This window comes from Vigna unguiculata, chromosome 10 (genome assembly GCF_004118075.2).
Source record: "Vigna unguiculata cultivar IT97K-499-35 chromosome 10, ASM411807v1, whole genome shotgun sequence".
NCBI lineage: Eukaryota > Viridiplantae > Streptophyta > Magnoliopsida > Fabales > Fabaceae > Vigna > Vigna unguiculata.
This window is the reverse complement of record NC_040288.1, coordinates 31,624,230-31,695,908: the sequence shown is the minus strand read 5'-3', so window position 1 is coordinate 31,695,908 and position 71,679 is coordinate 31,624,230. Positions and strand designations below refer to the sequence as shown.

Sequence of the window (71,679 nt, the reverse complement as noted above, 5' to 3'; positions counted from 1 at the left end):
CTGGTGAATTTACATCTCATGCTTTTAATGATTATTGTATATCAATTGGAATTGAAGTTGAACATCTAGTAACACATGTTCATACTCAAAATGGACTTGCATAATCATTGATAAAATGTCTAAAATTGATTGCAAGACCTTTACTTATGAAAGTTAATCTTCCAATGACTACTTGGGGATATGCAATTCTGCATGTTGCAATATTGATTCGCATCAGACCAACAAGAAATCACAAATACTCTCCTATGCATTTGGTTTTTGGTCAGCAACCTAATATCTCTCATTTAAGAATTTTTGGGTGAGTTGTGCATGTCCCAATTTCCCCACCAAAAAGGACTATGATGGGTCCTCAAAGACGTTATATATCTTGGATATGATTCTCCATCGATAATAAAATATCTTGAACCATCAATAGGTGACTTATTTACAGCTCAATTTGCTGATAGTCATTTTGATGAATCAATTTTTCCAACGTTAGGGGGAGAAAGAAAGAAACTGGAAAAGGATATTGGTTGGAATGAATTATCATTATCCCATTTTGATCATCGTACAAAAGAGTGTGAACTAAAAGTTCAACGGATAATTCATTTACAAAAATTGGCCAACCAATTACCATATGTTTTTACTGACATAAAAAGGGTAACTGAGTCACACATACACGCTGCTAATGCTCCAATCAGAATTGATATTCCTGTTGGACAATCTAATATAGCAAATGAATCTCAAACACGCGTGAAGCGTGGTAGGCCTGTCAGTTCCAAAGATAAAAATCCTCAAATGAGGAAAAAGGAAAAAAGGCAAGATGGACTAATCGATGGGGTAAAAGTTCCAAAAGATTCTTTGACATAATTAATGATTCAGTTCCAAAAGAACCTCAAGTACCTGAAATTGTTGAAAATGATGAGATCTCAATAAATTATGTCATGAATCATATAATATGGAACCAAAATAAAGTCAACATTGACGATGTTTTTGCATATAATGTAGCAAAGGATGTTATAAAATGAGGATCAAGAACCAATGATAATTGAAGATTGTCGATAAAGAAATGATTGGCCAAAATGGAAAGATTCAATCTAAGCAGAATTAGATTTGCTTGCTAAACGAAAGTTTGTGGACCTATAGTTCGCACACCTAAGGGTGTAAAACCAATAACTAACCACACCAAAAATCAATCATACATGACATACAAAAATATCACCGAAATGAATAGTATACAAGAACAAGGCATAAATGACACAACACGACATAATCATAAAAATAAATCAAATTAGGGGTCGAACCTACTGTTAAAACAGTGACAAAGTATTAAACACCAAATAAAGACTATTTATGTGACAAACGTATGACAATTTTTTTCATACAAATAATATATAACTTCCTACAAATACAATTCAAAACCAACATTTATCCAACAAGTCCCTCTACATATCTAATCACACAATCCATATGGAAAAACCTGTATACGTACATTTAACATTTGTAACCATTGCAAAAAGGTGTAAATATAGAAGTCCATCAATGTTAAGAATATGAATATCAAACAAATGAACCACAAATTCTGCTGCATATTTTGGTCATACAAAACACAGGCGTAAAAAAGTTCCCTAAATGCTTCAATTTCATTCTACAGTGGTAATACGTGAACCTTCCTTAACAAAGTCATACATCCTACTAAATGATACTTCGATCAACACCAATCACACAACAAAGCATTTAAAAAAAAAGAGAATTCCTAAAAAACCCTAAACACAACTGAAAATAAATCACTCAAAATCAAAATTTGTGAAAGGACGAGACTTTACCTCCACAGTCAAAAGAATCCAATGCTCCAAGAACGAAACTCACCCAATAAACCAAATACCATCGTGGTCCACGAGGGAAATGACAACTTTGAACCAAAGAGAACAAAATTAAACAGAAACCATGACAAGTGAAGCATAATTAGCCTTTGAGCGAAGAACAAAAACAATCACAAATAGGGTTTGTAAATTTGGGGCAAAAATTATCCATACATTCAAAATTAAAACAGACACTAACCCTTAATATGGAACAATTTCACGAAAGAGACAGAGATTTATTGTTTTCCTGTGAAGAATTGTGGACGAGCACCGTAGACCAGTACCGTGAGACCATCAACAACGCTTGGGGACGCGCCAATCGGGAAAGAAGGGAAGAAGAAGGTCAAAACACCAAACTTTCAAATTGAGATGAGGAACCCCCTTTTTGTGGTTGTCACATAGCGTAGGCGAACCCCCTTTGCTACTATTGCTTTCGAAGAAAAGAAGATGAGTGGATTGAAAAATTAAGAAACCGCCAAGCTTCAAAATTTAGAAATTCAAAACTCTGTTTGGTATTTTCCATAAAAAAATGAAATTTTGATGGGCGTCACGTCACTTTGTCAATTTTGTCACTTTTTCCTTTATCAAAAGATCGTTTTCCTAATTTCAATGGCAAAGGAGGGCTAGTCTTTGAAATGTGACAAATCAAGATTCAAATACATATTAAGAAGGGTGCCCACAATTATGATTCCATACCCAAACTTACAAATATTAAATTTGTGTCTCATTTCCACCTAATAACATGTGTATACTTGTATATGTACCTATTTTCTTACCATTTTAATATCAATTAATTAATTTTTATAAAATAATGAAAAATTATGACAAAATATTCAATAGCAAAATAGTCCAAGGGGACCCATTTTCGGCTTTTCGGCTTGCTAGGCTCAGAAGGTTTTACCTTGATTTCACTAAGCTTGAGGTGGACTTTTTATAGGTCTAAATATAGTTATTTTTATAGGTCTAAATATAGTTATAAGAGAAATAGTATGAAGTCTTGTATCATATATATATATATATATATATATATATATATATATATATATATATATATATATATATATATATATATATATACACACACACACACACGTATATGGGGTGCTCAAAGTCTAGAAATAGAGATATCGTTTATGGACCAATTATAATATCACTCAAGTATGTGTCTGTATTTGTTAAAACTGTAACATATTAGGAGCTTTATTTGCAATTTTGACAAGTATTGAGTAGTTTCTAGTGAGCATGTGTATGATTAAATTGTAAAGGGGTGCTACAACCCTTATACAAAAGATATATACATAAATTTTGAAAACAGAACTCAACCCAACCTACAACGTTGTACCAATAAAACAAAGGGAGTTTGACACCAAATAACATATACAATTAACAAATACAAACAAATATCAATAACTCAATATTTAGTTTAGTTACTATCTTGGTTAAGCGTTTAGACACATAGTAACTATTATGATCTAGCAGCGTTCCCAATACTTAATCCATCATCCTTTAACACGCATAATCAATAGAGGCTACTAATATATATACCAATATATAGGTGACCAAGGCAACACCTATTATTCTAAGCACATGATTTTGTATTGAATTAAATCTTCCTTATGTCCATTTTTTTTTGTTATGGCAAATAAATACATATATTAGTGTTGGAGAATTTTTTTTCACATCAAGGAATGTAGGAATCAACATGTTACGAGGAGTTGGAGAGTGAGTCTTCTTGATTAGTGTAGGAACACATTAAAATGTGTTTATATTTATTCCTCCTAATACAAGACAATTCATATATAAATGTTCAATGTATAATATATATTGAAAATTGTACCCATAATTTAATAATGTTTTTTATAAATGCTTAACACACAATTTATTGAAATTTGTCTTCCTATTTAATTCATCCCTTAAAGTTTGGTAAATAGTTGATAGACTGAAATTCTATCACCTATCTATTAAGTTTTTTAAAAAAATTCATCGAAATAATTACAAAAGGTTGATTGATCGCTCTGCAAAATACTCTATCAAACATTTGTACATGTAGACGAGTTCTTTAGTTCGTACAAAGGTAAGTATTTTCTACAAGACCATAATTTGTTTATGGGTATATGTCATCAAGGAGTTATTGGCCCCTTCAAGGCATTGACTTGAGACAATAGCATTTTGAAACTTTCTCTTTATAAAATGGTTAACTTTTTTAGTTTTATACGATGTGGGACTTAACTCATATGACATCAAAGTCTTCTATGATAGTTTCTGATATTTATACAGTCTGCGTTCAAAGAGGTTGGGTTAATTGCCTTTTATATAGTGAGGCTCAATTATCCCTATGATTCCTAGAGAACACTAAACTTCTACACTGTAGTAGTCTTTAGTTGGATTGTTGTTATCTTTATTTTCTTATTTATATTACAAATAAAAATGATGAGAATGTAAGAGTGAAGATCGTATGGAATAAAATAGTTATTTATTTTCTTGAGACATACTTAAAGTCGTATAATAGTATACATTATCAAATTACGTTAATACAATAACTTGTCAACCAACATATCTTTGAATTTTGAAATACTCTTTCATCTTCTTTTTTTGATGAACTACTTTAACTTTTAGCTTTTGAGTAGAGTTGGGATTGTTCCAAAAATCTTTTAATCCCTTATCTGTGCAAGGCCTTGATTTCAAGGCCTCCATCAATATGAAGATTTATCATCGTCTTATAGGTCACATTTTTCTTTTCATCATTCAATCTGAAGCGGAAACAACCTAACAAAACTGCTGAAAATATCTTCATTTGTCTGTAAGCAAACTCTTTCCCTAGACAAATCCGAGGACCAGCCTGCAAATGAATCAAAATTCATCTAATGCTTGTTCAAAGAAAATACACAAAAAGATAGGAGTTTGATCATGTGCATAATAAGCATAGTTGTAAAAAATATTCTAAGGAAAACTCTACTAACCTGAAAAGCTGTAAACTTGAAAGAGCTCTGTTGCTTAAAAATGCCATTTTCATCAAGCCATCTTTCTGGTCTAAATTCCTCTGCATCATCACCCCATATAAATTTCATCCGACCCATTGCATAAGGTTGGTAAGATACCATATCTCCCTTGTTAACACTGTACCCATCTGGTAATGTATCATCAGAAAAACAAATCTTTGCATCCTGCATCAAATTAAGGAGACAAAATCTTAAAGCTGGATCTTTTGTACTTGGTCTAGAAATCAAATTTAGAACATGAGTGCATTGGGTTTCTGTTTCAAAAATCTTACTAGTTTATAGAAAAAACAAATGAAACACACATCCATGACAAGGACATGCCTCACCATATATAGCACACCCTTGAGCTAGGACCACAGAACATGACAAAAATGAGAAAACATCTCTGTTTTTGGTTTTCAATATACTTGTTTAAGAAGATTTCAAAACGTGATCAATTTTTTAGATGGAAATTGAGAGCTGAATAGCATGAAATTATTTGAAGAAAAAAAAAACAATTTTAAAACAAATTGAGAGGTAGGAGCAGTAGTGGAGACTTGTTTCTACTGCATGCAGTGGTGAAGTTGAAGAGTTCAACCTCGAACTTAATCTTACCACAGGAACTGCAGGATAGAGTCTGAGAGTTTCTGTAATAACTGCATGAAGATAGTTCATCTTTTCAAGAGCTTCATCTGTTACACTTGACGCAAATTCAGTATAGCTGCTAATTGTTTTTGTGTTTGTTGCTTCTTTCACTTCTTCTGCTGCTTTTTCTTGAACTGCAGGGTACTTACATAACATGTACATGAACCAAGAAAGTGTAGCTGCCGTTGTGTCTTTCCCAGCAATAACAAAGTTTAGAATTATATCTCTAAGGTATTTTGAATCATTTCCCTTCACTTGCAGAAACCTTGACAGAATATCTTCACGTTTACTCTACAGATATAGAGTGAAAAATGAATTATATATTGGTGGTAATCGATTAAAAGAGTTAATCTTGGTCATGCACTCATATATATATATATATATATATATATATATATATATATATATATATATATATAAATGGTCATGATTATTTTGTTTAAGTTTAATCTTAAGCTTCCATTTTTTATTCTACAGCTAAGGTTACTCTTCTAATCATATACAAAAACAGCTTGCGTGTAATAAACTTACATCAGAACCCCCCACTGAAATCTGCATTTGCTGAATTCTAGTGTTGATTAGCTTCAAAACAAATTCATCTAAAACTTTAGTAGTCTTTCTTAGTTTGGCCTCTGTTCCAATATTCAGAAATTTCTTGATCTTCCAGAAGACATCAACATAACGATAGAGGGTGAGTGCACTTGATGCATCAAAAGCATCAGCAAAAATCTTCCCTTCTTGACTTGATCCACACATGCTGTCAAGTTCAGTTCCAAATGCAACTTGGAAAATCGAATCCAGTGTTGATTTCATGAAAAGGTCCTATATAAATTATTGGAGCACGTTAACATCCTAAGAAGTAGATAAAAGAAGGTAATATGATAGCATCTTTCAGAACATATATATATACCCACTTGGATTTCCAGAGAACTATTAGAAGTTGCAGATTCAGACACTATGTTTGCAAGTTTTGCTGCATTCTTTCTGAATACTGAAACACTGAAGTCCCTTAACATCTTCGTAGAGAATTCATGACTTGATATTTTCCTTTGTTCCCGCCATTTCTCACCATCAACTGTGAAAATCCCATCACCTAGTAAATCCTTCAAATTGTGATAGTTGTACAAGCCCTGCACAAAAGTTTAAAGAAATAACATTGAAGCTATTTGGCCTAATTAAATAAATCATAAAGGCCTATCACAAATCTATATACCTAATGTTTAGTATCTCTGTAATTATTACATCTAAGATATTGGAGGATACTAAAACAAAAATTGTAATCAATATTACAGGGTTGTAAAGCTCTATGTATACCCTCTTGCACTTGTTAGGAATCCAAAGTAGAAATGAGAAAACTGAGTGACATATAAAAAAGAAAACTCATAAATCAATTGTCTTAAGCTAGTGTTCGACCACAACATGGAAATTGGAAAGGATCTAGTCTACCTTCAAAACGAAGATGGATTAAGTTACCATTGCCAAAATTTGAAAGGACGAATTCGAATTTGAGTTATCATTTTTAAGCAACTTCTACACTAAGAAGCAGGCCGCAGATTCTGAATCAGGTTCCTAACCATCAATGGAAAGGTTTTCATACCATGCAGACGAAGTTCACTTTGACTTTTACACCTATTACCTATTTCAGCAGGATATAACTACTGCATTCATTTCAGGAAAAAAGGTATCATAAGCAGAACCATGAACTATAGCACTGAAGTGTTTAACATCATGTCACTTTTCACAGAGTTGGCAAATTGATATACCCAACCCAATCGCTTTCAAAATCAGAAAAATTCTTCAATGGTTATAACTGAGTGCTTCAGTTTTTCATATATGTTATATGGAAAACAAGCTTTTTAATTCGACAGATAACAATATGAAATCCAATAACCTCTTCAGTTCCTTGAACCCTACCAACTAGGGAGGTAAGTGGCAACTCACCACTTCCATTTAACAACTCTAAGAAACAAAACAGACCCTGTAACGCTTTTCTGTACAAACGAGTAATGTTATATTCTCCCCTAAATTTTTGTATAGATCTTGTAACATTTTCTAAAATTAAAGTTGAAATGTCTCAACAAAACAAAAAAGATTCAATATTTTATTTATTCAACTAGTAGAATAGTAAAGAATTGGGATAATGATAGCAAAAGACCTGGTCTATCTTTGAAAGAATCATCCATTAACGGATAAAGTTTTTACCTTTCCATAATTCTCAAAATTGGTTTTGAGTATGTACTCAACATTACTTGGTTCTGCAGTGTAAACTTCATATCTGAAAAGGTTGAGCAACCTGTATGTTCTGTATTTGGCAGCAAGATGAGTCATGTAATGGTGCAACCTGTGGAAGTTCATGAGCTGATTAAACACAGTGCCAGCAACTGGGTGATACCTCTTCCCATCCCTTTTGTTCAATTTTCTGAACAGAAATTGAAGAACCAAAAGGGTCAAAGCTGCAAAGAAATAAGGATGTGAAAGAAAAGCCATGGATGACATGGTTTCTGTTTGGGCAAGGAAATTGCAATGCAAATGTGACCTTTTCACAGTACTAAGGAAAATAGTATAAAATACAATGTTTTTATATTGAATGTAGAAGGGGCTTGTCAGCTTCTGCCACGTGAGGGTTACAGAATCATAACTAAGGAAATGATAAAGTATGACTGGAAAAAAATCAGTCTCAGTCTTACTACGATAACAAGATTTACTCTCATCAGCTTTGTTTATCTTTTCATTAAAATATTGTTCAATAAAATAATAAACAAAACTAGTGAGGATAGAGCCTACAGCGGATAATTGAATGGAAAGGTTTGCTATATGGGTCCACCAAAATTTAATTTATTAAATGTAATATATATCCGGAATGAATGGTAATTAAATTAGATATTTTATGGTTATTTTTTTATTTAATTTTAGGGTTAATAATGATTTTAGTTTTTAAATTTTGATTTAAAATTTTAAAATTAAAATTGGTCTTTGTCTAAAACTATTTTGATATATATTTTGGTTCCTAAATTTTAAAAAGGAACGAATGATTTTAATCTAATTAAGTTAATTTTTTTTAAGGTGTCGAACACAATTTTAAGTAGATATTGAACTGCGAATGTGTCAAACTGTATAAATAACTCTAATATTAATATGAAACGCGTTCGACACATCATAAAAGCTAAACGTAATTGAATTTAAAAGATTATATTCATTAATTTTTTTTTTATAAAGTTTGAGGATCAAAATGTATCAAAATTTTGGATATACACGAGTTCTGATTTGAGTCAAATTTCATAAATACAAACGTACTTATTATTATGTTTTTTTTTTCAAAAACAAAATTAAGCATAAACTCATAATTTATTACAATTTTTTTACCTATTTTTCTATTTTTGAAATAAGAAACTTTCTCCTGATTTACTTGTGGTGAAATATTAATTTAGTAATAAGTATTTTTTTATGAGTTTTTTTTATCTGTTTTCATAATCAATTTTAATTATAATTTGATTAGTATAGATTTTTCTTTGAGTAATTATATTTTTTAATTTTTTATTAAATTACAATAAAATAGATATGTATACTTTTTTTATATAATTAATTAAATTATGTATTATTTTTATTATATTATTATAATGATTAAATATTAAATTTAAATGTATTATTTTAACTACTTTTGTCAATATTTCACCTGTAAGACCGAACTATTCTCCCGCGTACATATACACTTTGGTTTTTAAAGTTGTTTACTTAATTATTTTATGTTGTCAGTTTTTTTCTCTGTTACATCTAGGAATGGTAATAGAGCCATATGGATGTGTTCTAATTATTTTATCCACATCATTCAATCAAAACAAATATTATTAATTTTATATTTAATAGATATGAAAATTTTATTTTATTATTCTACACGTTTTTTATTGCTTTAAACTTTAACTAAAATATAATATTTATCAAATACTAAAATAAGTATATTTTTAAGATAAATATAAAATATAAAATTATAGTTATATAAATATTAAATATGACTATCAATCAAATAAAAATTAAATAAATATCAAATACTATAAAATAAAAATAATCAAATTTAAATCTTAAAAATAAAAATTAAAGATAAATATAAATATATTAAAATAAGTATGAAAACAAAAATAAAATACACATTGCTAACTCCATATTTAATTTTTTAAAAAAATCAAATATTATTCGTATATCATATTAATATCAAGTAATATAAAAAAATAGCAGAATATCCAAATAATACTGAAAGGACAATGATATTTTAATTTATTTTTTTATCTATTTTTAACCTACCATTTTAATCACTATTAAATCATCACATCACATCGTTAAAAAGTAAGTAAAAAAATAAATTAAAATATTATTTTCTTTACCGAAAAGATTCACTCTTTGTTATGTCTCCATTTACATCACACACAAAACTATGTATTGTTGTGTGGTTCAAAATAGATGTTGCTGTAAGTGTCACAAAAGTTGACACTTTGTACTTCTTCTACTTTTTCTTCAACTACCCCAATTAAATCACTAAACAATTTTGAAAAGAAATTTAAATCGTGAGAAAAAGAGTTGGATTTGATTGATAGTGCCACGCTTTTAATAATACATGTGCATAAAATGACCGTAATCTAGTTGAGAAATCTTGTAATAAATTAAAAATAATGATAGGCGAGTCTTAAGAAATTATTTCACTTCCATAAGAAAAGAAAAGAAATATTTTAATTAAATAAAAATATTTAATTGAATTAGATAAATTAGTTATATATTATTTATATTTTGAATTAATGTCCGATATTCTCTCTTTTTCTTTAATCAGAATAGTTCATAAAACAAATCATTCAACCTAGTTCAATCTAGTCTAACTTATTATGAGTTGGTCACTTAATGAATTAACTTAATACATCTTATAATAAGCTAAACAAATTTAAATTCGGCCCGATCCATCAAGATAGATGGGTTAAATATATTGACTCAATGACTCTCTTAATTAAAAAAAAAAAATTCTTTATTTCCAACCAAGTTAAATTATAATTATTATTAAAATCTAAATAAAAATCAATATAATCCAAAATAATGTTCAATCCTAAATACAAATAAAAATCACATTTGCATTTATCATCCCAATATGTTGACTAAAAAAAATCTCAACTCAATCCAAATATAAAAAAAAAATTATATAACTTTATTTACAGATAAATGAATGAACTAATCTGACTTATCATAAATTCAACTTGAATAAACTAAGTAATTGATGAACCAAATAAACAATTAATTTATAATAAAATTTGTAAAAAAATTTCGACTCAACCTAATAGACGGATTTAATTTATATGATTTGACCGACATTGTAAACTCTATACAAAAGAGATGGCACTTGGTTTAGAATTGAAAATGAAAAAATTATGATAGTTGTGGAATATAATAAGGGTAAGGGATATTGCATTATTCTTAGAATCAAGGCTATGGTAACGACAAACACTTATTTCTTTTCATTCTTATCCGTAGGATATGAGAAGTTGGATCAAACAAGCACGCAAGTAATTAATGTATTCATATTTTTCTTTGAAAAAGTAGTGCGTTTTTCTTTAAACTTCTAAAGATTGTCTTGCTGCAATTATGTGTTTTGCTTTATACTTAAAAAGTACATTAGATAAAACTACTTATTTAAATTATTATTTTCTGTATTTTTTAGGTACTGTATAATTTGATGGATAACTAAACTTTAATAAAGAAATTGACTATTTATTTTTAGTGTGAAATTTTTTTATAATCACATTTATTTCTCTCTACGCCATTTAAATTTAAGATTTAGTTTAAAGGTTTAATTATTCGAAATATAGGTTTCAAAATTTCAAAATGGTATCAATTTTTAAGTTTGTTTCAATTTAGTATCTAAATTCGATTTTGTGTATCAATGTAGTATATTCCGTTAATTTTTTACAAACGCCGTTAACGACATGCCACGTGTTAGCCTATGAATTTTTTTATTTTTTTATTTTCTTTTTAATTTTTAATTTTTTTTAATTGACACATAGCAATTTTTAAAAAGATTCAAAAAAAATTCAAAAATTCAAAAAAAAAATTAAAAAAAACCCATAGGCTAACACGTGACATGCCGTTAACAGCGTTTGCAAAAAGTTAACGAGATGTACTACATTGATACACAAAATCGAATTTGGGTACTAAATTGAAACAAACTTACAAATGAGTATCATTTTGAAATTTTGGAACCAAACTGGGTATGTTCCCAGTAATTAAGCCTAGTTTCAAAGTTTCAAAGTCAATTTTACTCGATCACCAGTACAAATTAATGCACGCATTAAAATAACTAAAACTGTAGTAACATTCTATTTTAAAAAGTTTTAAAACATTTTAATTCTACAATAAAATTATAATGTAATAGATAAATTAAACAAGTAATTAAAAATGTTGAAAAAAGTATTTTAAATTAGATAAGATATTATATAATATGATATCATTTTAAACTAATAATATATGGGAGAATAAATATTCTGACATCTTATTTAAATAGAATAATTTTATTAAATAAAAAATCGCATAATTATTATATTTTAGAATTCATTGAGTATAGTCATCCATAAGTATACTGGAAGGAAAAGTTAAGGCACAAAACAATGTCAATAAAAGAATATGAAAAGAGCAACAGAATTACCAAGCAAATAAAGTTCTTCAAAAGGAGCTCAACAATGAGCCAACACCAACACGAGATCAACTACACAACAGGCGTTCCCATCATCCTAATGACTACCAGGGATTCCCACATCTGCTCACACCAAAGAATTGGTGATCATTGCAAAAAGAAAAATCACACAAAAACAGACACCAAACAGAAAGGGTAAGCTAGAGTAAAAAGAAATTTTGGACATGTTATAGCAAGCAGATAATTGAAACAGATCATAAACATGCAAAATAGTAGGCATACAATCATGTAATAGCAAACAAACAGGACTCTATGACTCAATTATTCGGATACATATAATAAGACCGGATTCATTGGATGTCTACACTTGTGGTGACCTCTATTGCTCTGTAGAGTCATTGTCAATGGATTTCACTCTATCAAGCACAAGGTTAGCCTTCAATCATCTAAGGTCATTATCCTGTCGAAGACTAAGCCTCCCGCTCATTATATTGTATGGTTAGGGGGCATGGTCCCCAAAATTTTTAAACTTTTTCAAAAAATATATCCAAATTTTTAAATTTTCTTTAAAAATATATAATTTTAAATTCTAAAAAATTATATATGATATATATTATATTAATATGAAAATTAAATTAGATAGACTTTTATTATTTTATAAAGTATAATATTTAATCTTAATAAATAATAAAATATAAAATTAAATATAATAAAGAAAAAAATTATTGAGATATTTTTTATATTTTCTCTCGTTATCTTTTAAGTCTTTTCCATATTTTACTCATCTTTCACATTTGAATGTTTTCTTTTATTTAGTTTTTTAAAATGGAAGTTAGACACAAATTTATTTTTTCTATTATCATTTTTTCATGTGTTCTCTTGCATTTTTTTAAGATAGAAACATAATTCTCTCTTATCTCTTGATATTGAAATATTAGTTTAAAAGTCAGTATTTTTTCAATCTCATAATTTTTTTGTATATTTATATTTTTATGAATATAAAAGAAAAAGTTATATAATATATATTTTTTGATAACCATTTTTTAGTTTTTGCTTGATTATCATACGTTTTTTTTAGTATTTATGTCTCTTAATTTTTGATTAAATTTTGATAAATTATTTTTAGTCTTAAATTTTTTTAAAATAAGTATATTGATGAAAAATAAAATAATATATTCATTTTTTTTAAAGTGAGTAAAGGGAAGATATCCGTGAAAATAGAAACAAGATAGATTTACTTCTTTACATATTTTCAAACTTGATAATAAGATCCAATGATCGAATTAGATGAATCATTTCTTAATATTCGAAGAATTATAGGTTGGGGTTTCATATTAATTCTTTGAAACTTAACGATGAGACATTCTCAAATATGAGAGTATCCAATAAATAAAAAAGTGAAACAGATGAAATTAGAAAAATTTATTTAAAATGGATTATAGATCAAATACGACTTAAAAACTGTAATTTTTCTAAGTAGAAATTCAATACTCAATTATATATATTTTTGTTAAATTAATAACAATAATTAAATATATAAATTTTGAATATATTATTTTGGCCCTTAAAAAATTTTGGTGAAGATCCGCCACTGCTCTCATTACTCTCACCACTTGAATCAGTCTGCTCTACGTGGGATTAACTGATTCTTTAGAATTTCGGGTCCTTATCTAATTATATACACCACAACACCACCATGAAATCTCACCGAGAGGTTCATGGAATTACGTCTATCTCATACCACATTCATGTTTCCCACACCATAGTCACAATTTTATCTCAAGCAGTATAATTTCATGTCAATGTTCAACCAACCAATCAATCCATGATTCATTCCATATCTAGTACAACAAAATCTCAACCCCATTTAATCTCATAAATCATACATGACATCATACTTCATGCATTTAAGGTAAATCACCCAATCATGCAAAGAAACAACCAAAACGTAGAAGAGAACATCGTTAGAGCACGTGCATGCACTAGTCTCGCTCAAGCTATCAACCATCTCTCAAGTGAAAGGGGTCCCTCGCTCAAGTTAAAGGCTCTCGTCCAGGCGAGATTGCGACAGAGAGCACTGTGAGGTTTCGTGAGTTCTCACTTAGGTGAGATCTCCTCGCGTAAGTGAGATTGTCCTCATTCAAAACTGGAGCTCGTCGCTTGAGCGAGAGTTCGAGCAAAACCAGGGGCGAGCTTCTACTATCCTCGCTTAGGCGAGAACTTCTCGTTTGGACAACAAATCACTCACCTAGGCAAGCTTAGCATATCTCACCTACTCTCATGCATGCAAAACAAGAAACAAGTGTAAAAACATACATACAATCAGAAGTCAAGCCATAGAAAAGTGTCAAACTAACATGCAATCGACTCCACAACACATAAATGCCAATCCAGTAGAATTTAACACCGAACTCGAGCAAAATCCAAGAAAATCAATTTTAAAATGAGACTAGGAAGATAAAATATATATATATATATATATATATATATATATATGAAATTTTAAAATAGACTAGGTGATAATTACATGATGAACTTACTCGCAATTTAAGAAGTCATGAATAAAAGTGTGCTAATTCATATTATTGTGTATGAATATTTGTGCAATATAAGAACGGTGATGATTCCTTTTGTTTTTATTCTGAAAAAAAAGGTCAGTTTTTTAATATGCATCTTGTTTATAATTTATTTTCATTTTAGCGTATAATTTATTTTGAAATTTATTTAATACACATTTTATGAAATCAATATATTTATTTTTTAAAATTAAATATAAAATATTATGAACAATATGCCAAATTAAAAAAGAATTGAATTGTATACTGTTTTACAGTAGATGGAAAAAAACGTTTGATATACGTCCGAAAGAGTTTTTGTTGACAAATTCTATCTGTCGGCTTTAAGTCTTACTCAATTCTATAAAACTAATTTGTAAGATGAAGTTTGTATCTCACTTATATATTATAAAATTATTTTATTTTTAGTTGATGTGAGATTTCTAACACTTTTGTTACGAAATACTTTAAGTAAAAAATTTGGTATGATATAAGTTGTATAAATTATTCTACAGTTTATTTATTTTTATTTAAAAATAATATTGATTTCAAGAAATATGATTATAATAAAAAATTTACATTTTATTTTCTTCTTTAGTATATATTATTATATAACGAGAGGGGCATAACTTTCTCCATTTCAATTGACTAGGTATATTGTGTCGATTATCGTTAATAATTTATTTAGAAATATCGTTCGATTTGTTATTTAGACTCTTTTTATCACAACAAGTATTTTCTGAAATAACACTTATTTCGATATTTTTACTCTTGATAATCTACGAATTCAAACTCGAACCGTAGACCTTGTTCTTAATATAGAATAATTTTCAATTACACAGTCCTTTATTCATTTTTTTAAATTATCAATATATTAAATTTATATTCAACAGTTTTTTACCTAAAACCTATGATGCATAGATACGATACGTGTATCGGATACGACACGTATCTGATACGTCGATACATTTATTTTTAAAATAATAAGATACAATACATGATAGATACGTGATATATGAATAATGAAAAGTGTACAATAATTCTTACAAACAAACATAATAAATATATGATTGTTAATGTGTGAATCCAAAATTTCTAATTAGAGACCAATTATTTTGGTAGTCAAAATCTTGTAGCTAATGTTAATGACCAATTTAAAAATCAATTCATCATTGAAACTATTTTAATTATCAATTTAGAGACCAATTATAATTTTTTGGAACTATTTTACTTATCAATTTGGTTACTGTAATGGCCTGGCGCACCCGAGTCCAATCCGATCTATGGGCCCAAGTGGATCGGCCCAATAAAGGACATCAAACGGTTCTTTTCCCCTACATCCAGAGGTCAAAATCGTGGAAGCACGACCCCGGAATATCCGGGGAAAGACCTCCATGATAGGCGATCCCCCATGACTCGGAACCAATTCGGATATTAGACGGGATCTTCGGGGCACGGAGGCAGAACGGTATAAAGGGTTAGGCAAGAGAGGGACTAAACATGATTGATTTTTTAGAGTGACTTGCTGTATCATTTCTCGGTGTTAAATTGGAACTAGTACGGCAAGAACATTTTGGCGCCCACCGTGGGGTCAGGTAAAAAAGACTCCCCCGACCCCTGAAAAAGAACGATCTGAGAGAAATGGTCCAAAGTCCGGAACACGGGTCTGACTATCAGACAAATCATGCGCAGGATGCCCCTCCGGAACCAACCGCTAGGGAGCTCTTACAGCAGATAATAGAATTAAGACGGAAAAACGAACTCATCCGACACAGAGCTGACGAGGCCCATCGGCGTGCAGAAGAGGTCAACGCTGATAATCTGGCAGCACGCCGGGAGGTGGCGGAAACCAGAAGGCAAATGGAGGAGACAATCCGAGGACAGGATGCTTTCCAGCGAGCAAATGGCAATTTCTTGAGACGCGTGCAAATCAGGGAGGAGCAAGAAAGGGGTAGGCGGACAAAGCTCGTTATGCCGGAGGAAGGCTACCCACTCTCTACTGCTATCATGGTTGAGGCTGTCCCCCAACATTTCATCATTCCAAAGATTCCCTCTTTCACGGGGAACTTGGATCCCGACGCACATCTCAAGGCGTTCAATGCACAGATGTTGGTCTCAAGAGGTAATGACGCAGTGCGATGTAAAGTATTCGTGGGAACACTAGCAGGCACAACTTTAAAATGGTTTGGCAGTTTACCACGTTCCTCAATTTCATCCTTCGCTGTGCTCGCCCGGACATTTGTGGAGAGATTTGTTGCCAACAGAAGCAAGTTACCCAAAATGGCTGACCTTTTTGACGTGAGACAGAATCCCGACGAGATGCTGAGAGAGTATTTGAACCGTTTTTGTGATGCGTGTACCAACATCTCGAGCCCGAACGAGGAACTATTAGTAGATGCCTTTGTGAAGGGTTTGCGTGCTAATACTTTCAACGAATCCCTAGTGAGGATCCCCGCTTTATCTTTGTCAGAGATCCGATCTCGGGCCACCACACATATAGAGTCAGAGGACGTAATGAGGTATATGCGTCGTCAGGAAAGGCGCGCGAATGGTGACATAAAGCCGCGAGATGCTCGACGTACCTACGACACCTCTTTTTCCAAGAGAACAGACAAAAGATACTCACCTTATGTTGTCAGCGCTTCGCTCTCTAGACTCGGGCGAGGAACGGGAGCCAAAAGAAATTCTACGAGAACCGAAACTCATGCAGAAGCTTTGGCGGACAAAAACATCTCGAAAGACCTTAAATGGCCGGACCCAACCAACAGGATTCTCGGTAGGGACATCAAAGAATGGTGTGAGTTCCATCGGACGTACGGGCACCACACTGAGCAGTGTGCTACCTTGGCCAATCAGTTACACAGGTTAAGAGGAGAATCCCTCGGAGGAAAATAGAAGCGAGATGACGAGAAACCTAAAGAAAAGTCCGAGCATGTATCACCCATCTTCGCGGACTTGAACACTATAGCGGGTGGATTCTCAGGAGGAGGACCAACCTCCGCAAGCAGGAAGAGGTATGCGTGGAGTGTGTTGATGACCGCAGCCCTCTTACCACATAAATCCACACCCGCCATCTCGTTCAATGAAGAAGATCGGTATGACGTTGTCGCGCATGAAGACGACCTAGTGGTAATTTCTGTTATCGCCATGGGACGATGGGTCCACCGGGTTCTGGTGGACCAGGGTAGTTCGGCAGATGTATTATTTTGTGACGCATTCATCGGATTGGGAGTATCGCTGGACCAGCTTAGACCATTCGATGGAGTACTGGTTGGATTTGCGGGAGACGCTGTGGAAGTCAGAGGCTATACAGATTTGCGAACGACCTTCTCGGATGGAAAAGCTGCAAAGACGATAGTCGTGCGGTATATAGTCGTGAGGGCACCATCGTCTTACAACATTCTTCTCGGCCGATCGTCACTGAATCGACTTGAAGCAGTTGTATCCACCTCTCATCTAAAGGTGAAGTTTCCAACGGATGAAGGACGAGTCGCCACACTGAGGGTTGACCAAACAGTGGCGAGAAAATGCTATGAGAACAGTCTGAAGGTGAGAAGGTCCATGTATGCCCTTTCCTTACGTGGCCCACAGGGAGAGAACTTTCCCGATTTCGACCCCCGAGTAGGCGTAGAGGACAAAAGACCTCAACCGGTAGGAGAGGTGGAGGAAATTAGTTTGGACGATGACAAGAAGGTCAAGATAGGAGGCGGTTTGGATGCAACGATCCGAACCGAGCTGGTTGGAGTTCTTCAGAGGAACAATAGCTCTTTTGCGTGGTGTGCGAAAGACATGGTGGGCATAGACCCCAGTGTGATCACTCATCGACTCAACGTCGACCCTAATGCTAGACCCCGAGTGCAGCGCAGGAGGAAAATGGCACCAGAAAAATTGGCCGCAGTTAGGGAGAAAACCAAGAAGCTCCTCTCGGCAGGACATATAAGAGAAATCCAATACCCAGAGTGGTTGGCAAATGTAGTTATGGTACGCAAATCAAATGGAAAGTGGCGGATGTGCGTCGATTTTTCTGACTTAAACAGTGCTTGCCCGAAGGACTCCTATCCCCTGCCAAACATCGACATGTTGGTCGATAACGCCTCAGGTTGCGGTCTCCTAAGCTTTATGGATGCTTACTCGGGATACAACCAAATCGGCATGCACCCGGGGGACGAAGAGAAAACAACATTCATGGGTGAAGCAGCTACTTATTGCTATAGGGTCATGCCTTTTGGCCTTAAGAATGCTGGAGCCACTTACCAGCGCCTAATGGATCGGATTCTCAAGCCATTACCCAGGCAGAGGGTGCAGGCATATGTGGATGACATGGTGGTCGCATCTAGTATGGCCGGAGCACATGCGACGGACTTGGAGGAACTTTTTTCCACCATCAATCAATATGGTCTGAAGCTCAATCCAGACAAGTGTATTTTTGGGGTAAAGGCAAGGAAGTTCCTGGGTTTCCTGCTTACCGAAAGGGGAATCGAGGCTAATCCAGATAAGTGTTCCTGGGTTTCCTAGAGTTTATCCGAACTCTAGCCGATCATTTTCACTCTTTCAAGTTGATGCACGTACCGCGGGAACAGAACTCGCGCGTGGATCTATTATCCAAGTTAGCCAGTTTCTCACGCCCCGGTCGACAAAGATCAGTGATACGCGAAACGTTGGTGGCACCCAAGGTATCAGACGTAGGGTCCGACGTGCAAGTCTGCACACTTAAAATGACAACAGAAAGTCAGGGGCAATCGAGCTCCTGGATGGCTCCATACATTATATACTTGGCAGATGGACGTCTTCCTGAGGATCATATGGCTGCTCAGATAATAAAAAGGAATGCCGCTAGATATACCCTTATAGATGGTAAGCTCTTCAGAAGAGGATTCAGCCGGCCTTTACTCATCTGCGTGACACCCGAGAACGGCAGGCGCTTGATGTCCAAGCTTCACGAAGGCATATGTGGAAGTCATGTGGGGGGCAGGACATTGTCCCTCAGAGTCTTGCGTGCGGGGTATTATTGGCCAACCCTTAAAAATGATTGTCAGGAGCACGTTAGAAGGTGTTCGCAATGTCAGTTACATGCCGATATCCATCGTGCCCCGCCAGAGGAACTGCATTCGATAAGTACTCCATGGCCATTTCATACGTGGGGCATCGACATCTTGGGACCATTCCCAGTGGCCACCCGACAACGGAAGTTCTTGATTGTAGCCATCGAGTACTTCACAAAATGGATCGAGGCAGAACCAGTTGCAACCATACCAGCAAACATGGTAAAAGCCTTTTTGTGGAAAAAAATCATCTGTCGATTCGGTGTCCCAAACCGATTAATCTCTGACAATGGAACGCAGTTCATCGCCTTAGTCGTCTGATCTGCCTGCAAAGAGTGGGGAGTACATCAGGTGTTTACCTCGGTAGAACATCCGCAAACCAACGGTCAGGCCGAGGCTGCGAATCGCATAATTTTGAGAGCACTACGTCACCGCATAACCACTGTCAAATCCGACTGGCCGGAGGAACTACCCGGGATTTTACTAGCCTACCATACCACCCCACAGTCGGCAACACACGAAACTCCTTTCAGCTTGGTTTACGGTACAGACGTCGTTCTTCCTCTGGAAATCGGACAACCTTCCTTCCGAGTGAGAACCTTCTCTATCGCCCTCACCGAGGATGGCACGAGAGCAAACCTGGACTTGGTTGAGGAGGCCAGAGAGGCAGCCAAAGTCACCAGTGAGGCGATGAAAAGACGGGTTGAGTCCAGATACAAGACTAAGGTGGTTCCCCGCTCCTTCGTGAAATCCGACCTCGTCCTGAGAAGGGCACATCCCTTACAAATTGAGGATAAGCTTTCTCCAAAGTGGACAGGACCTTTCCGCATTAAGCAGGTATTGGCAAATGGCGCATACACTTTGGAGACATTGGATGGACTAGAAATTTCTCGAACATGGAACGCGATGAATCTCCGTTTTTTCTTTAGCTAATTTTTTATGTACCCCTGACACTCTTTTTCCCTCTTCAAGGAACGTGAGGGTTTTTTAACGAGGTTAGGAGATCCCTTAAATAAAAAGTATTTTGTTCCTAATTACTTGACCCATTTATTTGTATACCTAAGCTCGGCTTAGGGGCGGTGAAGAGTCGCTTGAAGCGACAACCTAAGCTCGGCTTAGGGGCGGTGAAGAGCCGCTTGAAGCGACAACCTAAGCTCGGCTTAGGAGCGGTGAAGAACCGCTTGAAGCGACAACCTAAGCTCGGCTTTGGGGCGGTGAAGAGCCGCCTAAAGCGACAACCTAAGCTCGGCCTAGGGGCGGTGAAGAGCCGCTTAAAGCAACTACCTAAGCTCGGCTTAGGGGCGGTGAAGAACCATTTAAAGTAAATACCTGGAGTTCAACATTAAGGCTTGAGGGTTACACTATCTTAACATAGTAGGAAATATAAGCGAATAATTTTCAGCAAAGGCAGCAAAAGCTCATCAAAACAGGTAAAAAAGTCATTACATAAAGTTACAAATGTTCGTTTTTAAATATAGGTCGAAATCCTTCAACCATCCACCAGGTTCCCATGAATCACGACCTTCTCGGCATTCACACCAGAGAGATCGGCAGTAGGGCATAAAAGGCGGACTTGCTCCAAAGCAGCTTCAAACCCTATCTCGTAAGTGGTAGCAGCTTCATTCGCCATCTTCTCCTCCTGCTCTCGCCAGGACCTCTCCTTCTCTTCAGCGTCCGCTCCTAACTGACGAAGTTGAGCCTCACTTTCGTCATATTTCCTCATCGCTTCCTTCAACGTGATCCCGAGCTCTGCCGACCTTGCCTCTTCCTCCTTTAGTCTCTTCTTTAAACTCTCATAATCAGCAGGCTCGGCATTTAGCCTGGCTATTTCCACCCTTGCAGCAGACACTTCTTTGGTTTTCTTCTCCTCGGTCACGCTCATCTGGTTCAACTTTTTGCACAAAGTGATGGTGGACACCTCGGCCTTATGAAGAAAAGCGCATATGTCCTCTTGGACTGAGGAGAAGTCTTGATTCAACAGGCAATGCAGGTCACCTTCAAACACATTGTGCTAAGGAGTGCGACATGTGCTGATAGGACAAATCCCAAAAACTTTGACCACCACTACTTGATCCCTCGAGGTGTAGCGGGCCAATGGATGAGGTTGTCTGCTTAGGTCGAGACTGGGTAGATGTCGCCATTGCTTCGGTAGCGGCTCGGGTGACCAATCCTCTTCTTCGACGTTTAAGCCCAAATTCTGAAACAGTCTCCTCATCATCAGAAGGAATCCGCAGAGTTTCGGCCACTCGAGTAGAAGCTTCACCTACAGCTGGACGAGGCAGGAGGGGTGCACGGATACTCTTCAGATGCCTCGCCAAATCCTGTTTAGACATACCCATTCTTGACTCTGCAGGAAAATGTAGCAAAGTCAGGGATATCAACAATAAACAGGCGAAAAAAACAATTATCCGAAAACAAATCGATGTAAAGCTTGAGGTTAGCTGGCTGATTTTCATAGCTCAGCACTTGTTTAGTTTCAAAGACAGTTTTCAACTGCTCCAACAGCAAGCAATGCTCTCGCTCTTGCGGCTCGAGATCTCCGAGCTGCCTCGCCCCAACAATGTTCGGTTGCTGAGTCCAATATAAGGGAAAACCTTCCAGCAGGTCGGGTTTTTGGGGCGACGCTTGAACTTTTAGAAAGGAGCCCTTAAAATTCTTATAGGATGACTGAAACAGGGTCAGGAGACCTCTACCCCCCACACCACTCACAGAAGACCACACCTTTTTTGTTGACTTTTTCATCTCAAAAAAGTAAAGAAACACGTTCACGCTCGGAACCACCCCAAAATGTGTACAAAGGATGTGGAAAGCTCGGACAAAAGCCCAACTGTTAGGGTGGAGTTGAGCAGGGGCTACGTTCAGCTCGGTTAGCAAGGTCTTCTCAAAGGAGCTCAAAGGTAACCTCAGACCAACCTTAGAGAAAAAGGTACAATAGAAGAAACAGAAGTGCCCTGAAGCCAGATCGGCCTCTATGTCGGCACATACGGGCTCATCTAATCCGCAGCGAACCACGGTAACATCTGCCTCGTTACTCTGACATAACCTCTGCCCTTGGCGAAACCGATCTATCACTTGGTCAGAGTTAAGGCTCGACACTTCCTGACGGAGTTCTAAAGGCGCCCAAGAATACAACTCGTCATAGGTCGTCATCAGTTCGCCCAAACAAAACTCTAATCAAGCACTCCAACCTAGGGATCCCCTCGCACAACTAGAAACAACTGGAAAACCGCTCAGAAAGGCAAAACCAGAAAACCACCCACTACGGCAAAACAACCTCTAGAAACCACCAAAAATGCGGCTTAGAACTAAGTGGTATTATGGTTAAAGTAAGTATTTTTATAGTGACACAGCATCATCCAATCCAAAACTCCGACCAAAGACTGTCATTGCAACCCTAGAAAACTACACCTTTACGAAAAAACAGGCAAACCCAGCATAGGCGGAGAATACGAAAAAACGATGAAACAGACAAACCCAAATGTAAGCAAAACCTCGGAGAAATGAAGAAATAAGAAGGGAAACAAGATACCTGATAGAGAGCAGGACAAAACACTATGTAAACGTTGGTGAGAAAGGGCGTAGCGGCGCAAACAATGTCTCACAAAAAGTGGAAGAGGAAGAGCGTAAGAGGAAGAAAAGAGAAAACGAAGGGACGCGGTCGTACAATATTGTCGTTTGAGAGGGAAAAAGCTTGAAGATCTTCTAGCAGTTGAAAAAACTTCTAGAACATGGCCCACGTGGCGCTCATTTATTGGTTAGAGAATGAATGTCTGGAAAAGACAGACTCACGCGCGCAGGGGGGAATGTGGCGACCTTATCATCCAATAAAATTGTCCGAAAGCTCGGAGGGTTAGTGTAATGGCCTGGCGCACCCGAGTCCAATCCGATCTATGGGCCCAAGTAGATCGGCCCAATAAAGGACATCAAACGGTTCTTTTCCCCTACATCCAGAGGTCAAAACCGTGGAAGCACGACCCCGGAATATCCGGGGAAAGACCTCCATGATAGGCGATCCCCCATGACTCGGAACCAATTCGGATATTAGACGGGATCTTCGGGGCACGGAGGCAGGACGGTATAAAGGGCTAGGCAAGAGAGGGACTAAACATGATTGATTTTTTAGAGTGACTTGCTGTATCATTTCTCGGTGTTAAATCGGAACTAGTACGGCAAGAACAGTTACTTTATAGTGACTAATTATTTTTTGTCACTAAAATTGGTCACTATTCAAAGATTTTATTGTAATGTACTACTACTTTATAAATGAGATACTTCATTGATCAGTATCGTTAAAATATCCTAAAGTATCAGACACGATACGTGTCAGATACGTGACCCAAGTTGAAGTATTGGTGCATCATAGCCTACAACAGATGACCTTAATATTTATGAAGAATATATTATGTTAAAATTATAAAATATTTTATAAAAACTCATTTATTTATTTTGAAATATGTCTTATATTATAATCTTGTTAAAATAATTAAGAGTCAAATAGTTCGAAATTAAACTAATAAAGTTGATTTAGTTCTAAAAGGAGTTTAGGTATTCTCTCAAGATTATAAGTTTAGACTAAAAGTTAATATTATTGCAAACGAAAAAATCGAAAGAAATTAAGAAATCTTACACAAGAATTTAGAATAGTTTATTAATGTTGGGGAAGAATTAGTTTAGTAAAGTGTTGATTAAAGATTTCTAGATTCTTTAGTATTAATATATATGTAATCGAATGACTTAATAGGTCGTTAGCGTCTTAGCATTACCTTCTTATTATGCACGTCTCTTTTTCTTTAGTCTAAACTTGTTTGGCGTCCGTCATTATAACGGTATTTGTTGTATAAATAGGACTTTGTCACCTCAATATAAAGTTAACGGAGAGTTATAACATTTACGGTCTGTTTGGACGAAGGATTTTAATAATTTTAAGAAATTAAAATATATAATAATCGAATTATTTTAATTTAATTTTCTTTATTTATTAAATAATTAATTTAGATAAAGTAATTTAAATATTTTAATTTTTAATTTTTTTGTTTGGGTAAAGTAATTTAATTAATTTTATCTCTGAGTTTAACTAAATTAGTTCGACTTTCAATTCAGTACAACTTGTCTTGACTTTTACTTCAAGTCGATTTTGACTTGGCGCAGCCTTTGACCGGGCTCAATCTGACTCGACCTGGTTTGACCCTTAGACTCAACTTGGACCAACCCAACTTGCCTTTGTTCTGGTTGATTCGACCTTCAGTCTGACTCAACCCGATTTGACCTTCGATCCGATCCGGACTGACCTAGCTTGACCTTTGTTTTGGTTGACTCGATCTTCAGCCCGACTCAACCCAACTTGACCTTCTTCTTGACCTGACACGACCTTCTACTCGATCTGATTCAACTTTTTGGACCTATAGATTTTCTTTTGTCCTAACCAATAAGCAATTCCACGATTTGGGGAATTTCAATTTTTTTTTTTGAGTGAATTTCAAATTTAGTTATTTGAAATGTCTTCTTAAAATTCCTCAATTTTAATTTCCTTTTTAATTTCCTAATTAAAATATGTCATTTTTCTTGGAAGAATTTCAAATTCTTCAAATAAATGAATTACTCTCTTGAATTATCTTGTCCAAACATACAATTAAGTATTTTTGTATGAGAATTTGTTAAGAGAGAAACTTCTAAATTTTAATATATATATATATATATATATATATATATATATATATATATATATATATTATAATGATATTCTCTAGACGTACATTGAAGTTCGTTAAAACTTCAAAATATATTTATACTCACACAATGCATCCTAACTTTAAATTTACAAAGGCAAGAAAAAAGTTAAACACCTAACAAAATTCATCATATATGACAAGCCAATATCATAAAAAGGAAAAAAAAAGGTTTGGAAAATATACAACATTCATATGTTATAAACACATATACAATGATGTCTTCTTCATGACCTTGGAATTGCACAAATAGGAAGACCATTGTCAATGTGAAGCGTAATCATAACCTTATAAGTCACATTTTGTGTTCCATTTGCAAGTTTGAACTTGAAGAAACGAAGAAGAGCCATTGCTAATATTTTCATCTGTCTGTAAGCAAAATCCTTCCCTAAGCATATTCGTGGTCCAGCCTGCAATCACACATTCATTAAAACATCCATAATTATGTCTATAAAATCATAATATATAATTTCTCGATGTTAAGATGAAGTTACTTCATTTTCTTGGTAAAATTCTTTAAGATAATTGAGCAAGTGTTTCGTCTTTAGTAATTTATAAACATATTTATTAAAGAAAATTGATATTAATATATAACCATGTTGGAGGAAACTAATTATAAATTAAACTTACAAACATCAATGGAAGGATAAAAAGTTTCAAATTAATTATATATTAGTGATAATTTTCCTTCTAAGAAACACATGTCAATTTCATTTCTAGTGTGAATGATGACTCTTTATGTAAAGAATAAAGAAAACAACTTAATTTAGAGGAAAATATAAAAGCACAAACATGGAAAGCTATGAATTTGAATGGAGATTGAGACTCAAAAACCCCATTGTTGAGCCATCTTTCAGGACGAAATTCCTCAGCATCTTCACCCCAAATGGAGCACATTCGACCCATACCATAGGCCAAATAGTAAACTCCATCACCCTTTTTCAGTTTGTGCCCATCAGGAAGAACATCATCTGCCTCTGCAGCTCTTCCATCCTTCAATTTGAATCATCTCAAACACAAAATCATCACAATCAACATATATAACTTATTGAATAGGAAAAACCAATAGAAGATGTTCTTTTGTAACATAAAGTTGGGAGTAGTGAAACACAATAGATATAAGTAACAAAGTTAAACACCGTATAAGAAAAATTACTCATAAATCTATTGTCTTAAGGCTTTAGGTTAAAACTTATGTAATTTCTCATATAACATTTATATAATCCTTTCCTAATGAACTCCTTCAGAAAAGGTGATATCAGAACTGCAGATTTGTCTTGGTGACTAAAGATTCATAAACTCAGATTTTTAGTTATAAACAGTCAATTTTTTATGGGGTTGAACTCATATCACATTTATGTAATATCTCTAGTGAATCCTCCACTTAAAAAAACTCATCATATAATAATGTATATATATGCTACTATGATAGTCAATAAAACATGAAACTAGTACTATAATAGAAATTCTATAGAGATACAAACTATATGTTTGTGAGAAAGTTTTATAGAAGGTACCGTAGGAACTGCAGGGTAAAGTCTCAAGGTTTCTGTCAACGCTGCATGAAGATAGTGCATTTTATCAAGGGTGTCATCTGTTATTTTGGCCACAAATTTATCTATGTTTTCCTCACTTTCATGGCTACAAGTCACATCTCTCACTTCTTGTACAATCTTTTCCTCAACAAGAGGGTTCTTGCATAGCATGTAGAAGAACCATGAAAGAGTGTTTGCACTTGTGTCTTTGCCAGCTATCATAAAGTTTAGAATTATGTCTCTCAAATACTGATCAGTCATGGTTTCTTTGTCCTTCTTGCTCTCAATCAAAAATCTTGATAGTATGTCCTCTTTAACATTCTGAAAATCAAAGTAACCTTGGTAATAAGTGACCTTAAACTATGGCTTCTACTTTGATTGGTTGAAAATGAAAAAAGAAGATTATACATTTGTTTGAAAATTAAAGTGTAACATTATGAAACCAATCAATTTTAGATTAAATATGTTTTTAGTCCTTAAAATTTTATAAAAATTAGAATTTGTCCTTGTTTCAAAATTTAATACAGTTTGGTCTTCAAATTTTAAAAATGAATAGATATAGTTTTTCTAACTCAATGACGTCTGAGGCAAACTTTTGAGTTGTTTGCACATTTGATAAATTCTAGCTCAAATATTTAACACCTTTGTTATTCATTTATTTTTAAAGTTTAAGGACTAAAATGTTTCAAGGTTTGTGACGAGGACAAATTTCAATTTCACGTCTAAGTTTAGAGACTAAAACATATTGAATCCATAAACTCTTTTTAGTATATTAAGTATATTATCTATTCAAATGAAATTGAAACCATTTTGAGTAAAAAACATAATAAATGAATATAGATCTACTCACAGATTCTTGCTGAATTGCAAATTGTGCTTTTCTGGTATTGATTAATTCATGCACAAAATCATCTATTATTTTTATGTTTCTCTTTAGGGTAGCTTCACAACCAATGTTAAGAAACCTCTTAAGCTTCCAGAAAGGATCAACATAACGCCAATAAGTCAAAGCATTTGATTCATCAAAGGCCTTCATGAATTTGCTTCCCTTTTTGCTTGATCCCTCCAAGCAGTCCAATTCTGCTCCAAACCCAACTTTGAATATTGAGTCCAAAGTGCATCTCATTAGCATGTCCTAGAAAAGTAACAAACATTGATTTCAACTAAAATTAATGTTAGTAATTAACAAAAAAATAATAATATTGGAAGTGGCACCCCAATTAAAAATAAAACTAATTTAAAATAAATGAATACAAATCTTATTTGAAATTAGGTTAGGTTTATTATAATCTATCATAACGAAATTTATGTTTTAATTATATTGTTTCCGTTTCTTAACAAGATCAAATAAATCCTAAGTCTAACATATATAATGTTAGCATATAGTTTAATATATAATCTTTGGTCCACTTTTCTTTATTCCTAAAAGACTAAGCTGTGAAATACTTGGTTAACTTACCGATAAAACTCAATTCATATACTTGCAAGAGTCACTGAAAAATTGTCCCAAAAAGAATCAAAATGAAGATCCTTGACAAATTCAAAACAAAAATTCCAATCCTTCCACAATCATATACTAGTTTCTAGGAAATTATAACCACTCACCTGCATATCAAAAACTTGACCCTGACGGGAAAATTCTGAGATAACCCTGACCAACTTGGCAGCATTTATTCTAAAAACAGAACAACTGAAATCTCTAAGAACCCTTGTGGAGAATTCATAACTTGCAAGCTTCCTTTGCTGCCTCCACTTGTCACCATCAACTGCAAAAATCCCCTCACCAAAAAGATCAATCATAATATCCTGGTTATACTTGCCTTTTGAGTACTTATCAAACTTGGTTTTCAGTATGTGTTCAACATTTCTGGGGTCTGCAGTGTACAACTCGCTTTGATCAGGAGCCAGAAGACGAAAAGTTGGATGAGTCTTGGCCATTTCAGCTTGGTAGTCATGGAGTGTGTTGAAGTAGAAAAGCTGGTTAAACACTGTTCCTTTCACAGGAGCATAATCAGGGTCTCCAATGGATTTTCCCAGAATCATGGTCAACATGATGAAACAGAAGACTACGAAGATACCCAGAAGAGAAAAAGCTATGAAACTCAATAGGGTATACAAAAGATCCATCTTTCTGTGTGTGTTTTCTCTTCAGATTCAAAGAGATTCTTTTTTCTTTTAACCCTGCAGTGATGTTTGGTTGTTCTAAAATCCTTTCGAACACAGACTTTTTTGTTTATTCGAGATTTTTTGTTATTCAGACGTTGGCTTTGTTGTCAACGTCAACTGTGGAGTGGTTGAGTCATCAACCTCAACTATGGATTAGAATTTAGAATTGTCATTTACCAACTTAATTATCTTCTTTGAAAGGCTTAATTGAAAGCTACTTTCTTCTAAGATTGTTTTTACTTGGCTATTTTAAAGATTATATTAAGTTAGAAAAATAAAAAAGACATTACCATTTTTTATATTAGACATTGTTATAGCATTCAAATTAATTCATGTCTGTTTCAAAATTTCAATAGTTAATTAGTGACAAATCTTTAAAAGAATATTTCTAGAGTGTCAAATGAATGTAATTTTTTTTAAAATATCAAATATATTAAAATTTATATAACAGTTAATTTTCCGGGGAATTATTTAATTATTTAAAAAAAAAATTAATTATTTATTATTTTAATAAATAATAAATAAATCATTTTCATTTTTAAGACACCAAAATGATATATTTTTTCATATGTATATATAATAATATAATAATAGATATAATAAATAACAGATAATATTTTCATATAATAAATAATATATAATATTTTTTCACACTATCAACCAAGTAGTGATTCGTACGCGGTTTATATAATGCTACAGATAGTTGCATTCAAAAAATACTGAACGGTGCGGTTGAAGTTACGCGGCTTCGAACGAATTCAAATACTGAAAACACTCGTCGCATCAGAAAATGGACGAAAACTCGGAACGACAATGGTGCCTCCGTGACTTCGAGATCGGAAAGCCTCTCGGAAAAGGGAAATTCGGCAGAGTTTATGTCGCCAGAGAACGCAAGGTTTCAATTTCTTCAAAAGAAATTTCAAATCGCCAAAGTTTTTAGGTTTTCGGGAACTTGGAATTTTGAAATTCGACGAAATCGCTGAAGGGATTTGCTTAATTGTTGTTAGTTTATTTGTTTGGCTTTTGCAGAGCAAATTTGTTGTTGCATTGAAGGTTATTTCGAAGGAGCAACTAGAGAAGTACAAAATCCATCATCAACTGAGGAGGGAGATGGAGATTCAGTTCAGTCTTAAGCATCCGAACATCCTTCGTCTGTATGGCTGGTTTCATGACTCTGAGAACGTCTTTTTGATCCTGGAATATGCTCACAATGGTGAGCTTTACAAGGAGCTTAGCAGAAAAGGGCATTTCAGCGAGCAACAAGCTGCCACGGTAGTCCTTTCTTATTGTCAATGTGTCTCTCTATATTAGAGAATGATTAGAAAATACGTTAAAGTTTAACTAATTCTCATGCCAACAAAACCGGTTTGGTTTGGAAGTTGAGTATGTAGATTGAACAATCATTACTTCTTATGAGGATAAGTTAGACTTTTATTTTCTAATATATTAGCTTACTAAGGCTTGTTAAACATATTGTGTCACCCATCATCTGTTATTAGACTACCCACAAAAATGTAGTTTCAAGCACGGGATGGTCTTGGCATAAAAGGATGTGTTGGAGATCCCAAATAACAATTTTAATTTCTTCTTCAGTTTGAGTAGCAATAGCATTGATCATAGGTAGCAAGAATCTTTTTGGTTCTTAGTTTGTATGAGAAGTTGACATTTTAGATCATTTTCCTGTAGTTGAATCTTGATATTCTAGGGGTCTTCCTGCTGAAACAATGGACACGATCATTATGTGAACATTCTTCTGCTTCACGACTACAAAATTTTCTTTGTTCCACATTCTACTGTTCAATGGTTACTTAATTTTCTCGCACTTTTTGCTGCATCACGGTTGTAGATGTTCAGCCACATTCTCCAGTTTCATGGTTTCTTGCACATTCTACTGCTCCATGGTTGCCAATTGTTTTGGCACATTCTGCTACTCCGCTGTTGCAAATTGTTCCGGCACATTCTACTCCTTCTTGAGAATATTCTGCAGCGTTATGATTTCCTAATATTCTAGAGCATTCTGACCTTCAATGATAAAGTTGTGTAGTTCCATGAAAATTTTTTGCTGTTCCATGCTATCCAAATGTTTCTGGTTCTGTTCTTCCATGAGAATATTATGCAGTTCCATGATTTCTAAATGTTCTTGTCCATGGTTGCAAAGTTTTCTTGCACATTTTTTTTTCTTCATAGTTTTTGATTGTTCTGCCACATCCTCCCGCTTCATGGTTATTGACACATTCTGCTGCTCTACTGTTGCCAACTGTTCTGGCACATTCTGCTGCTCACTGTTGTAAATTGTTCTGGCGCATTCTACTCCTTTATGAGAATATTCTGCAGCGTAATGATTTCCAAATATTCTGGAGCGTTCTGACCTCCAATGATAATGTTGTGCAGTTGCATGAAATTTTGCAGTTCCATGCCATCCAAATTTTCTTGGTCATTCTGCCCTTCCATGGGAATATTCTACAGTTCCACGAGAATGTTCTACAGTTCCAATGATCCTAAATGTTCTTGGACATTATGCTTTTCCATGGTTGCAAAATTTTCTCACTCATTTTGCTGCTGAACGGTCACAAATATGGTGGAGGAAACTGCCCATGTGGTTAAGATATGTTTCGTGACTTTCTGCTACTCCATGAGATGATGTTGCTGCTCCATAATTAAGAAAAGGCATTTATCATTGTATTGATCCATCAGAAGATTTTGCTACTACAAGGCATATTATACGGCCCAATGGTAACCAAATGTCCTTGAATTGTATTCTGCTCCTTGGTAAAGAAAAGTTCCTGAACATTTTTCTGTCCTAAGAGAACATTTTTGCTGCTCCAAGGTAGTTAAATATCCTTGATCATTGCTGCTGCTCCATTTGAACATCCTGTCTAGTTCAATATGGAAATATCTATTGGATCTATTGTACCATCTGATATTCTTCCTTCATGTTGAGGCATGGACATGTCGTGCGTGGTCCTACAGTAATTCAATAATAGGTAATATGATAGACCTAACAAACTTTACTAGGTAGACTATATTATGATACTAGGAAGTGATTTTAAGCCTAACTCATCTTAACACCAAATTTGCATGTAAGATAATGATTGTTCTTACTTATATACCGTAAATTGGTCTTATATCTAATTAATTGGGATCTTCAATATTATATACGATTGTTGAAGATTCATACCATGTTTGATTTTCTAATTAGAGTTGCACATTCATGCTATTTAAAAATGGAAGTAGTTGCAGCTCAAATATGGATCATGGGTTGGGTTTGACTTCATTCGATGGGCAACCAATCATGTTGTTAGTGTATGTTTGTCTGCATGCTTACAAGATCGATATTGAATGAAATTAATTTTTGAAGTTAAGTCATCTATGTTTGGATACTTTTATTCTAAAACAAAGTGTTTGTTTGTTACAGTAATTTTGGATGCAACACTAAGATTTTGGAGTACTGTAAAACTACTCCTGTAACTTTAATCCAAAGTTACTTAAAAATTCTTCAACCTTTAGGTCTACTCCATTTATATATTGTAAATAGACATTATTTCTCGTCAACGTGAGATCTCCAATACACACCTCACACATCAAGGCACGGATATCTTAGGAAGTGATATGATATTAAGAAGTTAATTTAAGCCTAACTTATCTACACAATATCAACTTGTAAAGTGAAGTTTGCTTCCACTTATATACGGTAAATTGACTCAATCTCTGGCAAACTTGTGATTTCAACATCCTTATGTCTATTTGTTTTAAATTTTGGTAGAATTGATTTTGAATGTTGTTGGTCCCTACTCCTGACTCCTTCTATGCATGCTTTGAATTAAACTTAATTATAAATTTTACGTTGAAATGTGTGCTATGGTTTGTTGAGGGAGTGTTTAGTTTAAGAGATTATTCTCTGTTTTCTTTCTTGTTTTCATATTTGTATGGAAACAGTAACATTACTATTATTCTTCCGTCTTTACTGTTTTATGTATGAAATTTTGAAACCATGAAATAAAGTAACATAAGCTTGGTTTTTTGGCTTGGATTTATCTAGAATATTGACTTATGATATGAAGGCTGACTTGTCTAACTTGTGTAACCTTTTACCTTGCTATTACGCCCTTCATGACTCTAGTGTCATTTAATTAACACTTGTTAATGCTTTGATTTTTGGGGGTAGTGTAACTCTGGCTTAGTGGCTGAATGAATTTTCTTTGGTTCTAGGCATTGTGTTTGACATGAGAAAAGAAAATTCCAGCAGAAAGAAGCCATAAAGTTTTTATGAGAAAATTAATTAAATAACTGGACAGATAGGATGGGAACTATAAAGAATTTGAGTGGAAGGGATCAGAAATTTTTTTTATGAGGGTTTATGTTATATTTTATGCTTGCCCATATACTATTTTTAAGTAAGTTTTTTTCATGTTTGTATTATGTTCAATATTTTAACTCGTAGCTTTCTTACATTTGATAATTTTAGTATATTTTAAGCCTCACAAAGGCATTGGCATATTGTCACGAGAAGCATGTCATTCACAGGGATATCAAGCCTGAAAATTTGTTGCTTGATCATGAGGTATGCTTTCTCTTCTTTTACCCTCATTTTACATTCCTTTTGCCCGTGCTAGTAATGTCTGTTTTTTTCTTTTTCACTTGGCATCAACTTAGGGCCACAACTCAGAAATCCAGTGACTTACATAATAAGTATACAACATATTTGCATTTCATTTCTATCATTTCTTACCCCTCTGGAATTTTTTAAAGAATTTAAGTTTCACCATATTCGACATTATTTTTTTTCTTTCTTCATTCCCTTTCCATACTACACGTTCCCCCATTCAAAAAGAGGTAAAAAAGAAGGAAAGCAAACTTACAATGAGAATGTTCCTAATTGTAGATATGTGATGAAAACAATTTGGTAACTAGTTGGAACCAATTATGTTTGAGCTGTAGGGAACTTTAGCAATTAATTTGATAATGGCTTGGTCTCAGGGTCGTCTAAAGATTGCAGACTTTGGTTGGTCAGTACAGTCAAGAAGCAAAAGACATACCATGTGTGGAACCTTGGATTATTTAGCACCCGAAATGGTAGAAAACAAAGCTCACGATTATGCAGTTGATAACTGGACTCTAGGTATCCTTTGCTATGAATTCCTTTATGGTGCTCCTCCATTTGAGGCTGAGAGTCAAGTTGATACCTTCAGAAGGTGGAATTGCAAGGACTTTTATACACTGTGTAGTTAAAATAAATGTCACTTTTGCTATGCATATGTAATGTTTTAGATTTGTGTAGGATAATGAAGGTTGACTTAAGTTTCCCCTCTACTCCTTATGTTTCTTCAGAAGCCAAACATCTTATTAGTCGGGTAAGTTTATATCTACATATATCCTTTTCAGAGAAGATTTGGTCCTTCTTCTTACTGCAATCGGTAAATTGATGCAGCTTCTGGTAAAGGACTCTTCACGAAGGCTCTCTCTTCAGAGAATAATGGAGCATCCTTGGATAATCAAGAATGCAAATGCTATAGGTGTCTGCAGCTAGTATAAACTTTTTGTCAGTCATGTTTATCTGGAAAACAGGGATTGCAGCTGAATTTCACATGTAGGTATTGCAATGCGATCACATATCTTTGTGTTTCTCAGAGTTGATGTCTATTACCAACTTGAACGATACTGTCCATTTCTATGGGGATTTGGAAGGTTAGGAATGTGCATCAATCTATAATGTGCAGAATCATAGGTGACTTTAAGAATTCGCCGTTCTGGTGACAATATTGTGTATATTGTATGAAATTTGTTCACCAGGTTTCAAAATTAGTTTCATATACACATTCAAGAGCACATGGCATTCTATGTGGTTGAAAAGGTATAAAGTTGTGTCAGATTGTTCAAAATGAGGCATCAAATGAGTAATGCTACTTATTTTCACCATTCTTTTCTTGACTATTTTTTTTTCTTTGCATCTTCATTTATCGTATCTAATAGTTTATTGTATATTTGTCTGTTTATTTCTCGCTTTTTATCTCTCGTCAATAGTTAATAGTTAATAGTTAATAGTATTACGAAACTTTTTTGTGTGTCTTCATCTATTGTTTAGACAGAGTTGCACAATTCACTATTTCTTTCCACTTCACTCTTCTTTCCCCTTTCATGCAATTTGATATTAATTTTTTTGGTATAATTACTGATTTGGTACCCAATTTTTTGGTTAAGTTCAATTTGGTATCCATACTTTTAGTTTGTTCAATTTAATACTTCAATTATCTAAAAAGATTCAATTTGGTTCTCTCCGTTAAGTTGAAGTTAACATCGTGTTTGTACATGACACATGTCAAGCCATGAAATTTTTAATATTTTTTTAAATTTAAAAAAAAATATTTTCTTTTTAAATTTTTTTTTTTAAATTTAAAAATTGGTACGTGTCAGTTTATCATCATGTCACGTGGCAGCTTACAATCATGACACGTAGCAGTGATAATAGTTGTTTTCAATTTAGTCTTCTATTTCAATTTTTGGTTCAATTTAGTATCCAATTTTTTAAAATGATCCAATTTCTTCTTTTCTAATAAGAGACCAAATTAGTAACTAAGTTTAATTATAAATTATATATACATGTTAAAATAATTGTTTTGAATTTAAACATCAAATTACTACACCTAAATATTCAAATTATTTTATTTTTTACAAGTATAAAAAATTTCATGTGTACAAATTACACAGGTAAAAAAATGTAAGAAATAAAATAATTTAAGTATTTAGGTGAAATGATTTTATGTATATATTAGAAAAAGTTATTGTAATATATATATATATATATATATATATATATATATATATATAAGTTTTAATTAAGCTTATTTATTAATTTGGTCTCAAATTGGAGGGAATGAAATTGGATCATTTTAAAAAATTAGGGTACTAAATTGAACCAAAGATTTAAAGAAAGGACTAAATTGAAAATAACTATTACCACTGTCACGTGTCATGATTGTAAGCTGTCACGTGACACGATGGTAGACACGTGACAATTTTTAAATTTTTTGAAAAAGAATTAAAAAATTAAAAAAAAAAATCACAGCTTGACACATGTCCTATACGGGTGTTAACTCCAACTTATTTGAGATGATCAAATTGAATCTTTTTAGATAATTGAGGTACTAAATTGAACAAACCAAAAGTATGAGGATCAAATTGAACTTTACCAAAAAATTGGAGTACCAAATCAGTAAATATATCTAATTTTTTACCTGTACTCAAAATTTTCCACAAAATATAGACGTAAAAAACGTAGTTCTATTTTTCTGTCTTCTTTATTATTTTTCTTTTATCCCTTTGGTTTGGTTGTATGCAATTTTCCCTTTTCATCTTTTTTTCTGACTAAAATTCAACTTCTGGTTGTACGCAATTTTTCTCTCTCTATTTTAGTCCTTATCCTTGATATCCCTCCTTTGTATTGTCTCTATGTTCTTGTTCTCTTTCTTTTTTCTAGTCATGTCCCTTCTAATAATTTTTTTATCATTTTTAATCTTAGTTGCGTCCTCATGAGATTATGATGTAATCCTAACTAGATAGTGAAGATCAACTTTTGATTTTTTTCATCCAAAGAAACTTAAAGATTCCATGGTGCAATACACATGACTCGAAAAACACCACTTGAAAGTATTTTTTAAGATAATAACCAAAACAAAGAATCAAACTCTAACATAGACTCAGTAATCAAAACATTATCTAATTTCTTTTTATTCAAATGTAATTTTACGAAGTAATTGATATTTCTATTTACAGAATTTTAGAACTACTACTTCATGAAAGCAATATGAATGATGATGATATAAATTTGTAACCAATAGATAGTTAAGAAGTTGCAACTTCTTTAGTCAAAGTAGTGATGGATAGTTAGAGAAATATCTTAAATATATAAGGAATATTTAGAATATTCTAAAAATATTATTTTGAAACAATTTTTTTTTAATTATAACATATTTTAAATTAAGAAATAATTATATTATTATTAAGGAAATTTCTAATATTTTCTAATTTCCTCCTCTAACTATTTCATCTTTCTCTTCTCTCTGGGTAAAGTCTTCATGTCTTGTTCCATTTTCATTCAAACTTTCTTTCTTGTGTACCATGATGATGAAGAATCTACAATATAAGATGACAAACCACATTTGTGTCCGTTGTAACTAGAAATGGATTAACGAGCGCAATACAATTATAACTTTTTAATAGAAGGATTAAACTTTATTCCCAAAAGTAATTTATAATATAAGAATCAAAGCTTATTCACAAAAAGAAATTATAATTTAATAATGTTATCTTAAGAAAAATAATTTATGAACACCTTAATTTTAATTGTATACACTTATTAGACACTTTTTTTTTCTTCTTATTACATTACATAACCTATAAATTCATTATTTTTTTTTCTAAATATATACTAGGTGTCAATACACTTTTTCGAGTTCATGAATATTATTCTTATCTTATTTTAATTTTAAAACTTGTTCCATTATTGAGTCAAATTTTTAAACATAAATTATTCAGTAACAAAACTTATTTTCTTCTCTATATAACTAAAATGCTAATGTTCTAAATTTTGTCTATTAACTTAACCCAAAACTAAAGAAGCTTTAAAATAAACTATGTTAGTATTTCTATTAAGATTAGAAGTTCTATTATATTAACACTAAATTGAAGCTTTGTTATCCCTCAAAACAAAATTACGAGAGTACTCTTTCTGTTCTTGTCCAATTCTCTTTCCCCCTTCAACCAAGGATCAGGGCAATTTCGTAAATTGGTTTTCGTTTTGCATTTTTTCTTTCTCTATTTTCCGAGTAATTTTCTTCCATTTTCTCGAGAAATTAACGACACTGATCGGAATCCTCTTCCCTTTTCTTTGTTGTGGCTAACAAGGATTGAATTGCACATGGCGAGCGCTGTAGATGCCTCGGGAAACCCAATCCCATCGTCGTCAGTGTTGATGGCATCATCGAAGCACATTGGGATCCGGTGCCACTCTGAGAACTTGGATTTTCTCAAGTGCAAGAAGAAGGATCCTAACCCTGAAAAGTGTCTTGATAAGGGTCGCGATGTCACCCGCTGTGTCCTTGGACTGTGAGTTTTTCTTGTCTCTACTGACTTTTATCCCTGTTTGGTAGGTTAGAAAATTTGGAATAGGTTATGTTGATTTTTTCAGATTTTTAAGTGGTGAGTGATTTCTTGATTCTATGTTTTTTTTTTTGGATTATATGAGCACTTTCTGATGTTGAGAATCAATTTCATTGTGTTATTTATGTTATCCATTCCCAACATTTTGTCTGCAATTGAACCTCTAATAGGATTGTGTATGGAATAGGATTGCATTTTTGTGCCGACCATGTTATTCAACCCAGTTTGTAGATATTAGACCACTCACAATATATAATCACAACGTTGAGATGTCTCCTAAGAAGGATATGTGTTGGTGTTAGAAACCCAATATGGAATAGAGATATATGCTCTATCAGGAAAAGGATATCAAGAAAAGGTAAAGAAAAGATTAAACAAAAACTGAACTGTATGTTATTTCAATTGATGAAAACAGAGAATACAAGCTGAGGATATATAGGCTCTAAAGTTTTCTAAATAGGTTACAGAAAGCAAAAAACTAACATCCTTTTAAATAACTGAATGATTTTAGATCAATATATGCAATTTCAGAAGAGGAAGGAAGTCAGTGAGACTTTCCAACACTCCAACATGAACAAAAATCCATAGTTTTATTAGATGGATGGAATTTACAAAGAGTCATTACAATTTTCAACACAAGAATGTGGATGACCTAATCTAGCATGCCATAAGTTGCTAGATTCAGAAACACTGGTTACAACAGAGTCAGGATTAACAACTATACTGATAGTAGAGTAAGACTGAGGAATCTTTGACACGGTTGGACATGAACTGGCATGAATGCTGACATTTAAGGAGTATAGATCGTCAGTTCCAACAATGCCCCAAGAAGGACTTCATTGGTTGCCTGAGATTTAACAGTACAATAGTGAGGAAGAAACCTCAAAATAAACACCACCATTATCAAGAACAAACTTACTGACACTGAGCAAATTTCTGGTAATTGAGGGTACATGCAATAAATTGTGTAAATAGAGAGAGATTAAAATTTGTAGGATTTTTAAACAAGAACTGGAACCAAGAATTTTCAGACCTTCACCATTACCAATATAAATTTGATCGGTCCCTTCAAAGTAATTAAATTTCTGATTATTCTAAGAGTTACCTGTCACATGAAAGGAGGCTCCTGAATATTGTATCCCATTGGAATTTCCATTTTCTTGTGCTGAAGAATTAGTCACCATAGCACTTGGAATGCCTTGGTAAGATTGATTTTGAGATCTTGCAGTAGGATTGACCCATGTGTTTGATCGAGGTGTTGGCTTAGACTGACAAGCAGAATACTGCAGTGGCTGATGTGTTGCTGGATCATATGGAACAAGAGACTCATTTGGTTGATAGGATGAATCAGGACTGTAGAAACAAATATTTGCAGTGTGATTTGAGACAAATTTAACACTGAAAGTTGGCAAATCAAATCTGCCGCCACAACTACAACCACCACAGTCACAAGCAGCCTGATCAGAAAAGGCCGGGTGATTAAAATTTCTTTTTATAGTAGTACTTTGATATTGCTATCTTGAAGAAGGATTTTCATACGATTAAGAGTAGTTTTCCGAAGGGTGAAATAATTTCTTCTGAGAACGTTAAAAAGAGACTTAGGAATATAAAGAACATTACCAATAGATAGAGAAAAAAAAATATGGATAGTACCAACACCATATAAGGAGGCCCTAGAGCCATTAGCTATGGTAAGAAAAGATAAATAACCTGAAGTAGACAAAGAAGAGAAAGAAATATTTATTACAAGTAATGTGATTTGTGGCACCCAAGTCTAGAACCCAAGGGCCAAGAGAGTTGGAGTGAGTGAGGCCATCTAATGTACTTATGCGACAGAAGCAATGGAACCCGAGTTTTGACCATCCTCATACCATTTGAGAAATTCATGGAAGATAACTAGCTGTCCTAAATTATCAGATGATTGGACCCAAATTAGATGATTGCAAGGGTGCAACTTGGTTAACCACAACAAATCGAGAAGGATGACCACAAGGCATAAAACTAGTCAAATCTGAGACCGAGCCAATGTCAATGTTCACACTTTTGACGTCCTTTACCTGACTTGTGAGGGCTATTGCAATCATTACGCTAAGATACCAATGCAGAATAGGTCATGTATAATTGTAGAGAGAGAAAATAATTGCCAAAAGAGATAAAGAATCCTAAACAAGGGGGAAAAATTTCAAACAAACTCCAACATTAGGTCAGATTAGACCCAAGTAGGATTGAGACAAACCGGGCCAAATCAAATTAGGCATGTGTTCAGCTAATACATTAAGCCCTTGTCAAGTAGAGTTGAATATCCCACGATTAGGTCAATCCCACTCGGATTTAATCTAATTGATCAAGTTGATTTTATCTAGATTTAATCCAATTTAAATTGGATTAGAAAAATCCAAATCAATTTGATCTAGTTAACATGAATTTAGATTTTAAATCCAATTTATTTTATTGTATTTGGATTGGAGTGAATTTTGAAAAATCCAATCCATGATCATCCCTACTTTCATTAGTATCACTGCTTAATGCATTTTTCTGTGACAAATAATATAATATATTCGTAATAGTATTTCTCTTGACAAAGATAGACAGAAATTTGTACTATTTGCTTCTATCTGGTAGATGTTCCTTTTGTATTAAGGTTGAGAGAGAATGAGAAAGATTTTAGGTATACCGTGAAAAGGAACATGTAATTCCCGGAGTAACAGAGTACAGTGAAGTCCATGAATCTAACTAAACCTAACAGAATACAAAAGAGTTCTAACTAACTTGTAACTAACCTATCTAACTAACTTAGAGTTAGTTGGGAGTTCAAGAAACAGATGTACTACTATATTGACAGTTATACCTAAACTGCTGTTGTACATAAAAAGAAAAGAGAATTGTATTTCCATAATTTTGAGATGCACATAATTTTGTGTTTTAGTTGATATGTTATAGCTGAAAGCTTTCAGTATTCCCTTGTATGTTGGTCTTTTCTCATTGACTGGTGCATTATGTCACGTATCATGGTTTTTTTTTCCTTGAAGATTTATGGGTGATGGTGTTCAAATGTTTTTTACTGCAGTTTGAGAGATCTGCATCAGAAGTGCACAAAGGAGATGGATGATTATGTCGGCTGCATGTACTACCATACAAATGAATTTGACTTGTGTCGCAAAGAGCAGCAAGCATTCGAGCAAAAGTGTTCCTTGGAGTGAAACTAAGCACTGTGTTGTCGAAAATAATAACAGCCCATTTGGATTGAGCCAATGCGCCTGTTTTCCAAAAAATCATTGATCTTTTCTGTTTGTACAACAGTGTTGGAATATTACCATTGAGAATGTTTTTCCTCTAAAATTTTCTGCAGCATTGCATGCAAGCAGGACAAACTAAACCTCTTCAAACATAATAACTGATTAGAATTTTGTACTGTTGCAACATGGTTGTAATTTGGTTATATGTTCAAAATGCATATTTCTGATGCCTTGGTGGTTCCTGCCAACTGAAGTAGACAAGTAAAACACCAAACATTCAAACCACAAGTAGCACACCAAATAAAAAATCAACCATGTAATTTTTTTTCTCTTAAACATATTATTATCGTAGAAATTCAAAATTGTAGTGCTTATTATGACACCAATTATACGTAACCTTATTTTAAGTTGCTTTCTTTCTAGATTGAAACCTGGCTGATTAAGGTGAAAAAACATTTATTGAACTCTACCAAATTAGTCAAGGAATCGTTGTCTCGTAAGATTTTAGCTTTCCATTAATCTTGTGTGGAGATTTTTGATCAATGCAAATATTATTTAATTAAATTAGTTATGTGAAGCTGACATAGATTTGATATATACTTTTTAAAATGGTAGTAAAACCAATTTTAGTAAAGTTTTTATTGAATTTATGTGGCATCCGTTATTCAATTTTCTTTGCTTTCACACTTGACTTGTCTAGTACCTTTATATGAAAAGGTATATTAAAAATTTTATATTATATGACCAAAATATATCGAAAAGATGTGTTAAAAATTTTGTATTATATGACCGATCAAATTATATTTAATAAGTAAATGTAAATTTAACTTTATAAATTAATTTTATGAGATTAAATTACATTTAAAATTATTAATCTAAATCAATGTATTAATATTAGTTGGGTGAAATTATAGAAAAAAAAAGCTATTGAAATATAAGAATCGAGTCAGTGAAGAAGAATTTTGAAAATACATGATATGATGTTTTGTTTTATATGTGTAACATTGCTCAATGATCAAATTTAAGGTTTGTATTTCGATGTAACTAGCGTAACACGGACGCAATGATACTGTGTATGAATTTTTTAAATATGCGTGATATTATATTAGTAGGTAATAATATTATGATGTTATTAAGTTAATATATATATTAAAATTATATTTATTAAAAATAAAGTGAAATGTATCATAACAAATAAAAGAATAATTCTTGATAAATAAAGAAAAAAAGAAAAAGCAAAGATACGTGATTTTATAAAAAATTTGTAAAAATAACGATCAATCTTTAAAAATTTAATAAATTATTATATTTAAAGGGTAAAATCGATATTTTGAAAAGTGGACACAAAAAGGAGAATTCCCTATATTGTTATAGATAATAAAAATTCTAACATTGAAGTTATGCATTTTATTTATTTTTATTAAAAAGTAGAAATATAATGTTACTATGAAATTAATTTCCATACTAACAGTAAATTGGAGCTTATTTCTCAACCAAATTACGAGAGCATCCCTTCTGATCTTGTCCACTTCGCTTCATCCCAACAAGCACGGATCAGGGCAATTTCGTAAATGTATTTCCATTCTCCATTCTCTCTTTCCCCATTTTCCCAGTAATTTTCTTTCATTTTTTCAGGAACTCAAGACACTGATCGAATTGCGCTTTCTCTTTTTTGTTGTGGCTAACAAGTATTGAACTGCAAATGGCGAGCGCTGTAGATGCTTCGGGAAATCCAATCCCATCGTCGTCGGTGTTGATGGCATCATCGAAGCACATTGGGATCCGGTGCCACTCTGAGAACTTGGATTTTCTCAAGTGCAAGAAGAAGGATCCTAACCCTGAAAAGTGTCTTGACAAGGGTCGGGATGTTACCCGCTGTGTCCTTGGACTGTGAGTTTTTCTTGTCTCTACTGACTTTTGTCCCTGTTTGGTACGTTAGAAAATTTGGAATAGGTTTTGTTGATTATTTTAGATTTTGAAGTGGTGAGAGGTTTCTTGATTCTATGTTTTTTTTTTTTTTGGATTATATGAGCACTTTGTGATGTTGAGAATCAATTTCATTGTGTTATTTATATTATACATGGCCATCATTTGTCTGCAATTGAACGCTAATAGGATTGTGTATGGAATAGGATTGCATTTTTGTGCCAACCATGTTATTCAACCCAGTTTGTAGATATTAGACCACTCACAATATCTAATCACAACATTGAGATGTCTCCTAAGAAGGATATGTGTTGGTGTTAGAAATTCAATATGGAATAGAGATATATGCTCTATCAGGAAAAGGATATGAAGAAAAGGTAAAGAAAAGATTAAACAAAAACTGAACTGTATGTTATTTCAATTGATGAAATCAGAGAATACAAGCTGAGGATATGTAGGCTCTAAAGTCTTCTAAATAGGTTACAGAAAACAGAAAACTAACATCAAGTTAAACTAAATGTTTTTACATCAATATATGAAATTTCAGAAGAGGAAGGAAGTCAGTGAGATTTTGCCAACACACCAAGATGAATAAAAATCTGTAGTTTTATTAGATGGGTGGAATTTACAAAGAGCCATTACAATTTTCAACACAAGAATTTGGATGACCTAATCTAGCATGCCATAAGTTGCTAGATTCAGAAACACTAGTTACAACAGAGTCAGGATTAACAACTATACTGATAGTAGAGTAAGACTGAGGAATCTTTGACACGGTTGGACATGAACTGCATGAATGCTGACATTTAGGAAGGAGTATAGATCGTCAGTTCCAACAATGCCCCAAGAAGGAATTCATTGGTTGCCTGAGATTTAACAATACAATAGTGAGGAAGAAACCTCAAAATAAACACCATTATCAAGAACAAACTTACTGACACTGAGCAAATTTCTGGTAATTGAGGGTACATTCAATTAATTGTGTAGATAGAGAGAGATTAAAATTTGTAGGATTTTTTAAACAAGAACTGGAACCAAGAATTTTCAGACCTTCACCATTACCAATATAGATTTGATCGGTCCCTTCAAAGTAATTAAATTTCTGATTATTCTAAGAGTTACCTGTCACATGAAAGGAGGCTCCTGAATATTGTATCCAATTGGAATTTCCGTTTTCTTGTGCTGAAGAATTAGTCACCATAGCACTTGGAATGCCTTGGTAAGATTGATTTTGAGATCTTGCAGTAGGATTGACCCATGTGTTTGATCGAGGTGTTGGCTTAGACTGACAAGCAGAATACTGCAGTGGCTGATGTGTTGCTGGATCATATGGAACAAGAGACTCATTTGGTTGATAGGATGAATCAGGAATGTAGAAACAAATATTTGCAGTGTGATTTGAGACAAATTTAACACTGAAAGTTGGCAAATCAAATATGCTGCCACAACCACAACCACCACGGTCAAAAGCAGCCTGATCAGAAAAGGCTGGGTGATTAAAATTTCTTTTTATAGTAGTACTGCTATAGTGCAATCTTGAAGAAGGATTTTCATACGATTGAGAGCAGTTTTCCTCTGAGAGCGAATACTATGAGATTCATGAGCAAGGAGAAGAGCCTCAACTTCTGTTATTGGAGGTGTTTCAAATGTGCTTTCAGTGACCGAAATAACGGGAGCATATTTTTGAGGAAGACCCTGAAGAATGACATCAATCGTCATGCTTGACAGGACTATCAAAGCCAGCAAGTTCATCAGCAATGGATTTAATTTGTCCCAAGAATTCACGCATAGTTTTGTTTTCAAGGGAGTTTGCTCGAAGATTTGTGCAGAGCTGCCAAGCATGCGCCTTGATTTTTGAAAAGAAATGGCCATGAATTTATTCTCACACTTGATATGAATGAACAACTCTAAGAACTCGAGACAATATTGATTGGACAGGGTGGATTGAAGCCAAGACAGCAAGATTTGATCCTGGACTTCCCATTCTTCATAGGCTGGATCAATAACTCCATAGGGCAATTATCATCAGAAAGGAAACACAGGAAAAATAGAATTAGCAAAAAACCTGTGAAGCCTGAGTGACTTGACGATAGGTTCAATTTATTGTTTCCAATGGAGATAAATTGGAATCATCAAATCTATCCACTATGGAATTTGGAGAAAAACTGGGAAGCGGATGGGTGGGATCTTGAATTGACCATTGCGGATCAAATTCTTTCTCTTCATACCATATAAAAAAAGATTAAGCATATGTTACTTCACTTAATGAAAAAGAATAGAAGCTGAGTATATATAAGCTCCAAAGACTTTTCTTGAATCTAACTGATGTATGTAAAAAATTCGGCCATCTTCTTTCTCATTGCATAGCATAACCCCTATTGGAACTGTCCAAATTCTATCAAAAGGTACTGCTCAAGCTCAAGAGAAAATTTCAGCACGGGTATAAGATTTGCAATACTGTATGGAATTTTGGAATTGAGTGCTGGGAAATTTTGCAGTTAAAGGCTAACACTAGTGTTGGAAGTAGGAATATTTTAGGATATGAGAGCTTTAAAGTTTTCTTTCCAAGTAGCCTACATACTTGGTAAGTTGGTATAGCTAGGTTCTCATGCATCTTAGGCAGTGGTAGCGTATTAATTGTTCTTTAGTAATTTCTTTTGGCATTAATTATCTCTGTAATGCTCTTGAATATAAATAAGTCTATTCTGCTGGGTGGAAAATGTACTTAAGTTCAAAAACTATTTGTTTCTCTCTTCTCATGATGTAGATAAAATTAAGTAGTAAAGATGAGAGTGCTGCTGTGGATGAGTGAACAAATGGACAATGCATTGGACAAGATAAGATTAGGAGTAAAGAATTTGAGAGAAAGTTTGTATAGAACATATTCCTGAGGAAATAGTTCGGTCTATCCTTTGGTGGTTTGGACTTCTGTAAAGAAGACCTATAGAAACTTTAGTAAGGAGAGTAGATTAGTTGAAATGGGAAGTATAGCCTTACCGTGTATTAGTATTAGAACATGGATGACTGTCATTTTTTCATTACATGAAAGTCCCTTGTGGTCCTTTCCATATCATCTATGTTTATTGCTGATTCTACACCCTTTCTTCATCAAATTCATGGATTTGTTCATAAGTAATGCTTTGGTAGTTTTTTAAAATTTTAACATTTGTTGACTTGGGAATGCCAAATTTTTAACGGATAGTAACACACATGTTTGAAAGATGAATTATCAAACTTAAAAATAGATGGATGCAGCTCTTTGCTTCTAGAAGCTGTATTAGTGGTAGAACTTGGATTTCTGAACTATCTTGTCAATTGTTACGTTACATGAAAATATTTTATGGTTGGTTCACGTATCAAGGTGATGATGATGAAATTCTTTTTCTGCAGTTTGAAAGATCTGCATCAAAAGTGCACAAAGGAGATGGATGATTATGTTGGCTGCATGTACTACCATACAAATGAATTTGACTTGTGTCGCAAAGAGCAGCAAGCATTTGAGAAAAAGTGTTCTTTGGAGTGAAACTATGCACCGTTGTCGAAAATAATAACGCAGGCGACTTGGAGTGAGCCAATGCATTTGTTTTCCATAAAATCATTAATCCTTTTTGTTTGTACTACAGTGTTGGCATATTTACCATTGACAATGTTCGCCCTCTAAATTTTTCTAGAGAAATGCATGCAACCAGTACAATACCAAACTCTTCAAACATAATAACTGACAAGAATTTTTTTTCTGTTGGAACATGGTCGTAATTTGGTTTCTGTGCTCAAAATGCATACCAAACCACAAATAGCACACCAAAATCTGGTAATTGTATGATTATCATCTATCAAAATTCACTTGTGCTAATTGAACGAGTGAATTTTTTTCTTATTTACAATGTTGTTCCTCTATACTAATTTCATCAAATATTCAATGAGATTGTGATGAGATAAACAGGGTATAAAATGACAATGAGTAAAGAAATTGTACAAATCCATGTCCATCTAAATGCATCAGCTTAATTGTTGTGTTGTTGGTGGGTGAGACACATCAATTTTTTTAACGAAACCAAACAATTTTTAGATATTTAATAAATTTCACTCAAAAGAAAAATGTGTTAGTAACATATGTTAGTATCTTAATATTTTAAAAATGATTTAAGATTCTGTTCGGACAATTTTTTCTGTTCATATTGTTATAAAAAAATAAGAAAAAAATTGAATATTAGTGCATATGAACTAAAATTAAACTAATAAGTAAACAAGAATACCTCAAAGCCAACATCATTTTCAAGATGATAAGTTTTTTGCAAGTAATGGAATGATTTACTCTCTACCCATAGAAGTTGAGCTTAAAAATACATAACATGGAGACTTTTAGTACAACAAAATGAAACAACGTTCTGAGTAATAATAATAAATAATATCAATTACACATTCTAGCATGATAGGTTAATAGTGAAGTTTAACAACAAACTTTAATTTAATATATATTACGTGGAAGGATATATTAACATTTTATTTTAATAATAAAATGATAAATAACGACAGTTAAATTTGTTTCAATTTGAAAAACATTTGTTTCAATTTGAAAAACTGGAGAACTAATCATGCAATTGAAATTTTCTAAAAACCAAAATTATATATTTACGAAACTATAGAAACTATAAGTGGATAAATGATTTTTTTTTCGAGAAAACTTTGTAAGGGTTTTTGCTATAAAAGCATATGTTGGGTTCATCAAAAATATTTCCAACCGTTATTTATTACAGCTTTTTATTTTTCAAAATATAGTATTAGTAAATATAAAATCTTTTAGAAGTTTTAAAGCAATGAATTTATACGGCCTATCCTAGATTCAGTTATATTACAGTGCTTTCATGGATTTAGTTGTTGTTTTATAATTTACCTAAAACTCACCAATAACTATAAAAATAAATAATATTACTATTTAAAACACATAATTTAACATTCAACTTTACTCCTATAGTAATCTATAAATTAATAATTTTCTTTTTATTTTATAATATATTTATAAACCATCCACTGTTATTTACGTATAATAAATATCGTTTGTGACTCGAATAGAAATTGTTTCAGGAAAATGAATTGAACATAATATAGTTTAGTTTCTGCTTCTTGTATCTTACATCCTAATTTTCCGTAGTTTTTAAAACTGTTTTAAGAGAAACTAATCTTTATATAATTAAACAGAACATTTAAAAACATAACGGTTTCGTGGTGTAGTTGGTTATCACGTCAGTCTAACACACTGAAGGTCTCCGGTTCGAGTCCGGGCGAAGCCATTTTCTCTTTTGTTCTTTTTCTTGATTTAAAATTTTTTAGAAAATGTCATTTTTTTTTTTGTTTTATTAAGTTTCACAAGTTTGTTTTTCAGTTAGGGAAGAAAAACATTGGAAAATATGAAAGAAACTTGTATTTTCAAAAATTATCTTTTTATCATCTCTATTATAATAAATATGTGGGTACAATTACTTAATTTTAATTAACTTATTTAGTTATTAGTTTCGAATATCACAATTTTTTTTCTGCTTATGTTAAGTGAATAGACATATTTCTCATTTTATTTCATATCTTTTCTCTCACTTTATTTTCTTATACTTTCTTTTATTTATCTCCTATCTTCTTTCAGTGGGAAAAAAAAATCTTACGCTTGTTTCTTATGGATCTTTCAACATGACAGAACTAGATAAATAAGCAGTCAAATTAGATAAAAAAAAAAAAAAAAGCTTACGTAACCATGTTGATTATATAAGGAGGCTCTTAATTTAAGATCGATCTCTTATTTAAGACCCTAACCTAAGTGTTAAAAAAAGTAATTATATAATTAAATTAATTTTTTAAAATGGAAAAATTTAGATTTAAATAAAAATATTTAAAAAAGTGTTCTTGTAAGACCTCACAAATGCAATACAATCTTAAAAATGGCACGACAGTGTAGAATTAATTTGAAGTGATTTAACTTAAAATTTCATAAGAATGTTTAAACCTTTACATTAATAATAAGAAATATTAACATATTATGAACAAACTCATACCACAAATAATATAAATAAAAACTAAACATATATTATGATATTTAACAAGAATCCTAATATTTTACATTTGTTTTATAACATACATTTAATTTCATTTATAATGAGCTAATGGTAATTAATATTATGATAATTCTATTTATAAATAATTGCGAATATTTGTTGATTGGATTATTTTTACAAAAAACAAAAAAGTTGTTTGATCCAACTTATCATGTAGAGACTATTACTCCGTGATTACGATATCATCAATATAGACTAAATTGTTGTGAAAGAAGCATCATCATTTTGTACGAACAAGGAATTATCAGTTGTGCTCTGAGTGCAGCCAAAATTTAATAAGACATTATTCAAAAAGGACAAAACGAAGGAGAAGACAAAGAAAGAAGACAAAGTAGTGAGAATAATGGCCTCCTCTACAAATATTTTACGATTTTGAACCCTAGAAACACCTTTAAGCATCGGTTATTTGGAAAACCAAGGTCAAAAGGTTAACTACCTCGTTTATAATAAAACATGAGGCCTAAAAGGGTGCGTACAATGACAATTTTTAAAATTTAACCAGCTTTTTAGCCTCGGTTATTAAAGACCTGAAGCATATACCCTTATTGTGTCTTGGTTGTAGGGAAATCAACTCATTTCGAGTATTAAATAATTAAAAAAAAGAGTGAAAATTTTGTAAATTTGAGGAACGTATAGACACCGAGTTGTAAAAACCGAAGCATATTAGCTTTGATGCTTCAATTTCAAAAGAATCGAAGTCCAAACCTCTGTATTCAAATTAAAAAATTCAAAATAATTGAAAAATTATAGAGACATTAGGCTTCAGTTATTGCGAAACCGAGACAAAAAGACTTGTATGTTTCAGTTATTAGGACAAAACCGCTAAAATTGAAAAATTGTCATCATGTCTTAATATGCTTCAGTTCCACTCTAACCGAAGCATATAGTGCAATTTAAAAGTCCAAATCTGCACTAGTGAATGGGGATTTTACCTAGTGACACAAAGACTTAACAACAATAGATCTCACTAAAATATATTTTGAATGGATCTTATGACCATTTCAAGAATGAAACTCTAAGTCTAACTCAACCTTATAAAATTGTTTTATAAGATGAGGTTTGTATCTATTTATGTTTTGAAAATTTATCTTATCTTTAATCAATGTAAGATCTCTAATTATATTAAACTTTTTTTATCATGTAATATTAATTCATTTTAGTTCCCAATATATATGCCATAACATTCATAAACTAAACAATTATTGGGCACATTGTATAATGTCAAGGAACAAACTGATCAATATTAATATAGATACATAATTTTTTATTTATCCTCAAGCTACTTTTAAATATCCTAGTTAACAAGATCTTCTACCTAATAATATTAATTCCATTATTAAATTGATAATTATATTAGTAATATGAATATTCAATACATTTTGATCCCTAAACTTTAAAAATGAATGAATATAGTTTTTTTAACTCAATTGCATTAATTTTTTTTTTATGTCGAATGCATTTCTCAGTAGATATTGAACTACGAATGTGTCAAATAATGTAAATAATTCCAATGCTAACATGAAAAGCATTCGACACGTCAAAAAAAATTAACATAAATGGGTTAAAAGGACTATATTCATTCATTTCTAAAATTTAGGAACCAAAAAACAAATTCCAATTTTGAATCAATATTCGGATTACATCGTACACTGTCAACGATTACATTAAGGTGAATCTGATAAGGCATATCCAAAATTTATATAAAGTTGGATAGTAAGTAACTTGAATAATACATTGTATCAATGAAAGAGAAAAAAAAAACATAGCACGATCATTAATTAGCTTTGAAACTAAATAAGAAAGAAATGAAAAGCATAACTTATATGATTTCCTCGGGCAGATGACAATTGTAATTATTTATTATGGGACTTTCTTTTGTCAATTTTGATCTTTCTTAATATATTTCTCTAATTATTTATGTGAAATACATTTTGGAATGATATATATTAATTAGTGGAGTCATTATTAAGTTTATACAGAGAAATAAGAATATTATGTGTTCTTGCACGGCTAAAATGTATTAAGCCAACCCATGTGTTGACTTATTCAGTCTAGTTGCCAAGTGAAAAAGTTGCATTGAAGAATCATCACTGAAAGGAATCTCAAATCCCATCATTCGATAATATTTTTTGCAATGAGGTAAAGATATCTTAAGACAAATATGCCACAACAATCATTGTAAAGCTTTATGAAAAGAGAAAGGTGATTTTATGTGTTGAATAAAGTAATTCATCTTTCTTAATACATTCATAATTTATAAACACCATCTCATTTAATATCCAACATACATCATTCTCACAGGCACATATCATGTTACGTGTGGCTCACATTTTTCTAATTTTAGGGACTTTTTTTTTATCGATTTTTTGCTTTTAAAAGCCAACTTGCAGGTACAATGTATTTTCAGGAATAAATTATTCATTGTTTTATCCAGAAATTGTTAACTGAAAGTTTAGAGCATGAGGTGTCGTGGTGTAGTTGGTTATCACGTCAGTCTAACACACTGAAGGTCTCCGGTTCAAGTCCGGGCGACGCCATGAATTTTGTTTTAGGTTTGTTTTTCTTCATTTGAGTGTTATTCTAAAAGTAATGTTTTAACATTTGATGTTCAAGTTTTGTTTTAAGACACTGCGTGATCTAACTCTGCAGTTCTCAGTCTTAAAACTGAAAAGTGTGACTTGAAGGATTTAGGTTCTGAATTTTGAGTTTTATTGACATGTTGTTTACATGGTCTGTGTTCTTTTATGCAGCTGATATAGTTTCTTCAACAAACAAACTATACTCATCCTTTCTCAAAAATCTCTCTTTTCAACAACCTCTCTTATACTGCACTTTATCAGTAGCTTCGCTTATTTTTGTTAGTTCCCACAGAGTGAGTGATTACACAAATATTTGAAATCCCAATAAAAAGTTTGTGGATTTAAATGGAATGAGTCTGAGAAGAAGCATTCCAAGGCATTGATGTTACTCTTACTGGGAAAACAGAAAGCATCTTTACCTTCCAAACAATCATCTCCCGCCAAACTTCATTCACATTTTACAACAAAAACTAAAGCTAATCAAAATCCTTAATTGTTTCTACAACTTAACTTTTGCATAAAGAATTTTAATATGTCAACAAATATATACATTTACTTATTTTCCTACAAAGGCTTATCTTTCCAAATGCACTGTGAAAGCAATCTCAAATTTAACACAGAAATTAAGAAAAACAAACTTAAAACAAAAAACATGGCGTCGCCCGGACTTGAACCGGAGACCTTCAGTGTGTTAGACTGACGTGATAACCAACTACACCACGACACCACACGTTTTAACTTTTCACTTAATAATTTATCTGATAAAGCAATGAATAATTTATTCCAAACATTGTAGTGTACTAACAAGTTGGTTTCTAAAAGTTAAAACTTGAGAAAGAATGTTCCTACAATTAGAAAAATGTCAGCCACACCTTGTAACATCTAAAAGAAATGATATTTTCATATGTACGTTCCTTGCATAATGCATTATGTATTATTTATTTGTATAAAGAAAATTAATTTATCTTTATTTAACTAATACTAGACTAATTAAAAGTGCATTACTCAAATGTATCATCATTAATAAATTAAAAATGTTTATACTTTTATAATAAATTAAAGATAAATCTTAATTTGAAATAAATCACAAAAACAAGCTAAACTATCGGTTGTATTAAAATCAAAATGTTACATGAAAAGTGAATGTAGATTAATATCATTGTTATTAAGTCTTTAATTTCTTCTCCTCAAAAATAAAGAAAGTAAGAGTGAATCTTTCTCTATCCTCTAACACTTTTTTATAACATCATAAAGTTTACAACATAATTATTCAAATGAATTTGTAATTGAATTAATGAAGCAATTTTTAAAAAATTTAGATTTGCATAAATCATAACTAATCATGTGACGTCCTATTTAATAGATAAATCTAATAAATAAAAAGTCGCATAATCATAATAAAGTAGAGCCAAGGCAGAAGCATATTAGAATTAACCTTTTACGGTCATCTAAAATATATTGAATAAGAAAACTAAGACACAAAACACATGCCATAAACAGAATTTAAACACGGATTAGTTTAATTTGAAAATTTGCTCACAGGGCAAGAAACTACAAGATAACAATACTTAAAAAGGGACTCCATCATAGAGCAAAATCCAACGAGCCTAACTAAACTACAACATCTCCATCACCACTATGATCATCGCGAGCTCCCACATCTACTCACACCAAATATTTTGTGATCATTGCAAAAAAGAAAACACCACAAGAAAACATAACACAAGAAGAGAAAGGGTATGCTAAATGCAAAAAGAAAAAGAAATATACACATCGCGAGCTCCCACATCTACTCACACCAAATAATTTCATTTGCACGTCTAGGAAGATTATAGACGTGCAAATGAAATTATTCTACAACATTATAGACATGCAATGCAATTAACTACATAATGCACATATGAGATGCCCCTCATCATTAACTTATATTTTTAAGATTTCTCGATAAAAAGCAAGACCACGACAAATATTGTTGAAATCCAAACAATATCTCACGTGGAAAACACATAATTTCTGATAATAAGATTAGAAGTTTAAATAAAACAACGAAATACAACAAGCTAATAAAAAAAATGCGACATCAACCAAAATAATGAATAAAAACAAACTTCTACAACATCCATTGATATTAATCAAACAAACTCAGCACATTCCAGAACGAAAATATGTACAATCCATTTCAAAGAAAAGAAGCAGTTTTAACTTCCCTTACCTTGACAGGTGCTAACCCAAGAATAAGCCCCAAAGGAAGAGCTTCACAACATGATTACAACTTACGGAGCTGGAAAACAGAACCAAAGGAGGTGAAAACTAAGACCCTAACAAAGGTTAAAGGATAACTGAAGCTTCCAAACAGAAAAGAAACGAAATGGAACATGAGTTTAGAGTTCTACTTCGACATTTGTAATCGATTACACAATACTGGAAATCCAAATTGTTCGAATGTAATCGATTATATGTTGATATCGTGTTGGGGTTACACATTTTCTATTTAGAAATCGTTTGGGTTGTACACGATTTCTCTTTTAAAATCGTCATGGGCCCACCACGTTCCATTTTAAGGGGAAATTTTCTACGGGATATACGTTTTTGCTTTTCATAAATCGTATAGGGGCAGCATGTTTTGCCTAAATATGTATTTGTTTTAAAAGATGCCTAATTTTGTATTTAGCCTGAGTTAAATGCCTAGTATGAAAAAAAAACCATCATTTTATCATGTTTTCCTTTTACTTTTAGAAGCTAACTTGTTTTTTTGAAACTAATTATTTACTTTTCAACAAAACAGATACTAATTGTAGACTTAATGCATGTGTTGTCGTGGTGTAGTTGGTTATCACATTCAACAAACAATACTCGTCCTTACTAAAAATTATAAAACAATTTTATTGTTTTAGTTATAAAATACATATGTTTTCTTTTGTAATTATTATTTTGGTTTTAATTTGTTGTGTTTATACTATTTTTCTTGAACGACACCCTTGTATAATATTTTAAATCAAAATGGATGAAGGATTTAAATGTATAAGCAAAACACTAAAATAGTCATATATATCATACATATATGAATTGCATTAGTTGTCGTGTAATCTTAACTGTTTAAAAATTTTGGGAATTATGTTGCCAAAACTTTGTGAATAAGTTTTAGTTTCAAGAATTGTATGTAAATTTAATGTGAAAAAATGATTGCAAAATAAATTATAGTGAATGAAATTGAGAATGGGAAAATATAATGTCATTAAGGACTTTATGGATATATATATATATAGATAGATAGATAGATAGATAGATAGATAGATAGATAGATAGATAGATACACATGGTATAGAGTTTAGAGAAAGATCATGTAGACTTGGGAGAATAGAGGATGGTGACATGGTTTCCCTCGATTGATGTACATGGTTAGCCGTGTAAAAATAAATCACAGGCCTCACACTCTATTCTTTTTTGTTCTCTTAACTATGCTTTTAGACGAAGAAGGTGGTGTAGTGCACACGTTGTATTTGTGCAAGCTTACGACCTAATGACACTATCCATATTGATGTAAGACCATTATGACTCGGAAGGTATAATGATATCATTTAAGGGTCCAGGGTACTTGAAATGATGACTATGACAAGTTTAATGATGAGTTTGAACTCAAATTAAATAGATATGCTTAATAAAATATTGATAATGATAAGTATAACATCTTGGACTCAATATACATACATAAATTTCTTTTTGTATCAACTTGATTTTTTTTTTTGCATTATTAGTTATTATTCATGCAAATTTAAAATTTTTAGAAGTTATTTCATTCGATTACAAATTCATTTGAATAATTATGCCGTAAATTTTGAGATGTTATAAAAAAGTTTGAGATAAGAAAAATAATCATTCTTATTTCTTTATAACAATAAGATTAATCTACCTTAATTTTTATTATAATTTTTTTATTTTGTTAAATCAAATGATCTAGTTTAACCAGTTTTTATGATGTATTTCAAATTAAGATATATCTTTAGCTTGTGGTAAAAATATAAACAAATTTCTCTTACATACATACATTTATTTTTTTATTATATATATATATATATATATATTTATTTATTTATTTTTAACAACTTAAATATTATGTATGATTAACAATATATTTTAGTGATATATTTTTATTTCATATAGTATTAGTTAAATAAATATAAATTAAGTTTCTTTACGCAAATGAACGATATATTATAAAATAAAATACATCTAAAAACACCTATTTTTTAGGTGTTACGAGATGTGGCTGATATTATTCTTTTCAAGTTTTTACTTTTAGAACAACTTGTTAGTACATTATAGTTTTTGGAATTTACTATTTATTTATTTATGGGTCAAATATATTAATTAAAAGTTTTAAATATGTGGTGTCGTGGTGTAGTTGGTTATCATGTCAGTCTAACATACTGAAGGTTTCCGGTTCAAGTTCGGGCGACGCCAATATTTACATTTTACGTTTTTCTTCATTTCAATTTTACTGTAAGCTGAACTTTCTTTCATGTCCTACTTTTCTTTTTCCCACATAGTTACAGAAACTTCATGTACATGCAATAATTTAAATTTAATATGGATAGAGAGGAGTTAATACAGTCAGAACATTTGCTAAATTCTTACAATAAATCATAAATATAAATAAATATGCATGATGTTTTAAAGTGATAATCCAATTACTTACTTTAATTTTAATAATTCATATAAGACACTGCATGATATAACTTTATAATCTGTATTTTCCCCTTTATTCATATGTTGCTTTAGATGATCTTTCTTCTTATGCTACTCCAAATGTGTCTTCTCAATAACTCCACTCAACAACTAATCTTTGCTTTGCATCTTCTCCCAACTCAAACTAGAGAAGTTGCATTCCATGGACTTCAATCTTATATACAAGGTTGCATATATGTTCAATGTTTAATTCTAAATAAATTTTGTTCTTTTCTATGAATTTTTGGTTTTAATTTGGTTCTAAAAATTGAAAAAGTTTCAATGTTCACACTACTTTGGTCATTTTAGTCTCGGCATTATTTTTTTAGTTCAATTTTGACGTCCAATTCTTTAAAAATGTTCAATTTAGTCCTCTTATTATTTTTTATTCAATTTAGTCATTTTTTTTAAATAATTCAATTTTATTTTTTCCAATTTGAGACCAAATTAATAATAAACTAAAATAAAAAATTAGATGACTAAATCACTAATTAAGCCTAATTTCTTTTAGTGGAAACATATCGATGAATAAGAATATAAAAATTAGGTTAAAATACTCTATTAGTCCACATTTTTGTTCCAAAATCTCAATTAGGTCTTAAAATTTCTTTTTAGTCTCAATTAGGTCCATATTTTTTAAAATGTGTAACAATTAAGTCTATTTCGTTAGTATGGTGTTAACGATGTTAAGGATGTGTCATGTGTCAGCTCCTCATGTTTTTGAATTTTTTTATTTGTTTTTAATTTTCTTAATTTTTTTTTTAAATTATTCATGTCACGTGTCATGTCAATATTGTACTACATGTCAAGTTAGTAAGGTGACACATGTCAAATCATTGTCTGAATCTCAATTTGGTCTATATATTTGTTATTTTGATTACATTTCAATCCATTTTTTTCAATTTTCAATTTCATCATCTGCAAATTAAGAAAATATTGTGCTACATGTCTATTAAGACCTATTTGAGACCTATTAAATAAATAAATAAATCTTAAGACCTATTTGAGATTTTAGAACAAAAACGTGGACCAATGAAATATTTTAACCTAAAAATTAAATAAAAATATATAACTATTATGAATCGATACTCGTATATTGATACTCGTCTATTAATTTGCTATAATTACTTGTATGACTCGTTAGTCTTTACTATTATTATTAGGATTAAATATGTTTTTTGTTCCTTAACTTTTAGTGAATTTTGAAATTAGTCAATTTCGAAACTATGGACCAATTTAGTCCTGCATCTTTCGAAATACGTAGATTTCGTCATTTTAATCAAATTTTGTTAGGTTTATTTGATGTTTCGTACGCATTTCAGGATTGTATTTGAGTTGTTTACACTATTTGACATATTTTTGTTTTAATGTTAACTCAAATACTATATTAAAACGCGCTTGAAATGTCAAATAAATTCAACAAAATTTGATTAAAATGATTAAATTCACGTATTTCGAAAGATGAAGAACTAAATTGGTCCAAAATTTCAAAATAAACTATTCTAAAATTTACTAACGTTAATGGAAAAAAAACATATTTAACCCTATTATTATTATTATTATTATTATTATTATTATTAACTGTATTGCTTTATTCTATAACGATAACAAATTTAACGTTGTCATTCTAAGTGTACAATTACTCTCCTGACACACAATTATCAAAGTTTATCGTTCACTCAATAGATTTAGAGTTGTATTAACTTCATATTTTTAGATTAATTATTTATTTTATGTACTTCTTCGCAACTCGATACACATTCATGAGATTCCTTTGTGTGTGTGGGAATTTGTTATAGAATTGGAGAGTGAAGAAAGTGTAGTAAGATATGAGAGTTCATGATGAAGTGAAAGATGGCATGCCAGAGTCATGTGTCTGACTCACTAGGTTGCAGAGTAGATGCAGCTCAAGGCCTAAAAGAAAGTGCAACAAATTAACACATAATTTCAGAAGCAACAATTTCAATATTGAGGAAGAATAGATTCAAAAGGCACATGGCAATGTGATTCTTTGGAGTAAGACAAAATTGGATGCCTGTGAAAGCTGCTATCAATCTCATCCATGCCTTCAACTGCACCTATTCAACTTCCAAACTACAAATATTTACAATGAAAATACAAATTTTAAAATTATTAATTTATTATTTACAATAATTAAATAAGTATACGGGAAAGGAATATATATTAAAATAAATTATGAGAAAAAAAATCATAATATCACTTGCGATTTCAAATTTTTGTTTATGGTTCATTTTTGATTTTGGATTTTCTATTAACTTTTATCTGTCGTTTCAACGTTGTATCTTTAAAATATATTGATAATTATTAATTTTAAAATTTTAAAATATATTAAAATTATTTTTAAAATATCAAAATAATGTGTTTTTAATTTAAAAAAAAAATAACAAAAATTAAAGAGCGAAACCGAACTCTATTTTCTTATACATTACTTATGATTTGAAGAAAGAGAACATGGTAAGACTTTTTACAGGAAAAAATTTACTTTTACTCAGATTTTCTGAGTAAAAAAAGTTTTCCAATGGTTTCACCAAAATATTTGACGTGCCTGGCCAGTTGACATTATTTTCTTACCATTAATTGATAGAAGATTTTCGGTTTCAGATATTTTTATCAATTTGTTTTACTTCTTACATTTAAGATTATTTTGGAAAAAAAAATATTTTTTATTTAATGAAAGCTTTATACAAATTTTAATTTTACTATTTTATCTATAAATCATAATATGATGTCATATTTAAGAAGGATAGTTTTAAGTATTTAATGAATAAATTAATACTTTGCAAATTTTAAACATACGGTGTCGTGGTGTAGTTGGTTATCACGTCAGTCTAACATACTAAGGTCTCCGGTTCAAGTCCGGTCGACGCCATTTTTTTCCAATGATATTATTTTAATATTGTATTTTTATACTTCGTTTAACTTTCAAACGTATTAGGCACGGGTCGGTTCTTTTAATTTTTTTTAACCTGTATTAAAAATGAATATAATTATTTTGAATTGAAAATATGAAAAGGAAAATATCATTAATTATGAGTATTTTTTAGATAACAAATTAAATTAAATTAAATAGTATTATTTTAATACGTCTAAATTAAATACTAGATATTGATATTGAGAAAAAATTTCGTGGTTCCAATAAAATATTAGGATTTTATAATTTGAATGAAATTTATTATACATGTAATTATGTTATATGGTGATAGAAAATTTAAATTACATGCTTTTACTTTATATTGGCGTGAAATTGAATATTTTATTCCAAGAGATTTTGTTTTGTCCGTTGAATCTTTGTGTTCATTAAGTTTTTTTAAATATTTTGTAGTGAAGTTATGCCCATTAAAGGTATGTTCATTTATTATTGTTGGTTTATGATTTTTAATTATATGTTGTTTAATTTGTTTGGTTTTGATCTTTCTAAGCAGTAGTACATAATGTTGGATGATGTTTGTAAGTTGTTTTGGGAGCATATTCTTGTGTTTGACAAATTAGCATTGCTCATTGTTCCACTTACAAAGAATTTTGAGCTTAATATGAAGAAAACATAGCCTAATAATATTGTTTTGTTTGGTGTGGATGCGGTTGTTGATTACTATGGGTTGTACAATACATGTAACATGCATTTAAACTATATTGGAGATGTGATATTTTCATGGTTTTAGATGTTGAACATGTTTGACCAGGTGTTATTTTAATATATTATGCTATTTGTGTTAATATATTACATGTTTGTGTTCTTTATATATATACTGTCTTCACCTTCTACTTGTCTTATTTGATGTTTCTCTCTATTGATGTTTATCATTTGTGTGACAAACACTTATCCAATAAATTTGTTAAGAGCCATTTCACAATGAACACCTAAAAGCATAGCAGAAATATTAAACCCTAAAACAAACACAAATATAGTAATTAATAATAATTATGCTACTTTAGTGAACTTGATGTCAAACTCTTATGGGAAACAAAAAGGAGAAATCCAGTTCACTTGTTCAAAAGAAGAAATGAAGAATTTAACCAATGCTAATGATTAGTCTAACCCACTGAAGCTCTCTTGTACGAGTCCACCTTAATTTGATCTATCACTTTGTGAAGACGACATGATAAAAAACACGGGGTTGAATTTTTTCTTCATGGAGATCTTTGTTCACTTCACACATAATTGATCTCAAATGTTACAACAGCTACTTGTTCATGAAGCAGGATTAAGGAAGAAAAAAAGCATGTCTCAGAAAGAAGTATAGCTACACTCTTGCAAGGTGTCACTGATGGTGGTATCAGTGTCATTGTTACTAGAGCCTTTCCCATTGCATTGAGCACTTGCTGGAACTGACATGGAAAGATTTGTGCTTGGAATTGCGGAATCCTCTTTCTGCATGTTGGTTGTGGCCGGAGAGTTCGGCAACCGCGCAATGGTAACGGCAGAACAAGTAGTTGTGGTGGTTGTAGCAGCAGCTGCTGCTATTTCATGGCTTGCAAAACGCTTTTTAGCACCTCTGTGCATGTGTGTGGCACAGTACTTCTGACCAGGAAGAACAACACTCTTGCATTGCCACTTCTTGCCGTCCGTTCGCCGGCACCGGTCCGGTGCAGATTCTGTGTTGTTGGTTTTGTCATTCACGTAAGAAGGGTTGTTACCAAAAACTGAAAATGGCAGCCAAAAGAAACCAACAATGTTCTATCAGTTTTCACATGAAAGGTTGTTCTTGTAAGTTAGTAATATAACATTAACACATTAAAGATGCACAACATAGTATTTCTTTGTTGTTTCTCAACGAATGTAAGTCGGGAAATTGCTGAATTTTAACATGGATAAGAGGAAGTTACAAAATGGTTATTATGAGAAATAAGAACAATATATAGATCATTAGATCATATTTAAATGTTTGACATGATCTATATTTATAATTCTCCCATTCTTAAAATAGAATTGTTCTAGTAATACATATCCCTTGGATAGGGATTGGAAGGAGTAAGGCTTTTCCACCACAGTCAAGGCTTTTAGCAGGGATAAACTAACTTTTCTTTACTTGCATCATTTAATAAGGGTTAATATGTTTTTCGTTCTCAAACTATTACAAAAAAATTGTATTTCGTCATTAAACTAAATTATAAATTATAAAGTATTTCATCCCTTCACTCTATGATAATCATGTATAACATCTGTTCCAATAAATAACATGTAAGGTGTTTTATATGTCTTTCACAAAAAGTAAGGATGAAATACTTCATAATTTAGTTTAGGGGCAAAACACAATTTTCTATAATAGTTTGAGGGCGAAAAATATATTTAACTTATTTAATAATATATGTAAATGCAATCATTCACATGGCGTTTACATTCATGCTGCTATTGTAGTTTCTGACAGTAAACAGTGTTCACCCTTATTCTTAAAATGGAATGTTGATATTTACAAATCTGTCAATGAATCTTTTGCATAACTCTACTCAAGAACTAATCTTTGGTTTACATCTCCTCCAACAAGTGATTCAAACTAAAGGATTCAGCTTCTCTGGACTTGTATCTTAACATGATGAAGACCAACAATCTCAAACAGTGTAGAAAAATAAGTGCGTTTTGTGGAACACACCTAATTCTAAGCAGAAAAAGGACCAGTATCTATGAGGGTGTCTTATGTGCATGTAAAGTTAGGAGTAAGTTTTGGAGAAGTGCATCTAGATTCTTGACTAATTGAGCACACAATTATTAGTACACTTAACGACCATGTCAACTACATGAGATTCTAAAATTTGAATTAGGCCCCACAGAAAAAGCATGACAGTAAATAGGACAGAACATGCTTGATATGATGCTATATTGCTATTGATTCTGTTTTGTGTTAGTAGGGACTGGTAGGACCATGGGAGAGAGACTATTAAGAAACATTTGAGCTACATGAGGCCTCATGATCAAGTGAAACATGACATGACAGAGTCATGTCACTGACCCCACTCCATGGAACATGTTTGATTGGCTTAGAGTTTGTTGAAAGAATGGGGATGTGTCTGTTATTCTATAGTCCTACAAAATGTAGTGAAAAAAACATAAACTATTGCAACCAACTACATCAAAATTACCTTGAAGAACACTTGTTGGGGAGAAGCTTATTCCAGTAGAGATGCTATTAGAATCACCAACAACAATGCTTCCTTTCCCATCACTTCTATTGCCTGTGCTGTTACTGACACGGCTCTTGGACTGGTTATCTTTCTGGCACATCTTTAGGCAACTTTTGTTATCCGCCGCCTTAGGAGCACCGGCAGTGGCAAGGCCGGAGCCCGGGAATGCCGCCGCAGAGGCCGAAGGAAACACCATGAGGGACCTGTTCATGGAAGAGCAATTGTCAATGCTGAGGCTCCTTGATGGGGTGCTGGAAGGTGTTTCACTAGGTTGCATTGCCATGGTGAGGTTTGGATTTGAAATTTCAAATCTTGTCTTTGAGGCTGATTTGGTAGGTGACTTGCCACAAGGTTTTGATGCCAAAGGAGAGTTAACTTGAGATGTTTCCACAGGCTTTCTTGAACGATTTCTACCTCTATGCATGTGCCTTTCACAGTACTTTTGACCAGGCACTACACTCTTACTGCATCTCCATTTCTTTCCATCAGTTCTTCTGCACCTATGAGGTTCTGGATCCACCACATTCCCATGATCAAAACCAAGGAAACTGTATTCTGTAACCAAAACCAATGAACAAAACATACAAAACAAACTCATCATTATCTTACAAATACATCAACAAACATACCCTTTTAGCATCAAAAAAGATATGAAACTAAGCCTACCTTTAAACATATCAAAATTCCAAATGGATCCCAATACTAAGTAAATCCACTTTGAACATACAAACTCATCATTACCTTACAAGTACATCAACAAACATACCCTTTTAGCATCAAAAGTTATGAAAGTAAGCCTACCTTTGAACATATTTAAATCCCAAATGTATCCAAAACTAAGTAAATCTACTAGTAAGAGCATTTTGCTTAAATCTTGGCACCAAACAAAACAAAAACAATGCCAACAATTAACTCCAAAGAAATAGGGAGTTTCTATGTAACAATTCATTCCAGAAACAGAATCAAACAAGGCACTGATTCATCCTATAATAAACGCAACATTACATTACAGTTTTTTTAAAGGGTAAAACTTTATTATAAATGATAACTTGATCAAAGGCTATTTATTACAAACCTGACATGTTGCTTGGGAATTGCACACGGTGATGAGGAGGAGGAAGTTTATAAGCCAAGTGGTTGAAGATGAAAACTTGGTGGTGAAGCTCACGCCTCTGAGCTTCAGTGATCACATGGTTTATTTCTGGTGGCGCAGAATGAGAAGCATCAACCCCAAGATGAAGTTCAACACTATTGGAAGAGTACTCTTTTTCTTTCTCTTTCTCTTCCTTGACCATAAAAACCCTCCTTCTCTCAACATCAACACCACCAGCAGCACCACCATTTCTCATCGCGTGTCCAATGTCAATCTTCTTCCGGGGTCCACCTCCTACCCCTCAAAAAAAGACACAAACTTGAGAACAAAAATAAGAAAAACAAAACAAAAAAGAAGAAGAATAGAAAAGGTGGCAATGAAGAACATGTGATGATGGGGGAAAGTAGAGAGAGTGGAAGAGAAACCAGAAGTGTTGTGTGAAGAGGGAACAATCCTAAGAGGCTTAGCTTCCATTGTCACATTCACATGAGGGCTTTTTTCTTCTTTTTCTTTAGAGGGTCTGTCTCTGATAGTGATGATGAAGGGGAAAAAAGCTTCTTTTTCTTACTTTTTCTGTGTGAATGAGAAAATGTTAAAAGAGGATTTGAAAAAGGGTAAGCTGGGCACGGAAGTGCTTCTGCACTTGCCTCCATTTACTTCAATTGTAAGTTGGAAGAAAGAGAGTGGAGAGAGAAAGAGAGAGAGAAAGATGTGTCAGAAGTTTCTGACAAACATCTTATTACGTTGCGAGACTTTGCAGCAGTCACGTTCAGACAAACAAAATAATCCTTACGTTATACATACTGTTTCAAAAGTTGTTTGGCGCGTGAACACTTGTTTTTTCAATTTTCATGTATTATTAGTTTTAATGACACTGTGTTATATAAATTGATAATGGATGATAACAAATAGTGTTTAAGTCTAACTTATTCACTTTATTTCTAGTCCAAAATTAGATCTAAAATAAACTTCTTTTGAAACATGGACATATATTGAGTATGATTAGATATATGTATGGAAGTGTGATTTGATATTGAAGGAGATAATAAGTTAATTAATATAAAACTCTAATATTGTATGGAGAAATGAATATAGGTTTAATTATTCATTTCTTCAAAAGTATCTTTTAAGATAAAAATATTTTTTATTTATATATTATAATAGATTTGTGTTATTTCTAATTAACGTGATTGAAGATAGAAAAAATAATATTTGATTAATAAAATATACTTAAAAGCTAATTTAATGATAAAAAAGTTGAAGTATAAAGCAAAATATCATGAACTTGTATACATTATGAGTAATTTATTTTATGATACACTATTATTGTATTATAGAGTTTCATTTTTATTTCTCATTTATATGTATAGTGTTGTTTGACATTGTTTGATGTCTTCAATAGAATAATGATGTATAAACAACGAATTAAAGGTGTACGTGTTCAAATGGAAACTTATATAGGTGAATGATAAGATATATTTTTTATACATTTTTATAGTTTTATTATATAGTGATTATATTTTTTTAAATATTTTATTTTCTGTGGTCAGTTCATTTTAGTTTTTTAGTAATAAATTAGATTTTATAATAATTTTACATTTTTAACTTATCTTATTTTCACTTATTATTTCAGTTATAAATATTTTTTAGATATCATTTTAGATTGGTTATAGTTGTATCAGATTCTACACTTTCAAAATTTTAATTTTATATATTATTTGCTGAATTTGAACTTTTTTACTACTTTTTATAATTTTTAGAATTTAAGGAATATTTACTAAAAAATTGTTTACAAAAGCTTGTATATTAGTTTTTTACTTGTATTGACTTATCTTATGTGATTGGGATCAGAAACTTTATTGAACTTCAAATTAGGTCCAATTTAACTTTAAATCATTTAGGATCTATAAGACCTCCAATGTACTAATAAAATATATATAAAACTTATTTGCAAAATTTTAGAGTTTTTGGTTCTTTATTTTCTCTCTTTTTTGTCCTCTCTTCTTCTTTTTTTTCTCATATTTTTTTTTCACATTTCTATTTTCTCTGTCACGTTTGCATTGTTCAACAATGAGGATCAATTCACATGTTCAAAAATAGTTCAATTTAAAAGATTTTTTGTTTGTTTTGTTCTTAAATTTGTGGTTGATTTATTTATATATTATGTTCTTATTGTTCTTTAGTTTCTTACAATTAAATTTTCTGCTCTTTAATTTTTTTGTTTTTTAATGTTTTTGTCCTTCAATTCATTGACTTTAATTTTCAGCAATTTAATTTTCAATACTTTCATTCTCTAATAGTTTAACTTTCGAGCAATGCATTTGATTTCTTGATTTTATTTTGTGTTTTCGGTGCTCTAAATTTTTTATTACTATTTTTGAAAACTTGAATCACCAAATCAATTTGTAAAATGAATAATACTAAAGATTAAATATAATTAAAATTGTGCCCTCTAATATCGACTTACTATATTATAAATTTTAGAAAAATTTAGTTTTTCTTGAAATCGCATATGACACATACATTTATAGAGTAATGTATCTATAAATGTGGATAGTATTGCATTAACAACAATGTTTCAATATCTTATTAATAATTAATTTTAGTGATCATGTTATTATTGTATTTACCAATTTAAATATCACACTATTAAAATTTTGAATTTTAACATTGGTTAAAAGTGGTATTTAGTGGCGGTTTTAACCGCCATTATTTTCTTTTCCGTCAGTTAATTAACCGACATAGAATTTGGCGCCACAAAAGTACTATAGCGTCAATTATTATAATCGCCGAAATAACCACCACTAAGAGGATTAAAGTCAGTTTTAACCGCCTCTAAATTTAGAGTTTTAAAAAATTATTTATTATTTAGTGGTAGTTGTAATCGTCAGGAAGTTCAAAAGATATAAAAATTTAGCGGCGGTTGGAACCGCCACTAAATTATGACTTTTTTAAAATAAAAAAAATCTAAAATTTATTTTTCAATATATTTTGAAATTAAAAAAATCTAAAATCTATTTATCAATATATTTTGATAATTACATTGTTCTTATCAATAATAAATTCACATAACCCTTATACTTCATAACCACTTTGAGGTAGGTTTTCTCCCATGACCGCAACAACAACTAGATTTCCTTGTTTCGTTTTTAGATCGTTAGATAAAAAACAATGTTGGCCACATAAAAATTTCTTGGATCCCTAATATTGCAAACACTGCAATGAAGTTGCAGAAATAAAATGTGATGAAATTTAATTTTTCTAAATAAAACTATATGTATGGTCAATTATTTTGTAATATTTGTTAAAATGAGCAATTTATAATTTCATTCACTACATTATTCCTGTAGAAACTTCTTACAAATCTAGTAAACTATATATCTTTTGCTAATATATTTTTAACAAAAAAATGAAATTATTGTACGTGAGCTTGGACATTTCAAACTACAATTTCCATTACAAATTTGTGGAACGCAATTAAAAGAAGTGATAGTATTATGTTGTCTCTATCATTGTTATTAATTATATTATTGTTAACATAACTTCATCTTGATAAAATAAAGTGCAGGTTTTTTCATATAATTATTCGTGTGGCTACAGGAGAAATTTTTATCCCTAATTAGCTCTTTGACGTAAAAAGGATGGGCACAATATATAGTATTATAATAGATTAGAATATGGTCCATGAATTAAACAGGGTACACTCTCAATGACTGCAACACTAATTATGGATAGAAATCTATCTTAACTAGTTGAGTTTTTTTAACATAATCATAAATCATAAGCTATTATTGTCCTGCTGCAACATTAGATACATGTTATTCTAGAAAAATAAAGGCCAAAGAAATGCATAATAAATAATATGGTTTTCTTTATTGTGTATGAGTTAAACTTGATGCTTAGATATGTTCAATGTGTGTAGTTTCTTAATTCACCAGCAACCACACGCATTTATTTGGCACCTTTTTCTGCAGAATATCACTTGAACATGGCTCTGCCTCTAAATTTCAGCTTTCCCCATCATCTGTGTCCCAAAGAAAGCATGTATATGCTGCTATAACATTGTTGAAAGAAGAAAAGTTGTAAACAGTTGAATCTTAATTATTTATGTAAAGATTTCTTCTTCTTTTATTCAGAAGGGAACATGTATAATGTATTGCACACTAGTTATAGATGTTACACCAATGCTTTCAATGAAGGATCAAGAAGAACCGGGACACCATGAATTTTTCTCTCCCATTTTTCAGAATTATAAACATGTTCATAAGCATAACATTTTATATAAGATGTGTCTCAAACTAAATTTCCAAGTTAGAACCTTCGTCGAAGCTAATTTTAGGCCCATCACCTTGTTCAACAGCTTGGGAATCTAGTACCACGTCCCCACTACTCCACTTGTGTAACAAACTTAAAGCCGAAGAACAAAAAACTCAAAAATGGATGTTATCAACCTTGTCAGAATTGCATATGCTACCAAATGTATTTTAAGGAGAAACAGAAAATCCACATTCACAAAAAATAACAAAACATTTTTTCAACCTCCAAGCTTGAAACACTAACTAAACTGCTCGCAAGCATTCCAAAGATGAGGATATGTTGTTATTGCCTCCACTAGAAGAACAATTTGATCATCATCCAGAGCAACAAAATGTTTATATGCTCCTCATCTTATACGAATATCTGTAGAAGCTGTAAAATTTTTGAAAGGGTGATCTAAAAATATAGGATGGAAATGAGAAAATAACAAATTAGAAACTTGAAGAAATATGAATGTTGTTGTCTGGAACATCTATTCCCTCTTCTTTATGTAAGAGGTTCAACCCTTCTTCTACTTGGGTTCCTTTATGAATAACATTTTTTTCAGAATTATAAACATGTTCTTAATTTTCAAGTCGTTTGAGAATTTTGAACATAATAGAATAAATTTGACATTCCCTTGACAAATTACATTCCCACTCACCATCACATATATTGCATCCAAACTAGAAAATTTTAAAACACAATAGTGACAATTCCAATTAATAACTTAAAGAAAAATTCTAAGATCATGCTTTCAAAATTATTTTAAACATGTCTTGTAAACAGAGCTAACTTAAACCTAAGTTTTACACTCATATACACAAATATATCCAATCTAACGCTTCCTCCCCAATACTGCAGGTTCAGGTTAACATTTATTTATCATATTGCATTCAAGGAAAAACAAAAAAAACTATGAATAAAAGGAGTACGAAACCAATAATCAATATTAACGTATAATGATTTATAATCTGAACATAAAAATTGAAATTAGGTTTCGAAAATTGAAGTTAGGTTTATAACAAGCTAAAACTCAAAATTATTCGTGGAGAAAAAGAAACAACTAAAGTAGAGAGAAAAAACACTCACAAGAATTCAATGAAGGAGAAAATGGCTCTGGATAGAAGAGAAGATGTTGGAGAAGAGATGATTTCACACTAATAAGAAAATGCGAGAGTTTCATAACAGTTTCGAAATTGATGATTCCACGGAAATGGTGAGCTCTCCATTAATATAGAATGAGAAAGAAGCTTGAGAAACTTGCATTGGTAAAAAAGCTTGAAAAGCGAAAGGAACTCGTGTGCAACAGTGGAAGACGAAAGAACTCACGAGAAAAGAAATCAAGGTAAGAGAAGAAGAAAAAAAGAGAAAAATTAACTATTTCATTTCCCGTCAGTTTTAAATTGACTTTAAATACAATATAAATTTAAATTTTGAATAAGACAGTGTCAGTCATCAAGAACCGCCAGGAAATAACTGTCGTTATAAAATATTTTTGTTGTAGTGTCAATTTATAAAATAAAAAAGTATTGGTTACTAAAATAACCACTACTATAAATAAAAAATATAATTGTTTGCTAAATTGGTCACTAATTAATTAAAGATTAATTTAGAAATTGATTCATTTGATATAAAAAACTTTGGTAGCTAATGTTTAGCAACCAATTTACTTTAGTAGCTAAATTTTAGAAATCAATTTAGAGATTAATTATAATTTTTTATTCATAATAGTGACTACTTTACTAACCAATAATTTTTTCTTTTGTAAATTAGTATCTAAATTTATCACTATATTGACTAACAACTTTTGCTTACTAAAATTAGTTGTTAATGAGACTTTTTGTTATAGTGAAATATGCAATTTGATGTTAAAAAAGAAGGAAATATCAATAAAGAATTAAAGGTGAATTTCCGTTGAGTTGAGTTGAAGTTCCATGTATTGCTTATATATTTATTTAGTAATTTACGTGACTAATTAAATTGGTATTCTTGCATTATTAAATTATTGAACCTTTACTTATTTTTGTTGGTGACACAATGTTTGATCGAGAAGAGTTAAAGTTAATTTACATAGTGAACTTATAAGGTGCTTATATTTATCAAACAATTTATCTTATGTTGTGATTAATTAAGTGGTGTCGTGTCAAATTACAACTTGATATAGTTGAGAGAGAAAGATGGATTAACAATGTATTAAGACGACATTTGCTATAGTGAAATTGAAGTTAATGTGAGTGTTTTTACAAGGACTAGTTGATATAGTAACACCTAACATTTCTTTTGTAATTTTCTCAGTTGTCTTTATTTTCTTTTCGTGTTGGTACTATCAATTATGTCTTTCTTCTTAATTTGTCAAATGGATGTCTAAAAGATACTCTTACGATCAAGTTAGATTTTGATTCCAATATTAGGTGTCTTAAATGTATATCGAAGAAGAACCACCTACCTCTTACCAAACTACTTGTATTCATAGAGGTAATAATGAGTCCAGGCCTTACCTTGATTCTTGTGAAGGCCTAATCACTCTTAATCTTATTATAGTCCAAAGATAATTTGTTTAGTCACTACAAGAAAAGTTGATATTATCGACGGTCAAAATCCATTGGTAATGGTCAAAATTCATTGCTAAATCAGAATTATCGACGGTCAAAAATTTTTCAGTAAAATTTTACCGACGAAAATCATGTTTGGTTGGTAATTATTGATGGAAAATCTGTCGATAAAATATGTCAATAATTACCAACGAAAAAATTTGTCAGTAATTATCGACCCAAAAATCCATCGGTAAATTCATTGGTAATTACCGACCGAAAAATTCATCGGTAATTACCCACCGAAAAATTCATCGGTAATTACAAAAAAAATCGTAGGTAAATAACGCGTAATGTTCATCTTTTTCCTCCTCCCTCTTTCATTTTTTTCGTCTTTTTCTTCTTCGTCGTCGTTGTCGCCGTCATTGTCGTCGTCGCCATCATCGTCACTGTCGTCGTCTTTGTCTTCTTCTTCCTTCTCCTCTTTCTCTTTCTTTTTCTCATTCTTCTTCTCCTTCTTTTTCTTCTTCTTCTTCTTCTTCTCCTCCTTCTCCTTCTTCTCCTTTTTCTTCTCTTCCTCCTCCTTCTCCTTCTTCTTTTTCTTCTTCTTTTCTTCTTCTTTTCATCTTCTTTTAAGGTGAGCTTTGGGTAGGAAATTTTTTCCGCTCATTTTACCAACAAATTTATTCGTCGGTAAATTCATTGATAAAAAAATTTAAATTATCGACGAATTTTACCGACGA

The 71,679-nt window shown here is 32.0% G+C and overlaps 6 protein-coding genes and 5 non-coding genes across 15 annotated transcripts; 7 read left to right on the top strand and 4 right to left on the bottom strand.

Moving 5' to 3' along the window:
• Positions 1–4,297: 4,297 nt before the first annotated feature.
• LOC114165943 (cytochrome P450 704C1-like) lies at positions 4,298–8,025 on the bottom strand. Its single transcript, XM_028050582.1, has 6 exons — positions 7,667–8,025; positions 6,379–6,594; positions 5,996–6,286; positions 5,435–5,755; positions 4,802–5,005; positions 4,298–4,680 (listed from the first exon to the last, which is right to left on the bottom strand). The coding sequence occupies exons 1-6, from the start codon at positions 7,958–7,960 to the stop codon at positions 4,501–4,503; spliced, it is 1,506 nt and encodes a 501-aa protein (XP_027906383.1). The 5' UTR covers positions 7,961–8,025; the 3' UTR covers positions 4,298–4,500.
• A 17,532-nt stretch (positions 8,026–25,557) lies between these two features.
• Positions 25,558–29,252, bottom strand: LOC114165734 (cytochrome P450 704C1-like). The gene is made up of 5 exons (XM_028050309.1): positions 28,589–29,252; positions 27,834–28,118; positions 26,966–27,304; positions 26,241–26,441; positions 25,558–25,858 (listed from the first exon to the last, which is right to left on the bottom strand). The coding sequence occupies exons 1-5, from the start codon at positions 29,108–29,110 to the stop codon at positions 25,676–25,678; spliced, it is 1,530 nt and encodes a 509-aa protein (XP_027906110.1). The 5' UTR covers positions 29,111–29,252; the 3' UTR covers positions 25,558–25,675.
• A 599-nt stretch (positions 29,253–29,851) lies between these two features.
• On the top strand, positions 29,852–34,854 carry LOC114165796 (serine/threonine-protein kinase Aurora-3-like). The gene is made up of 6 exons (XM_028050378.1): positions 29,852–30,044; positions 30,179–30,421; positions 33,615–33,710; positions 34,127–34,341; positions 34,428–34,500; positions 34,578–34,854. The coding sequence occupies exons 1-6, from the start codon at positions 29,940–29,942 to the stop codon at positions 34,674–34,676; spliced, it is 831 nt and encodes a 276-aa protein (XP_027906179.1). The 5' UTR covers positions 29,852–29,939; the 3' UTR covers positions 34,677–34,854.
• A 2,957-nt stretch (positions 34,855–37,811) lies between these two features.
• LOC114167442 (NADH dehydrogenase [ubiquinone] 1 alpha subcomplex subunit 8-B-like) lies at positions 37,812–41,770 on the top strand. Of its 2 annotated transcripts, none has more exons than XM_028052532.1 (3): positions 37,812–37,926; positions 38,051–38,251; positions 41,373–41,770. In XM_028052532.1, the coding sequence occupies exons 2-3, from the start codon at positions 38,064–38,066 to the stop codon at positions 41,503–41,505; spliced, it is 321 nt and encodes a 106-aa protein (XP_027908333.1). In that variant the 5' UTR covers positions 37,812–37,926; positions 38,051–38,063; the 3' UTR covers positions 41,506–41,770. The 2 variants fall into 2 exon arrangements, with proteins under 2 accessions (XP_027908333.1, XP_027908334.1); XM_028052533.1 differs by having other exon boundaries at positions 37,916–37,934.
• LOC114167443 (NADH dehydrogenase [ubiquinone] 1 alpha subcomplex subunit 8-B-like) lies at positions 37,911–47,212 on the top strand. Of its 3 annotated transcripts, none has more exons than XM_028052536.1 (3): positions 37,911–37,932; positions 43,231–43,431; positions 46,858–47,212. In XM_028052536.1, the coding sequence occupies exons 2-3, from the start codon at positions 43,244–43,246 to the stop codon at positions 46,988–46,990; spliced, it is 321 nt and encodes a 106-aa protein (XP_027908337.1). In that variant the 5' UTR covers positions 37,911–37,932; positions 43,231–43,243; the 3' UTR covers positions 46,991–47,212. The 3 variants fall into 3 exon arrangements, with proteins under 3 accessions (XP_027908337.1, XP_027908336.1, XP_027908335.1); XM_028052535.1 differs by lacking the exon at positions 37,911–37,932 and adding an exon at positions 43,032–43,114; XM_028052534.1 differs by lacking the exon at positions 37,911–37,932 and having other exon boundaries at positions 43,133–43,431.
• Positions 47,213–48,684: 1,472 nt separating this feature from the next.
• Positions 48,685–48,758, top strand: TRNAV-AAC. The gene has a single exon. It is a non-coding gene; the product is annotated as a tRNA-Val (tRNA).
• A 3,276-nt stretch (positions 48,759–52,034) lies between these two features.
• Positions 52,035–52,108, top strand: TRNAV-AAC. The gene has a single exon. It is a non-coding gene; the product is annotated as a tRNA-Val (tRNA).
• A 695-nt stretch (positions 52,109–52,803) lies between these two features.
• TRNAV-AAC lies at positions 52,804–52,877 on the bottom strand. Its single transcript has one exon. It is a non-coding gene; the product is annotated as a tRNA-Val (tRNA).
• Positions 52,878–56,537: 3,660 nt separating this feature from the next.
• Positions 56,538–56,611, top strand: TRNAV-AAC. The gene has a single exon. It is a non-coding gene; the product is annotated as a tRNA-Val (tRNA).
• Positions 56,612–59,692: 3,081 nt separating this feature from the next.
• On the top strand, positions 59,693–59,765 carry TRNAV-AAC. Its single transcript has one exon. It is a non-coding gene; the product is annotated as a tRNA-Val (tRNA).
• Positions 59,766–60,995: 1,230 nt separating this feature from the next.
• LOC114166605 (growth-regulating factor 9-like) lies at positions 60,996–64,799 on the bottom strand. 2 transcript variants are annotated; one of them, XM_028051353.1, is made up of 4 exons: positions 64,532–64,799; positions 64,089–64,406; positions 62,972–63,568; positions 60,996–61,537 (listed from the first exon to the last, which is right to left on the bottom strand). In XM_028051353.1, the coding sequence occupies exons 1-4, from the start codon at positions 64,578–64,580 to the stop codon at positions 61,122–61,124; spliced, it is 1,380 nt and encodes a 459-aa protein (XP_027907154.1). In that variant the 5' UTR covers positions 64,581–64,799; the 3' UTR covers positions 60,996–61,121. The 2 variants fall into 2 exon arrangements, with proteins under 2 accessions (XP_027907154.1, XP_027907155.1); XM_028051354.1 differs by having other exon boundaries at positions 64,089–64,400.
• Between the last annotated feature and the right edge of the window lie 6,880 nt (positions 64,800–71,679).

Coding starts and splice junctions, on each gene's coding strand:
- LOC114165943 (XM_028050582.1), bottom strand. CDS start 7,960: ATGTCATCCATGGCTTTTCTTTCACATCCTTATTTCTTTGCAGCTTTG. Junction 5,756..5,995: donor TTTCAGTGGGGGGTTCTGAT/GTAAGTTTATTA, acceptor CTATATCTGTAG/AGTAAACGTGAAGATATTCT. Junction 4,681..4,801: donor TCAAGTTTACAGCTTTTCAG/GTTAGTAGAGTT, acceptor ATTCATTTGCAG/GCTGGTCCTCGGATTTGTCT.
- LOC114165734 (XM_028050309.1), bottom strand. CDS start 29,110: ATGGATCTTTTGTATACCCTATTGAGTTTCATAGCTTTTTCTCTTCTG. Junction 28,119..28,588: donor GTCAAGTTTTTGATATGCAG/GTGAGTGGTTAT, acceptor TTACTTTTCTAG/GACATGCTAATGAGATGCAC. Junction 25,859..26,240: donor TCAAATTCATAGCTTTCCAT/GTTTGTGCTTTT, acceptor GTGTGATTGCAG/GCTGGACCACGAATATGCTT.
- LOC114165796 (XM_028050378.1), top strand. CDS start 29,940: ATGGACGAAAACTCGGAACGACAATGGTGCCTCCGTGACTTCGAGATC. Junction 30,045..30,178: donor ATGTCGCCAGAGAACGCAAG/GTTTCAATTTCT, acceptor TGGCTTTTGCAG/AGCAAATTTGTTGTTGCATT. Junction 34,342..34,427: donor CAAGTTGATACCTTCAGAAG/GTGGAATTGCAA, acceptor AGATTTGTGTAG/GATAATGAAGGTTGACTTAA.
- LOC114167442 (XM_028052532.1), top strand. CDS start 38,064: ATGGCGAGCGCTGTAGATGCCTCGGGAAACCCAATCCCATCGTCGTCA. Junction 38,252..41,372: donor ACCCGCTGTGTCCTTGGACT/GTGAGTTTTTCT, acceptor TTTTTACTGCAG/TTTGAGAGATCTGCATCAGA.
- LOC114167443 (XM_028052536.1), top strand. CDS start 43,244: ATGGCGAGCGCTGTAGATGCTTCGGGAAATCCAATCCCATCGTCGTCG. Junction 43,432..46,857: donor ACCCGCTGTGTCCTTGGACT/GTGAGTTTTTCT, acceptor CTTTTTCTGCAG/TTTGAAAGATCTGCATCAAA.
- LOC114166605 (XM_028051353.1), bottom strand. CDS start 64,580: ATGGAAGCTAAGCCTCTTAGGATTGTTCCCTCTTCACACAACACTTCT. Junction 63,569..64,088: donor ATTCCCAAGCAACATGTCAG/GTTTGTAATAAA, acceptor TTTTGGTTACAG/AATACAGTTTCCTTGGTTTT. Junction 61,538..62,971: donor CCCAACAAGTGTTCTTCAAG/GTAATTTTGATG, acceptor TGCCATTTTCAG/TTTTTGGTAACAACCCTTCT.